This window comes from Salmo salar, chromosome 12 (genome assembly GCF_965601325.2).
Source record: "Salmo salar chromosome 12, fSalSal1, whole genome shotgun sequence".
Taxonomy (NCBI): domain Eukaryota; kingdom Metazoa; phylum Chordata; class Actinopteri; order Salmoniformes; family Salmonidae; genus Salmo; species Salmo salar.
The window spans coordinates 83,785,346-83,857,434 of NC_138302.1; the positions used below are offsets into that span (position 1 = coordinate 83,785,346).

The window sequence follows — 72,089 nt, forward strand, 5'->3', positions numbered from 1 at the left end:
ATCGGCCATTGTACATAAAGATTACACAAGTTGGAAATCGCAAAGTCTTGTATGCTACTGCATAAATTATGTAATATGCGAGGGAGAAATGTATACTGTAGCTAAAAAAGTAATGTAATACTAAGTGTATGTTGTGTAGTAAGCTGTTGGTAGCCCATGTGCCTCACCCTAATAATTTGGTCTATTTTCACCAATGCGGTATTGTAAACACATAGTAGTTGTGGTGTTTGGCTTGCATGTGCAAATTCAGCACACACAGCATTCTATAATAGATTTGTGTTATTTGACACGTCAAATTAAAAGCTTATTTAACGTGTCAAATAATGTTATATAACGTGCATCTTTTTTGACACGCAAAGATACAAATGGCGTTCAATGTGCCTCACCCTAATAATTTGGTCTATTTTCACCTCCTGTTCTAACTTGGTGGTGACTATAGCCTATAACCTGTTTCAGAAAAATGTAATCATTGAATATTGTAAGAGCTGTCATTGTCTGGTTATATGCCCCAATTATTTATCCTACGTTTCTGACTTGTACAGGGAGCACACTGTAAGAACGGCCCATGTTCATAATTCTGTCGCTGTACATTTCAAAAGTGCTGAACAAATAGTTAAATTGACTACGTCCGTCGTCGCTTGCTCATGAATGTCTTAATTGAAATTACGGATTGCCTCTTATCAGCTTGTCGTCCCCTTATGCTATAGTTTGTACTTCTCAATTGTCAGTAGAAACCACATTTGTTTAAGCAAGTCTGCCATATCAGCTATGTTTTTTAAAAGGCAGTAAATGAGGCTGAATGAACTGTTTTGCTGCCAGACAAGGCTCCGCTGATAGCCAGGTGTAGCAGTGGTAAGATGTTGGGACTGCTGTTGGAACAGCTTTATGTAGGCCCTAACAGTTTGTAGGCACAATTTGTTACTGTAAAATATGTGTTGTTTATGAATTCGAAGGACCAATAAAAAGGATAGAAAAAAACTTAGGTGCTGGATTTTAGGCTGGTAGCAACTGCCACAGGGTGTCCGTTCAGAACATGAGGAAGCAGTGGTTCCAGATCAAGGATTTAATGAAGATCCACACACACACATACAGTGGGGGAAAAAAGTATTTGATCCCCTGCTGATTTTGTACGTTTGCCACTGACAAAGAAAGGATCAGTCTATAATTTTAATGGTAGGTTTATTTGAACAGTGAGAGACAGAATAAAAACAAAAATATCCAGAAAAACGCATGTCAAAAATTTTATAAATTGATTAGCATTTTAATGAAGGAAATAAGTATTTGATCCCCTCTCAATCAGAAAGATTTCTGGCTCCCAGGTGTTTTTATACAGGTAACGAGCTGAGATTAGGAGCACACTCTTAACCGCAACTTGTTACCTGTAAAAAAGACACCTGTCCACAGAAGCAATCAATCAATCAGATTCCAAACTCTCCACCATGGCCAAGACCAAAGAGCTCTCCAAGGATGTCAGGGACAAGATTGTAGACCTACACAAGGCTGGAATGGGCTACAAGACCATCGCCAAGCAGCTTGGTGAGAAGGTGACAACATTTGGTGCGATTATTCGCAAATGGAAGAAACACAAAAGAACTGTCAATATCCCCCGGCCTGGGGCTCCATGCAAGATCTCACCTTGTGGAGTTGCAATGATCATGAGAACGGTGAGGAATCAGCCCAGAACTACACAGGAGGATCTTGCCAATGATCTCAAGGAAGCTGGGACCATAGTCACCAAGAAAACAATTGGTAACACACTACGCCGTGAAGGACTGAAATCCTGCAGCGCCCGCAATGCAGGGCGCAAACCTGGTGGCCTGCTCAAGAATACATATACATGCCCGTCTGAAGTTTGCCAATGAACATCTGAATGACTCAGAGGACAACTGGTGAAAGTGTTGTGGTCAGATGAGACCAAAATGGAGCTCTTTGACATCAACTCAACTCGCCGTGTTTGGAGGAGGAGAAATGCTGCCTATGACCCCAAGAACACCATCTCCACCGTCAAACATGGAGGTGGAAACATTATGCTTTGGGGGTGTTTTTCTGTTAAGGGGATAGGACAACTTCACCGCATCAAAGGGACGATGGACAGGGACATGTACCGTCAAATGTTGGGTGAGAACCTCCTTCCCTCAGCCAGGGCATTGGAAATGGGTCGTGGATGGGTATTCCAGTATGACAATGACCCAAAACACACGGCCAAGGCAACAAAGGAGTGGCTCAAGAAGAAGCACATTAAGGTCCTGGAGTGGCCTAGCCAGTCTCCAGACCTTAATCCCATAGAAAATCTGTGGAGGGAGCTGAAGGTTTGAGTTGCCAAACGTCAGCCTCGAAACCTTAATGACTTGGAGAAGATCTGCAAAGAGGAGTGGGACAAAATCCCTCCTGAGATGTGTGCAAACCTGGTGGCCAACTACAAGAAACGTCTGACCTCTGTGATTGCCAACAAGGGTTTTGCCACCAAGTACGAAGTCATGTTTTGCAGAGGGGTCAAATACTTATTTCCCTCATTAAAATGCAAATCATTTTATAACATTTTTGACATGTGTTTTTTTTGTTGTTATTCTGTCTCTCACTGTTCAAATAAACCTACTATTAAAATTATAGACTGATCATTTCTTTGTAAGTGGGCAAACGTACAAAATCAGCAGGGGATCAAATACTTTTTCCCCCCCACTGTACAACACCACTCTCTCTGATACTAATTGTGGTTACTTAGCTGCATGCATAATAACATTAGAAATAAAAGCCATTTCTTCTAAGGAGGTAAAATAAGCAGGTCGAGAAAAACAGCTTGATCATCAGAATGGACACTATAGACTACCTGAGGCTCTGCCTGGTCGGGTATTACCCTGTCCCGAGAAAGAAGGCTGCTTATTGGCTAATAAAATTATGATGATTGGTGTGACCTCATTCCAATAGGAAAACCAAAAGAAAGTTGGGGTCTTGGAAAGGAGATGAGCTGGCTGTTTGAACAGTTACCATTATAGTGCAATTAATGTATTGTTTAGTGTTGTGTAGTGGCTTTGCTGGGCATGCATCCCACATTTCTTTTTGCCCCACCAAAATTTACATGCTAAAATCGCCACTGATAACAACATTTTTGAATAATAATAATAGTCTTCTTTTTCGGACCTTCTGCCGAGTCTCAAATCCAAAATGCTGGAGTATAGAACCAAATTAAAAGTTGTAGCTTCACTGTCCAAATAAATATGTAGGGGAGTATCTTGTCTGTATTGGGGGAAATAAATATAGTCCCCTTATAACAGTGTTTTGCATCTCAGGTGATGAGGATGTGGGCTGGGGCTTTGTGGTCAGAGGTATGGCCCCAGTTTACGTCCAGGTAGTCGATCCTGGAAGCCCTGCTGCTGCTGCTGCAGGGGTTAAGGTAACGCAAACATAGTGCCACACACAGTAATATATTAATATGTAGGCCAATTTTTTGGTGACATTCTCCTGATTCTTATTGTATGTCTAAGTGAGTCAGGTGAATGGGCAAAGCATTCTTCACCTGGATTACTGCCAGGTCACCAGGCTGGTGATGACCGGACCTCGCACTGTTGTGTTGGAGGTCATGGAACCACCGGGGTGACCAGAAGTACCATCAAAATTCTCCAAAACCTGCCCCAGAAATCTCCTGAACTAGCTAAACTATTGTGTGCTGTGTTACAAAGGGGCACAGTGTGGTATGGATATTTGTACAAATTGATCTGTAAGCTATATATTGATCTGTAAGACACTACTTCCAATTTCTTGGAAGTCTCTTGAAAGAAAAATTATCTGAGTGCATGGCTTTGTTGTTGAGCATCCATGCTGTAGATTGTTTAGTTAAATAGTTTTAGCCTATTCATGGTGGTGGCTACAGTTGCTAACCTAGAGAAAAAAATGGCAAAACTAACTAAAACTATATCACAGGGTCAGGGTGTAGTAGCCTAGTCAAATACTTTTTATAACTAGCTCATTGTTCTGTCTGTGGCCTAGTCTTCTATGGGCCCACATGTCGTGGAATAGGTGGGTGGGTCCAGTCAAAGAAAATATATATGATGCTTTTGGACCACTTTCCTTGATTTTACACCCAAGAAACATAGGTGTGACTTTTGAAACAATTAGATACTCAGTACTAAGGGAAGCACATATCTCAGAAAAAATATTGTAAATTTAAAACTTATCTCCCCAAACATTCACTTCCGTCTTTTCCTCCTCGCCATTTTGGATTGACTTGGCTCGGGTTAGTTGGGAACGTTCAAGAGAAGTGCTGATGATTGTCGGAGTCAATTGTAACAGTCCAATTTGCCATGTATGCTGTAAAATATGCACTAGAAATCCACCCCACATATTGTGGCTATTAGCTAGCAATTAATTTAACGTATATTGCAGATGGCAGAGATTTTGCTTACTAGCTAAACAGCACCACCGGCTTGGCGAGGACGAACAACAACCGCATCATTGAGTTGGATTCATTTGTTAGCCAACGAGCTACCGTTACTTGTTAGCTAGCATTTATCTCAGCAAACCATTTGGGCAGCCAGTTTTTTGTGTGGTTGGGTTCGGAGACATACCAGGTAAGATTGGTTAGAGTTGAGGCGCAGCATTTTGTATAACTAGTTATCTAGCTAGTTATGGCGGCAAGTTAACTAGCGAACAAACATGCCTGGCTATCATCGGCTAGCTAGTTGGTCGGCTAGACATTGGCTAGCTACTGCATGCTAGCCAGTTCGCCTTCTGCTAAACTGACGCCAGCTAACAAATAAGGTATCTAACTAGCATCCATTGTGTATTTTATTTACCTCACTTCATAATGACTAACATTAAACATTATAACGTTAGCTAGATAACCAACCTTTGACAAAGGATTTGTAACTAACCATCAGAGATCTAAGTGATGTTAGCTAGCTAAATTATCTAACGCGTTAGGCCCATATTCGCTTTTTAGTCTTAATTTAAGGTTAGTAGTGTGGTTAGGTTTAAAATCACTTAAAGATAAATTGTTGAAATGGGCGGGGTTTATGTTTTTCTGGCTATGGTAAGTAGTGACGACCGCATAGCTACATGAGGACGTTTCAGCTGTACGGGAAGCTAATAGATGAGAAGAATATTGTACCAGAACTGAAGTCCCATCATGTCTGTGCCAATCAATGCTGTTTGTGATTTAGTTATGATCTTCGAATGCAAAAAATCTTAAAACGTTATTGCCAAGTACCTCAACTCCACGATGATTTCATCTACGGAGTTGAGTGTAGACTCGTTTTTTTATTAGCCTACAACACAGTCGATTCTTCAACCATTACAATGTTTGTCCTCTCTTGCGTTCATTTCTTTGTTTGCTGAAATGCATACTTTTTAATAAGACGTTAATGAGAACGTTAATAAGACGTTAATAAGACGTTAATGCTACAACCACCGACTGTTTCTAAATTGCTGTTGCTCTAAGATGCCAATTCAGCACGAATGCGCATGTGCCAATTAAATCTCAAGGTAACGGTTGTATTTGATGTTTTATTAAACGTTTCAACAAACAAACGCTAGCAACATCAGAGGATAAACTGCTACATGGTAAGGGTTTAAGAATGTACTTTTTTTTTGTATTGGCTTCATAGCAAGTCAGTGGTTCGTTAAAAAAACACTAGTCTGAGATCAACCCTGGATAAAATCATCATGGAGTTGAGGTACTTGGCTAACTTTGGGTATGAGCAGGCCATATGGGTTTGACATGAGTAGTAATAGAATTCTCCGTGATTTATTCTTGCAGTCTGGAAAGATGTATCAACTCCCTGTGAACAACCTCACTAGGATACGAAGAGCAAGGAAACAGGTGAAGGCGGCACTTTGTGACATTGGACTGGAGTACTGTAAGGAGCAAGCGGAGGTGAGATAAAAAATAAAACAAGTCATAGCTTTTACCTATCACTAAGGTTCTAGTGTTGTGTGTCTGTGCCTAACGTAAGAGTTTCACTCATATTTTTAGTCACTCGTGCTTCTGAAAAAAATATGGTGGTAGAAGTTAATAGGCATATAATCTAATTTGACAAGTTCCAGCATACAGTACTGTGATTTCTGATCAGAATAATTGTCGCTCTCACATAGGACCTCAAAGAATTTTGCCCAGATGAGAACTATGTGAAGAATACTGTCTGCCTGGAACTTTGTTCATGGGATCCGACATTCTCAAAAACACAGGTAAATCACTCACACTAGAAAAAGGACAAGATTATTAATTGAATGACCCCTTATTCTGGGGCTTGTAATGGTTATAGTGCTTCTTTGTTTGTCACAATCATAAATACAACTAGTTTTGGATAAAGGAGCAACCATTTCAATTTTGTAAATGTTGTGATTACAAAGTTTGAAAAATTAAACAACATTGTTAGGTGCAGTGTCACATTTTCAAACTCGCCTGTTTTTGTGTTTTTTTTTACAGGAGTACCGGTCAAAGCCTTTCTGCTGCACAGAGTGCAACTTCTCTTCCAAGTACTACTCGGGCTACAAAAACCACTTCCGAAATGTCCACAGGCACAACTTTGAGAACCGCATCCTGCTCAACTGCCCTTACTGCACCTTCACTGCGAGCAAGAAGACAATGGAAACGCATGTCAAGGTCTTCCACATATCTAGTGTGGCACGTCAGGGTCTAGGGGGCTACCAGGGGGCTGCTGTGGGGGCAAATAACAAGGTGGAGAAGGCAATGTACTATTGCAAGAAGTGTAACTTCCGGGACCCTCTGTACAATGTTGTGCGAAGGCACATCTACAGGGAGCACTTCCAGCATGTGGTCTCACCCTATGTTGCCATGGTCTCAGAAACATCAGTCAAAAATGGAGCCAATGCTGTCAACGGCAACAACATCCTCTGTAAGCGCTGTCAGTTCTCCACCCGTAGTTATGAGGCGCTGGTGCAGCATGTCATTGAATATCATGAGCGCATTGGCTCTCAGGTGACAACCATGATTGGACATGCTAATGTTGTGGTGTCCAGACCGCAAAGCTATGGGATTGCCCAGAAGGGTTCTGTGATGACTGGGGGTCGTACCCTGACGTCTGAACAGGTTAGCCATATGGTGGGGGTCCATCTAAAGCAGGGACCTACTGGACTAAAGAATGTGACAAGTCAGTCCTCTATTGCTGGCCAGCGTTTGACCATTCCTGGTAATGGTGGTTTGGGAGAAGGTGCCAATGCTAGTCTTACATCCCAAACACAGAAGTGGAAAATGTGCACGGTCTGCAATGAGCTCTTCCCTGAAAACCTGTACAGTGCTCATTTTGAGAAGGCACACAGGGCTAAGAAGGTATGGGCAATTGCAAAGTATATCATGAAGATCCACAACTTCACCAGTAAGTGTTTGCTTTGCAACCGATATCTGCCCAGTGACACGTTGCTAAACCACATGCTGATCCATGGGCTCACTTGCCCACAGTGTCATGCCAGCTTTAATAATGTGGAGAAAATGCTAGATCATGTGGGGCAGGCTCATCCAGATGACTTTGTTGGTCCTCCAGCCGCCTCCCCACTTACCTTTGACCTCACGATTGGGCAGGCTAAGAACAAAATCATACAGCTTATTGTTATAACCTATAACATGAAGGAACCTGTAGCTGCTCAGGAGCAGTCTATGGCTTCCCATGCCCAGAACAGCTTCCACACTCCAGTGAAGAGTCTGCCTTCAAAGATGCCAGTGAATAAGAATGACATGCTTGCCAGAAGTCAAGCCACTGCATCTGGCAGCAATGAGGTTGGCAAGACCCTATGCCCACTATGTTTTACCATCCTCAAGGGCCCTATATCTGATGCCTTGTCACAGCATCTGAGAGAACGACACCAAGTGCTTCAGACAATGCACCCTGTGGAGAAGAAGATGACGTACAAGTGCATCCACTGTTTGGGTGTCTACACCAGCAACATGGTGGCCTCCACGATCACGCTGCACCTTGTGCAGTGCCGAGCTGTGGGAAGGGCCCAGAAGGGCCTGGGACCAAAGTCTGCCTTGACACTCAACTCCTCTGGTGCAGGGTTCTTAAAGCGTCAGCTACCCTCCCAACCCATGTCTGGCTCCAAGAGGATGAAGATAAAAAATGATGTATATTCCCCCATGAATATAGACAAGCCAGGGGAGGCTGTGGATCTAGTGTTGGACCCCAGGAACTATGAGCACAAGACTTATGAAGCACGCAAAGCCTTCCTCACAACCTATTTCAATCGTTGCCCCTATTTAACTTCACAGGAAGAAGAGAAGCTGTCTGCAAGCCTGTGGCTCTGGAAGTCTGACATTGCCAGTCACTTCGCTAATCGACGGAGGTCATGTGAGGGAGACTGTGAGACCAGGAAATTGAAAGTGCTACTTGGCTTTGACATGCAGGCACTCAAGGGACTGAAGCATGACATGGACTTTGAGGAGAAAACCAAGCTCCCCATCACGTCAGTGGAGAAGGCCTTTAAGTCTAGGCCGGCACTTAACACAGACCAAAGAAAGCAATGCGAGACAATTAACTGTACCCTCAAGCTAAGTACTTACACAGAACCCATATCTATTGACTCGTCTGATAGTGAGTCGGAACCAGAGGACTGTTCCATTGAGAATGGGCAAGTTGACACACCAAAATCTGTGGATGTCACATCTTAAGGAAAATCAAACCTGCCAGAAGAGAGATCTCCAAGCATTGCGGGGCCTAAAATAGAGATGGGCCCTTATCAAGATGGGAGATCAAAAACCTGAATCACCTTCTGTTAGTCTACTACAGACTCTAGGCCTAAATAAGGTGCCATGGGTTGGTAAGATGATGCATCAAAATGAGAGCAGCCTAAAAGACCTGCGGTACAGGGGAAGCATGAGGGTTTGGTGCAGGTAATCCTTACACTCTGCAGTTCTTCGGTTATAGGAATGTCAGGGAAGGTAGGAGAGACTGACAGGACAAATTAAGACTTCATAAAGTCAGTGGGATGCTCAGTTTAAGTAAAGAACAATTACTAATTCATAGATTAGGAACTACACAAGTATAGAAACTAGCTGTTAAAACGTCTGGCTCCAGATAAAGGTATGCTGAAATGGTGCAAAAGAAAATGTATGGTGTCTGTAGCTAATATTGGTGGGAACATTGTACATATTTAGTAGGCCTACATTAGATTATGCATACATTTAGACTGTCAGTTTTAAGTGAAATTCAAAAACGTTCACTTATAGGCATATGGATTGGCCTCCCATATGATGTATTATTGTCATTTCAATTTTAGAGATAGCAGGGTAACATGTATACATACCTATGTTCACTTTTGTTTAAACAAAGAAATTGGTTTAATAAAGCTTTTTTCAAAGAACCTTCATTTGACTAACACTATATAATGTTATTGTGCCCCTCCATTATACAAATATACTCCATTGTAATAAAAAAAATATATATACACTACCTAGGGTTGCAAAGGGTCGGAAACTTTCCGGGAAGTTTTCCATGGGAAGTTAAGCCCTGGATTTGGGGAATTTTGCTTAAATTCATCAAAAAGGTTTGCTTATAACAGTGAACCTTTTTTGTGGGATACACAAGGAAATTCTAGGTCTTGTGGCATATTTTGGTTAAACTATCCTCAATTCAATGGAATTGCAACCCTCTGCATGCACAGTGCACTCTTTCATCACGTGCACTTGCACTCTTCCACATGTACAGCTGATTCTCAAGATCTTGCACGCTAATGAGATGCTATTGAGCCCACACTACTACACTGTCTGAGCAAAGGACTACTTGCTTTCTGGTAAGTTTTGATTACAATAATGGGTGGTGTGAATATATTTTGTATGACACTGTTTTTTTGTTAATAGTAAATGGTAGCTTACAGCAAAGTGTATTTTAAATCATTTTTAACTTGTTAACAATTTCTGCAAGTCAGTTTTTGCTACCCTGTGGATTTTGACCTGCTAACTGAGTGTTAATTCACCTGTTTCCATACATGTTTCATTTTAAAACATTTATCTTACAAAGGAGTTTAATCTAACTGTTAACTATTTATCTGTACATGGAATTTTATATATTTTTTTACTCATTTTTCCCCTAATCTTTACAGGAAAATGCCACGGGCACTATCTGATGTGTGGAGACATTTCACTGCAGCTAATGTAGAAGGAAAAGTTGTGTACATTTGCCAATACTATGCCAAATCATATGTGAAGAATGCAACAAAGATGCAGATCATCTGGCTAAGTGCATAAAGTTCCCTCAGTGCTCACAACAAGCAACCTCTGAATAAAAGTCCCTCTACTTCTATTCGAGGTGAAAATGATGAATCGGACAACTTATCGATAGCAACAGCTCATGGTCCTCCTGGAATCAGAAGGTTTTTTTTGACTCAATGGAGGAATGTAATCATAGAAATGCTGATGAATGTCTTGCTCGAGCTGTGTATGCAACTGGTTCACCTCTGCTCACAGGCAATGTGTACTGGAAGAGATTTCTGAATGTTCTTCGCCCAGCATACACCCCTCCAACCAGACATGCTTTATCTACTAATTTACTGGATGCAGAGTTCAAGTGAAGGTCAAGCAAATCATAGAGAAAGCAGACTATTGCAATCATCTCTGATAGTGGTCGAATGTCCGTGGGAAAGGAATAATTAACTACATCAACTCCAGCCCTCAACCAGTATTCTACAAGAGCACAGACACAAGGGACAACAGACCCACCGGTCTCTACATTGCAGGTAAGCTGAAGTCAGTCATCAATGACCGTGGACCACAGAAGGTATTTGCACTGGTGACAGACAATGCTGCGAACATGAAGGCTGCTTGGTCTAAAGTGGAGGAGTCCTACCCTCACATCACACCTATTGGCTGTGCTGCTCATGTATTGAGTCTGTACCTCAAGGGCATCATGGCACTGAAAGCAATGGATACATTCTACAAGAGAGCCAAGGAAATGGTCAAGTATGTGAAGGGTCATCAAGTTATAGCAGCAATTTACTTCACCGAGCAAAGTGAGAGGAATAAGAGCACCACATTAAAGCTGCCCAGCAACACCTGTTGGGGTGCTGTTGTCATGTTTGACAGTCCTGGAGGAGTCTCCAAGAAATGGCCATATCACAGTCTGCCGATATGGACAGCCCCATCAAGAAGATCCTCCTGGATGATGTATTTTGGGAGAGAGTGGTAAGCAGCCTGAAACTCCTGAAACCTATAGCAGTAGCCATGGCATGGATTGAGGGAGACAATGCCATCCTGTCTGATGTTCAGACTCTACTTGCAGATGTAAGAGAAGAAATGCATACTCCCCTGCCCACTTCACTGTTGCTCCAAGCAGAGGAAACTGCAGTTCTGAAATGCATCAAAAAGCATGAAGACTTCTGCATGAAGCCCATACAGAGTACATGTTGGACCCCAAGTATGCTGGCAAGAGCATCCTGTCTGGTGCAGTGATCAACAAGGCCTATGGTGTCATCACTACCGTGTCTCGCCACCATGGCCTGGATGAGGGCTATGTTCTTGGCAGTCTGGCGAAGTACACTTCCAAGCAAGGGCTTTGGGATGGATATGCAATATGGCAGTCGTGCCAACATATCTCATCAGCCACCTGGTGGAAGGGACTTTGTGGATCTGAGGCTCTTTTCCCTGTTGCCTCCACCATCCTCCAAATCCCACCATCAGCTTCCTCAGAGTGCAACTGGTCCTTGTTTTGGAGCACACACACCAAGGCACGCAACAGGCTGACCAATACAAGGGTTGAAAAATTGGTTGCCATCCAGGCAAATGTAAGGCTTTTTGAGCCTGACAATGAGCCATCCTCAAGGTTGGAAAGTGACAGTGAAGATGAGGCCTCTGATATTCAAGAGGTGGACATTGAGTAGGTCGAGGGAGAAGACATGGAAGCCTGAGAGGAAGACAATCAAAGCTTTAGTTCCTAGGCTTTCATTTTACAGATGTATGTTGAAATGTTTTTAACATTTTTTTATTCCCTTTTGTTCAGTGAAATCATCTTATGTGAAGAAAGAGTCAACTCATTTAAAGTTCAATTCGTAACTAATTATTTTATTTATTTTGGAAGGATTTAATCATTTGTAATTGTCTACTTATGATAAGATAAAAGGTTTGCTTCTGTCTCCATATGATATGGTAAATATATCCAATGCAAAAAGCATCTACATTTAAATGGTATTAATATTAATTTGCATAGATTCCTGTTAATTCCCATGGAAAGTTTCCATCTCTGAATATTCCCCAAAATGTGCAACCCTAACAGTACCAGTCTAAAGTTTCGACACACCTACTCATTCAAGGGTTTTTATTTTTACTATTTTCTACATTGTAGAATAATAGTGAATACATCAAAACTATGAAAAAACACATGATTCCATGTAGTAACCAAAAAAGTCATAAATGAAAATATATTTGAGATTCTTCAAAGTAGCCACCCGTTGCCTTGAAGACAGCTTTGCACACACTTTGCATTCTCTCAACCAGCTTCATGAGGTAGTCACCTGGAATGCATTTCAATTAACAGGTGTGCCTTGTTAAAAGGTTGTTTGTGGAATTTCTTTCCTTACTGCGTTTGAGCCAAATAGTTGTGTTATGACGAGGTAGTGGTGGTATACATAAGTTAGCCTTATTTGGTAAAAGACCAAGTCATATTATGTAAAGAACAGCTCAAATAAGCAAAGGGAAATGACAGTCCATCATTACCTTAACATGCGAAGGTCAGTCAATATGGAAAATGTCAAGAACTTTGAACGTTTCTTCAAGTGCTGTCCCAAAAACCATCAAGCGCTATGATGAAACTGCCTCTCATGAGGACCAACACAGAAAAGACCCAGAGTTACCTCTGCTGCAGAGGATGATTTTGTTAGAGTTACCAGCCTCGGAAATTACAGCCCAAATAAATACATCACAGAGTTTAAATTACAGACACATCTCAGCATCAAATGTTCAGAGGAGGCTGCATGATTCAGGCCTTCATGGTCAAATTGCTGCAAAGAAAGCACTTCTAAACGACACCAGTAAGAAGAAGAGACTTGCTTGGTTCAAGAAACACGAGCAATGGACATTGGACCGGTGGAGTCCAAATGTTAGATTTTTGGTTCCAGCTGCCGTGTCTTTGTGAGACGCAGAGTAGGCGAACGGATGATCTCTGTGAAGCACGGAGGAGGAGGTGTGCTGTGTAGGGGGTGCTTTGCAGGTGACACTGATTTATTTAGAAATCAAGGCACACTTAACTAGCTTGGCTACCAGAGCATTCTGCAGCGATATGCCATCCCATCTGGTTTGTGCTTTTTGGGACTATCATTTGTTTTTCAACAGGACAATGACCCAAAACACACCTTCAGGCTGTGTAAGGGCTATTTGACCAAGAAGGAGAGTGATGGAGTGCTGCATCAGATGACCTGGCCTCCACAATCCCCCGACCTCAACCCAATTGAGATGGTTTGGGATGAGTTGGACCGCATAGTGAAGGAAAAGCAGCCAACAAGTGCTCTGCATATTTATTGCCTTATCTCACCTCATTTGCTCACATTGTATATAGAGTTATTTTTCTACTGTATTATTAACTGTATGTTTGTTTTACTCCATGTGTAACTCTGTTGTTATGTGTGTCGAACTGCTTTGCTTTACCTTGGCCAGGTCGCAGTTGTAAATGAGAACTTGTTCTCAACTTGCCTACCTGGTTAAATAAAGGTGAAATAAAAATAAAATAAATATGTGGGAACTCCTTCAAGACTGTTGGAAAAGCATTCCAGGTGATGCTGGTTGGCAGAATGACAAGAGTGAAAACTGTCATCAAGGCAAAGGGTGGCTACTTTATATTTAGATTTGTTTAACACTTTGGTTACTACATGATTCCATATGTGTTATTTCATAGTTTTGATGTCTTCACTATTCTACAATGTAGAAAATACAGAAAAACCCTTGAATGAGTAGGTGTGTCCAAACTTTTGACTGGTACTGTATATATTTTACCTTTATTTAACTAGGCAAGTCAGTTAAGAACACACTCTTTGTTACAATGACGCCAAACCTAGGCCAATTGCGCAGCCCTATGGGACTCCCAATCACGACCTGATGTGATACAGCCTGGATTTGAACTAGGGACATCTCTTGCACTGAGATGCAGTGCATTAGACCGCTGCGCCGCTCTCTATACTAGAGACTTGATTATACTCCAAAATCTTTGGGGAACACACGGATAATCTGCCCGCGATAATTTGAACACGATCTCAACTTCCGGTGTATCTTTGATTGGTGGTTCATTTTATGAGAAGGCGGAACATCCGATCTACGTGACAAAACTGGCCAATGGCATTATTGGCCTTCTCGCTGCTCCAATTCGCTTGAAATATGTCCTTATTTTAAATGCTTTTATGCACAAAAATGGAATTTACCTTTTAAAAAAATCGATACTTATCTATTGAAAGGTACTTCAGTCTTATTTGCAATTGTAAGTATGACAGACCATGATATTTTAAAGGATTGGTTTAGAAAATATTGCTATGGAGATGGGAAGCTTGTATAGTGAGTGTAAAAGCAGCTGTCATGTGTAGCTAGGTAGCGGCGATGCTAATTTGCTAGTTACGTATACATAAATACATATATTTTACTTATTTTATGAATACCATATTAAGAAATGACTGCTTGTTTGTCAGTTGTACCCTAGGTGATATTAACTTGATCTCAATACGTTTGTTTTTGAGCTTTGAAATCAATTTATATGGCAGTAGCGCAGCATTCAAGAAAACACATTTTGACAATTTGTTATGCACTCTTGTCAAACGTGCTATAATGTAAAATAGTAGCTATATTAGCTGGTTCGTTGTATATAGCCAAAGAAGTGCATTGTTTGGTGGAAATTAATATGATGGTTATAGCTTTACATAGCCAACACTGATAGCTTGCTACCAACCATCAAAGCGGCGCCCCAATGGTATGGCGTAATAAGTTTCATACAGTATGTGTAAAAAAAGAAAAAAAGAAACATCTACCATACCCAACAGACCTGGGTTTAGCAGTGCAGTATTTCAAGGTGATTGTGATGCTGCTGGGGCAGAGTTCCATTCTTAATAACAATGCACAATAGAATCCAGTGTTTTCATGTTTTCTGCACCAGAGAATTTGTGTGCGAGTGTGTTTTTTTTCTTCCAGGGTGTGATAACTTGTTGCAGCCCAGAGGAAACTGCCAGACAGCAGGCATTTATTCCAGAACATCTCAGTTACAGTGTGAGGTATGGCAGAAGAGCCCTGGGAATCCAAATAGAGTGAAAAGTCAATGGATAAAGAGGGTTCATAGAAGGTGGAAAAGATGTCTTACAGTAACAGGGAACTGGTGGTGTTTTTTATAAGCTATAGACTGTCCCAGAGGAATTATTCATGTTGTCAATTGGGGCTGGAGGGTGCAAGTGGACGGACTGAGGGAGATGACGCCATTGCAAATGGGTCTGTGGGGAACAGCAGAAGCAATTTGGCGAAGCCCTCATCTCCACAGGGGGGCATGGAGCCAGTGAAAGCAGCACTACGGGACTCAGTGGATGAGTTTGAGCTGCGCTACACCCGCGCCTTCAGTGACCTCTCCTCCCAGCTCCACATCACCCCTGCCACAGCCTACCACAGCTTTGAGAGTGTGATGGACGAAGTGTTCAGGGACGGGGTCAACTGGGGTCGCGTGGTGGGTCTGTTTGCTTTCGGCGGGGCCTTGTGTGTTGAGTGTGTTGAGAAGGATATGAGCCCACTGGTGGCGCGCATCGCAGACTGGATGACCACCTACCTGGACAACCATATCCAGCCCTGGATCCAGAGCCAAGGAGGATGGGTAGGTTGGAGCTGATACTTTACTCTGCACCTTATACATCCTTGTTATGGGATTTAGTAATACATTCTCATTGTCAACACTATTGTGTGTGTGTGCGTGCGCATCCTTTGCTGCACCCACTCTCTCTCTTAGAAATATAGAATACCATGATAGACTACCCTAAAGGGAGAAGCTACAGAGGAGTATTGGGGCAAACAGCTGGGCTGCTAACACATAGTTCACTGTATTAATCTAGCTCTGTCTCTGTTCCTTGAAAGGACCGTTTTGCAGAGATCTTTGGCAGAGATGCTGCTGCAGACGTTCGACGGTCTCAGGAGAGCATAATTAAATGGCTGCTAGTTGGGGTGATTCTGCTTTCAGGAGTGCTGGTCGGCACTCTCATCATGAAGAAACGCCAGTGAGGTGGTGTAATACGAGCCACATCTAGTTTACCCCCAGCACATATAAACGCAAAATCAACAAAAATAGAACTTTATAGTTTATGTTTACATAAGCCCAGTTTGCTTGTGCACTGACAGAAACCTGATTAGCCCTGGCTACAACAGGTTTTGGGCAATGAATATGTAGCTTGGTGAGCTGTCTCACTACTCACCTCTCCTGTCCAGCGCTCTGTAACATTTGTTTTTACATTTGAAAAGTAATACCGTAAAATAACATTTTATGACATTATTTTCTTACTTTTATAATTATTATTGGTTTTATTTTTTTAACTTGGATAGAGGGTGTTGCATTCGAGACTGGAGGTGCTTTAAATGGACCTGAAGCTAAGCGTGAATGGGAAAACTACAGCTGGTGTGGGAGGACATAGGAGATTGTTTATGTATTTTTAGGTTTGTGTGTTACCCTTTATACCCTAGTACCAACTACATACATTCTTTCCAAATTGACATTTGACCAATTACATTGAAGATTTTAGAATATTGTTTTTTATTTTGTGTTAAAGGCCCAATGCTGCTGTTTTTATCTTCATATCAAATCATTTTGGGGTAACAATTAAGTACCTTACATATTGATGTATTCATTGCTTTCAATGAAAATGGTAATATATTTTTTTTAAACTCCCTTAGCAAGAGAATTTCAGCTTGGACTCTCTGGTTGTGGTCTTAGTAGGGAGGGGGAAACAGCTCTTGCTAAAAGGGCATTATCATAATTTTCACAGTATTCTACCAACCTGTTAGTGGAAATATAAAACACAATAATATCATGTTTTTTACTGCATTGGGCCTATAACTGAAACCACAGTTTCAATGTGACAATTTCTTTAAAATGTTACGTTCTTTCCTTGCTGTACTGGAGTTTCAGGCATGCACTAAATAATAAAACATATTTATGTTTTAAGTGGGGTTTTTTTCTCTGTGATTCACAGACAACATTTCAACACAGATAGTGGGAACATGAAGAAAGTAATGAATTCAGTTGTCCATGCTGCATTCTCATAATATGCCTTTAGGGGGTGCATGTGCTCAACAAATACAGTTTCTGGAGCGACTATTTTTCAGCCTCAACTCAGTGCAACATATCAGGAATACCTTGTCCTGTTTCCCAGAGAAAGTGTTACTCTGAAAAGTCTACCTCTAATATACTGCCAATATCACATTGTCTCTCGGAGCTCCTCGCTAGTAGAGTTTGGAAATTGTCTACAGTACTGATGGCAGTGAAACATCCAACTTGGTTTGGAATCATAGTTCTACCATTGCACAATTAAAAGACCTCACAATCCCTTTTAATTTAATATTTGAATGCATTTAATTGTAAACACCAATGAAGTGGCGTAATACGAGCCACATTTAGTTTACCTCCGCACATATAAACACCTCCGCACATAAGAACTTAAGAGTTTGTCATGTTTACATAAGCCAATCTGCTTGTGCACTGACATGATTATCCCTGGCTATAACAAACCCTTTGAATTCAATATTTGAATATGTGTATATATACATGTAGTTGTAAATCATGTATATTTATTTCTTATCCTACTTTTTTGTATTTTTCAACATAAATGTATATTCAAGAGCAGGTAAAGAACATGTACAGCACATACAAAACATAACTGCAGTCATTTCACAAGAGCAGAATTAGATTCACATAGTGGTGTTTTTTCTTACACAATGTTTATTGATGTATTACTCTGAAAAATGATCACAGGCTGATACCAAACTTTTAGGTTATTTCTGATAACATTCTATTGTATCTATTCATTGGAGCCTACGATATTCAAAACACATGAAGCAACAACTTCTCAAAGAATAATACTGAAAGTGTCAATGGAATAGACAGATGGGAACCAACGGATGGCCTGTGGTTGCTAATCTCTCCCTGTCATTTTTTGCCATTTCCCCAAACCATAGCTGGCCGCACCAGTAGATAAAGCCAATTAAGGAAAGGCTGAATAAATTATGGAAACTCATCAGCCTCTCGGAGAAAATAACTCTTACTCTCTTCATATTCTCATGTCATATTCACGAACTCAGCATCTTCTTATTTCTTTTAAGCTCACAAACAGTGAGAGGAAGAGCCGAAACCTTGAGAAAAACAAGCAGAGTTGTGTATTCAAAAAATAAATTATTATAGAGAGCATGTATTGTATATATACTATATATAATATTAGGAGGGATAGTTATGGGAAATAGAGATGGCTGAATTCTCAATGATTTATTTCACAAGGCCTCTCTCTATACATTGGCTTGACACGGTCGGACCCTGGGTCAGAGAGCCCTGGAGGTCATACTGTATGAAGTTCGTTTTTGATATGCATTCTTCAAAAGAAGGCTGAAGATGATTATGATCTGCTCTCATAATGAAAGTGGATGTAAGCTTGAGTCTAGGTGGCATGTCCCTATGTTCACTGCCTCTTCTTGCAACAGGGTGGTGTGCTCACAAGGCTGAAACAAAATGTTGCATAAATAACGGTCCTGCTTCTCCATGTGACCGTCAAGTCAGTGAAGCGTGGATTCAAGGGTTGTATAAACACAACTTTGCAAATGACTGTTTACATCTAGATCTGGTCCATTGAATCTATTTGTCTGGATTTATGTCCACAGCTTGACATGTTTATGAAGATATTATTGTGGTAGTGTTTTTGAAAATAAGTTTATGTACAGGAATGTACAGTAATACTGAAGTAAAAATGATTCTCTTTAGAGAGCTGCTCACAAATGTAGCCCTCTTTATGGTCATGCCTCATGAATAGCTTGACACCACAAATAATGTTGTTTTTTATTAAAAAGTGACTGTTGTCATACTGTCATTTATTAGTTTGATATTATCATTGGATGAATATTACTGTGATAATCATTATTGTTAGATTGATTTGTCTGTTTAGATTGAATAGTCTGTCTATTGTTAGATTAAGTCTGTTGAAGCATGTGTGGGCATTGGGCTGAGTACCTATGTGCACTGCAGAGCCTCTTAGTGAGTAACTGGAGGGGAGTGTGTATGATTGGCTTTTGGCAGCAGGTGGGTGGTTTAGAGTGTGTGGCTTCAGTGATAAGTTATCAGTAGTCTGACAGCCACTGTACTGAATAACCCCAACCCCACTCCCCACCATGAAACAGAAAAAGAGACACTTTCGAGGTCACAACTTCTATATTATATTGAGATGTACTGTGCATATATCTGTACATATAGTAGTCCGAATGTTGTCAAGTTTAGCCATGCTACATTTTACATAAAAAAAAAATCATTTAGCAGATGCTTTTATCCAGAACGACTTACAGTTATATATTAACATATGATATTGATTTGAACATATTTATTCTGCCTGTAAGCTGATTTTAATCAGAATATCAAACCGTCATATCATATTTGTTTCTGAGTTATTACAAAGCAAATTATGTTTTGTTGTCAATACATGACCTTTGCGTTCACGCACCATAGCAAACAGCAGGGAAATTGTGTAATGCATTAAACACCATGAGCATGCAGGTGTTTGTGGAACACTGTGTGTGCCCATGGGTGTGTGTGTGTGTGTGTGTGTGTGTGTGTGTGTGTGTGTGTGTGTGTGTGTGTGTGTGTGTGTGTGTGTGTGTGTGTGTGTGTGTGTGTGTGTGTGTGTGTGTGTGTGTGTGTGTGTGTGTGTGTGTGTGTGTGTGTGTGTGTGTGTGTGCGCATGTGTCATTTTTTGTTCACCTAACGGTAAGTAATGCCACATCAATCTAAATTTAGAACCTGGCACAAGTTCCTCACTTGAGTTAAATGTTTTGTCACTTTCCCGCAGCTTAATGGAAAACTGAGGATTTGCATGTCTTGTGTTTCCAATACAATTCCACTGTCAGAGTCCTTACCCCAACAGAACCTGGACAAAGACACCATTATACCTCAACAAGTGAGAGTACAATGCCACTATAGTGATACTCACTGCAGCACCTGCAACAGTGCTGATCATTTAAATACCATTTACACATTGAAAACGATCAACTTGTGCCTAAAACCCAGGTATTTGTTTAGTAATTAACCAGAAATAGTATAGAAGTTTTCTTAATATTACCATTCATGTTTTATTGTTTATGTGGAGCTTGTAAAAAATGACAAATATAGAAATGTAGCAAAAGCATAACAATGTCACATTTGAATGCCCTTTCACATTGGTCTACTAAAATCATAAATATTTGAAAAGGGATATGGCAACTGTAGTCGGTGCGTATTTACAAAATACAGCTACAAGCTCATACCAGTGTTAGCCGTATCAATGATCACAGTGGGACGTATAAACTTTACTTTTATTGTTTTACTTTTCATAAACATAGAATATGCCTTTTAACAAAATACAGTCAAATTATTCTGTAAAAGTTGTATTTTTTGATCCTGAAAATTTTTCCACCATATTATGTCCAGTGTTTAGACAAGATCAACTTCACACACAAAATTGGTAAGCAACTATAAATGCATTTATGTACAGGGCATCCATTGCTACAAAGAAGCTTTTCCTCAGTAGGCTACTTTGTGTCTGTATGCTCTGTATGTTGCTGCCTTTATGGGTCTGCATATGCCCAGGTCTGTTTCACACCAGAGTGGGCACCATGGCAGTGTTTGGGTGTTGGTTGTAGGACAGGTTGGCAGACGGGTGAAGGCCGGAAGGGGGGGGGAGGAAGTGAGGGGTGTGGCTGTAGGAGAGCAGTGACCCTGGGCCCAGGGAGTAAGGGCCCCCGTGGTAATCGAGGGTGGGACCCTGTGATAGGTCAGGGTATTGCTCCAACATGGCACTCATCTTGCCCTTCTTGTTCTTGTTGGACACTTTACGGTTTCGTGTTTGGATACCGTCTTTCTTCATAGTAAGGGGTCTGTTGACCTGTAAAAGAGAAGTGTGCCTTTACTTCATATACATAAGTTAGTACATTCTATTTCTCCGTTATTACCCTGATACTACTATACTACATGAGGTAGATCTAAAACAAACCGCTATTGCGGTTCAATGACTAGGGTTCAGTAGCTTGGAGTTGTGTGAGGTTTTGTCTTTTTCACCAGTGAAGGGGTGCTAGCTAGAAGCTGATAATAGTAGCTCTCTAGCAGTCAGTATACTGTATCAGTGTATCTTGTTCATTGACTCACGTTGTGCAGCTTGAAGTAGAGTCCACAGGCGTTACACACAGGCTCACCGCTGGCGTTCCGTCTCCACAATGTGGTGGTGCTGGTGTTACAGTTGGCACATTGTGTCCCAGCCCGCTTACTGACAATCTGAAACAGAGAGAGAGGAATGTACGTCAATTCTGTGGATGAAAGGTGAGTTCCAATGTTCATTTGGATTCTTTGAATTTTTCAATCAATAGATTGGCATGTCAACACAATAGAATTTACAACTGATTAGCTTATCCAATCCTTGTGCCATATCATACCAGTCTTTTCTTTGGCCGGATCAGGGGACGGTTTTGGCCATTCATCTTGTGATAAAGCCCACAGGCGTTACACAGGTAGTGTCCTGTCCCATCTCGACGCCATAGAGGGGTGTTAGTGGCTCCACAGTTGACGCACTCCCTGGCGTCTGCCACAAATCACAAACACACTACATAAGTCTCCTACTGGTCATTTGTTCCCAAAGAATCATCTGAAATCCCAAAGGATGTTCAGAGGAAAGCATGGGTGGATTGCCCATCTGGCAATTCTGGCAAATACCTATTGGGCTGGACCATTTTTTAGTTGGGTGGGCCGGTTGAAATTAATACACACACCAACATTTTTTTTAACGAAAAATAAAACTATGAAAAAACTTAACATCGCTGGCGGACCATGGGCATGTTGCGCAATTTCTGTTATACTAATATAAACTGGACAAAAATATAAATGCAACATGTAAAGTGTTGGTCCCATGTTTCATGAGCTGAAATATAAGATCCCAGAAATGTTCCATATGCACAAAAAGCTTATTTCTCTCAAATTTGGTGCACATATTTGTTCACATCCCTGTTAGTGAGCATTTCTACTTTGCCAAGATAATCCATCCACCTGACTGGTGTGGCATATCAAGAAGCTGATTAAACAGCATGATCATTACACAGGTGCACCTTGTGCTGGGGACAATAAAAGGCCACTCTAAAATGTGCAATTTTGTCACACAACACAATGCCACAAATGTCTCTAGGTTTGAGGGAGCATGCGATTGGCATGCTGACTGCAGGAATGTCCCCCAGAGCTGGTGCCAGATAGTTGAATGTTAATTTCTCTACCATAAACCGCCTCCAATGTCGTTTTAGAGAATTTGGCAGTACATCCAACCGGCCTCACAACCGAGACCACATGTAACCACGCCAGCCCAGGACCTCCACATCTGGCTTCTTCACCTACAGGATAGTTTAAGACCAGCCACCCGGACAGCTGTTGAAACTGCAAAGTATTTATTTTATTTATTTTTTATTTAAATTTGTAAAAATGTTAAACCCCTTTTCTCCCCAATTTCATGGTATCCAATTGGTAGTGACAGTCTTGTCTCATCGCTGCAACTCCCGTATGGAGAGGCGAAGATCGAGAGCCGTGCATCCTCCGAAACACAACCCAACCAAGCCGCACTGCTTCTTGACACAATGCCCACTTAATCCGGAAGCCAGCCGCACCAATGTGCCGGTCGCGACCAGCTGCGATAGAGCCTGGACTCAAACCAAGAATCTTCAGTGGCACAGCTAGCACTGCGATGCAGTGCCTTAGACCACTGCACCACTCAGGAGGCCTGAGGAGTATTTCTGTCTAAAATTAAGCCCTTTTGTGAGGAAAAACTCATTCTGATTGGCTGGGCCTGGCTCCCTAGTGGGTGGGCCTGGCTCGCAAGTGGATGGGCCTATGTCCTCCCATGGCCAGCCATGGCTGCGCCCCTGCCCAGTCAAGTGAAATCCATAGATCAGCGCCTATTGAATTTATATCAATTGACTGATATCCTTATATGAACTGTAACTCAGTAAAATCGTTGAAATTGTTCCATGTTGCTTTATATTTTTGTTTAGTATATAATGAGCCTTTGGCTGATTAGTGTGCAACGGACAGTTTTGTGATAGGCAGAGCTGAGGTCATGCAAACTCACATTCAAAGTCAAATGCGACATCAGCAGAGACCTGTTCTGACTCCCCGATTCTAGTGTCATCAGTTAGACAGCTAAGATCATGGATAGTAAAAAACAGAAAGAGCTCCTATAAACGTAGAAAGAGCACATGGCTACTGCTGGCTAACACCTTTGTCCCGAAGCAAGCACCAGTTAGCCTTGAGCTAGCTTCGAGCTAGGCCCATCTCCCAGCTAGTCGAAGAGGTCTACCAGCTAATTCTTGGGCTACAAAACCTCTTTTGCCAATTGGCCTGGACGCTTTATTGCCAACACGGAGCCCCGCCGATCCATCACGATCCATCAGTACGTCTGCCGACATAATCGTCCGAGGTGGTTTCAACAGGCTTTTCCGTTGCGACGTCGCCGAAGACCCATCTGCTAGCCCCAGCCCACTAGCTTTCTGAATCGCCGTGTCACCAGCTCGCCTAGCATAGTAGCGATGACCGAACGGCTCCCTGACTCACCTATTGCTGCTTATTGGACCCTATGATCACTCGGCTACACATGCCTGTCCGTAATGTCAATGTGCCTTGTCTACTGCTGTTTCGGTTAGTTATTATTGTTTTATTTCACTGTAGATCCCCCAGCCCCGCCCAACATACCTGAGATAGCTCTTTTGTCCCACCCCCACACATTCTGAGACCTCACCTGGCTTAACTTGTGCCTCCAGAGACACAACCTCTCTCATCATCACTCAATGCCTAGGTGTCCTCCACTGTATTCACATCCTACCATACCCTTGTCTGTACATTATGCACTGAATCTATTCTACCACGCCCAGCAATCTGCTCCTTTTATTCTCTGTTCCCAACGCACTAGACTACCAGTTCTTATAGCCTTTAGCTGTACCCTTATCCTACTCCTCCTCTGTTCCTCTGGTGATGTAGAGGTTAACCCAGGCCCTGCAGCCCCCAGCACCACACCTATTTCCCAGGCGTTCTCATTTGTTGACTTCTGTAACCGTAAAAGACTTGGTTTCATGCATGTTAACATCAGAACCCTCCTCCCTAAATGTGTTTTATTCACTGCTTTAGCACACTCAGCCAACCTTGATGTCCTAGTCATGTCTGAATCCTGGCTTAGGAAGGCCACCAAAAATTCTGACATTTCCATCCCCAACTACAACATTATCCGACAAGATAGAACTGCCAAAGGTGGCAGAGTTTCAATCTACTGCATAGATAGCCTGCAGAGTTCTGTCATACTATCCAGGTCTGTGCCCAAACAATTTGAGGTTCTACTTTTAAAAATCCAACTTTCCAATTTGAGGTAATCTTAGGTTTTATTACATACAGTCGGGAGGAACTATTGGATATAAGAGCAACGTCAACTCACCAACATTACTACCAGGAATACGACTTTCCCGAAGCGGATCCTCTGTTTGGCCTACCACCCAGGACAATGGATCGGATCCCAGACGGTGACCCAAAACAACGACGCCGTAGAAGAAGGGGCAGACGGAGCGGTCTTCTGGTCAGGCTCCGTAGACGGGCACATTGCGCACCGCTCCCGAGCATACTACTCGCCAATGTCCAGTCTCTTGACAACAAAGTAGACGAAATCCGAGCAAGGGTAGCATTCCAGAGAGACATCCGAGACTGTAACTTTCTTTGTTTCATGGAAACATGGCTCACTTGAGACACGCTATCTGAGTCGGTACAGCCACCTGGTTTCTTCACGCATTGCACCGACAGAAACAAGCATCTCTCTGGTAAGAAGAAGGGCGGGAGTGTATGCCTTACGATTAACGAGATGTGGTGTGATCATAACAACATACAGGAACTCAAGTCCTTTTGTTCACCTGACTTAGAATTCCTCACAATCAAATGCCGACCGCATTATCTACCAAAAGAATTCTCTTCGATCATAATCACAGTCGTGTATATTCCCCCCCAAGCAGACACATCGACAGCCCTGAAAAAACTTCATTGGACTTCAAGTAAACTGGAAACCACATATCCTGAGGCTGCATTTATTGTAGCCAGGGATTTTAACAAGGCTAATCTGAAAACAAGGCTCCCCAAATTCTATCAGCATATCAACTGTGCTACCAGGGCTGGCAAAACCCTAGACCACTGTTATTCTAACTTCCGCGATGCATATAAGGCCTTCCCCCGCCCTCCCTTCGGAAAAGCTGACCACGACTCCATTTTGTTGCTCCCAGCCTATAGACAGAAACTAAAACAGGAAGCTCCCGCCCACAGATCTGTTCAACGCTGGTCCAACCAATCGGATTCCACGCTTCAAGATTGCTTCGATCACGTGGACTGGGATATGTTCCGCATTGCGGCGAACAACAACATTGACGAATACGCTGATTCGGTGTGCGAGTTTATTAGCAAATGCATCGGTGATGCTGTACCCACAGCATCTATTAAAACATTCCCCAACCAGAAACCGTGGATATACGGCAGCATTCGCGCAAAACTGAACGCGCGAACCACTGCTTTTAATCAGGGCAATTTGACTGGAAACATGACCGAATAGAAACAGTGTAGGTATTCCCTCCGCAAGGCAATCAAACAAGCTAAGCATCAGTACAGAGACAAAGTGGAGTCGCAATTCAACGGCTCAGACACGAGAGGTATGTGGCAGGGTCTACAGTCAATCACGGACTACAAAAGTAAAACCAGCCCCGTCGCGGATCATGATGCCTTGCTCCCAGACAGACTAAACAACTTTTTTGCTCGCTTTGAGGACAATACAGTGCCACTGACACGGCCTGCTACCAAAACCTGCGGGCTCTCCTTCACTGTAGCCAACGTGAGTAAAACATTTAAACGTGTTAACCCTCGCAAGGCTGCAGGCCCAGACGCCATCACCGGCCGCGTCCTCAGAGCATGCGCAGACCAGCTGGCTGGTGTCTTTACAGACATATTCAATCAATACTTATCCCAGTCTGCTGTCCCCACATGCTTCAAGAGGGCCACCATTGTTCCTGTTCCCAAGAAAGCTAAGGTAACTGAGCTAAATGACTTCCGCCCTGTAGCACTCACTTCCGTCATCATGAAGTGCTTTAAGAGACTAGTCAAGGACCATATCACCTCCACCCTACCTGACACCCTAGACCCACTCCAATTTGCGTACCACCCCAATAGGTCCACAGACGACGCAATCGCCATCACACTGCACACTGCCCTAACCCATCTGGACAAGAGGAATACCTATGTAAGAATGCTGTTCATCGATTACAGCTCAGCATTTAACACCAAAGTACCCTCCAAACTCGTCATTAAGCCTGGGTCTTGAGACCCTGGGGCTCGACCCCGCCCTGTGCAACTGGGTCCTGGACTTCCTGACGGGCCGCCCCCAGGTGGTGAGGGTAGGTAACAACATCTCCACCCCGCTGATCCTCAACACTGGGTCCCCAGAAGGGTGCGTTCTCAGCCCTCTCCTGTACTCCCTGTTCCAAATGACTGCGTGGCCATGCACGCCTCCAACTCAATCATCAAGTTTGCAGACGACACTACAGTGGTAGTGACAGCCTACAGGGAGACGAGACAGCCTACAAGGAGGAGGTGAGGGCCCTCGGAGTGTGGTGTCAGAAAAATAACCTCACACTCAATGTCAACAAAACAAAGGAGATGATCATAGACTTCAGGAAACAGCAGAGGGAGCAGCCCCCTATCTACATTGATGGGACAGTAGTGGAGAGGGTGAGGAGTTTTAAGTTCCTCGGCGTACACATCACGGACAAACTGAAATGGTCCACCCACACAGACAGCGTGGTGAAGAAGGCACAGCAGCGCCTCTTCAACCTCAGGAGGCTGAAGAAATTTGGCTTGTCACCAAAAACACTCACAAACTTTTACAGATGCACAATCGAGAGCATCCTGTCGGGCTGTATCACTGCCTGGTACGGCAGCTGCTCCGCCCATAACCGGAAGGCTCCCCAGAGGGTAGTGAGGTCTGCACAACGCATCACCGGGTGCAAACTACCTGCCCTCCAGGACACCGACACCACCCGATGTCACAGGAAGGCCAAAAAGATCATCAAGGACAACAACCACCCGAGCCACTGCCTGTTCACCCCGCTATCATCCAGAAGGCGAGGTCAGTATAGGTGCATCAAAGCGGGGACCGAGAGACTGAAAAACAGCTTCTATCTCAAGGCCATCAGACTGTTAAACAGCCATCACTAACATTGAGTGGCTGCTGCCAACACACTGACTCAACAACAGCCACTTTAATAATGGAAAGATTTATGTAATCAATTTATCACTAACCACTTTATATATACAATGTTTACTTACCCTACATTACTCATCTCATATGTATATACTGTACACTATACCATCTACTGCATCTTGCCATCTTGATGTAATGTATCACTAGCCACTTTAAACAATGCCGCTTTATATGTTTTCATACCCTACATTACTCATCTCATATGTATATACTGTACTCTATACCATCCACTGCATCTTGCCTATGCCGTTCGGCCATCACTCATTTATATATTTGTATGTACATATTTGTATTCATTCCTTTACACTTGTGTGTATAAGGTAGTTGTGAAATTGTTTGGTTATATTAGTTGTTAGATATTACTGCATAGTCGGAACTAGAAACACAAGCATTTCACTACACTTGCATTAACACCTGCTAACCATGTGTATGTGACAACTAAATTTGATTTTATTTGATTTAAAAATCCACCTTTCCAGAAATAAATCTCTCACCGTTGCCGCTTGTTATAGACCCCCCTCAGCCCCCAGCTGTGCCTTGGACACCATATGTGAATTGATTGCCCCCCATCTATCTTCAGAGTTCGTACTGTTAGGTGACCTAAACTGGGATATGCTTAACACCCTGGCTGTCCTACAATCTAAGCTAGATGCCCTCAATCTCACACAAATTATCAAGGAACCTACCAGGTACAACCCTAAATCCGTAACCATGGGCACCCTCACAGATATCATCCTGACCAACTTGCCCTCTAAATTCACCTCTGCTGTCTTCAACCAGGATCTTAGCGATCACTGCCTCATTGCCTGCGTCCGTAATGGGTCCGTGGTCAAATGACCACCCCTCATCACTGTCAAACGCTCCCTAAAATACTTCAGCGAGCAGGACTTTCTAATCGACCTGGCCCTGGTATCCTGGAAGGATATTGACCTCATCCCGTCAGTAGAGGATGCCTGGTTGTTCTTTAAAAGTGCTTTCCTCACCATCTTAAATAAGCATGCCCCATTCAAAAAAATGTAGAACTAAGAACAGATATAGCCCTTGCATCACCCCAGACTTGACTGCCCTTGACCAGCACAAAAACATCCTGTGGCGTTCTGCATTAGTATCGAATATCCCCCACGATATGTAACTTTTCAGTGACGTCAGGAACCAATATACACAGTCAGTTAGGAAAGCTAAGGCTAGCTTTGCATCCTGTAGCACTAATTCCAAAAAGTTTTGGGACACTGTAAAGTCCATGGAGAAGAAGAGCACCTCCTCCCAGCTGCCCATTGCACTGAGGATAGGAAACACTGTCACCACTGATAAATCTCCGATAATCGATAATTTCAAACACATCACGGACCATTTCGAAACCCCCCGTACCTTCTCCACTATGCAATCTGGTTTCTGAGCTGGTCATGGGTGCACCTCAGCCGCGCTCAAGGTCCTAAACGATATCATAAACGCCATCGATAAAAGACAGTACTGTACTGTGCAGCCATCTTCATCGACCTGGCCAAGGCTTTCGACTTGGTCAATCACTGCATTCTTATCGGCAGACTCAATAGCCTTGGTTTCTCAAATGACTGCCTCACCTGGTTCACCAACTACTTCTCAAATAGAGTCCAGTATGTCAAATTGGAGGGCCTGTCGTCCGGACCTCTGGCAGTCTCTATGGGGGTGCCACAGGGTTCAATCCTCGGGCCAACTCTTTTCTCTGTATATATCAATGATGTCGCTCTTGCTGCTGGTGATTCTCTGATCCACCTCTAAGCAGACGACTCCATTCTGTATACATCTGGCCCTTCTTTGGACACTGTGTTAACAAACCTCCAAACGAGCTTCATTGCCATACAACACTCTTTCCGTGGCCTCCAACTGCTTTTAAATGCTAGTAAAACTAAATGCATGCTCTTTAACCGATTGCTGCCCGCACCCGCCCGCCCGACTAGCATCACTACTCTGGACGGTTCTGACTTAGAATATGTGGACAACTGCAAATACCTAGGTGTCTGGTTAGACTGTAAACTCTCCTTCCAGACTCTCCAATCCAAAATTAAATCTAGAATTGGCTTCCTATTTCACAACAAAGCCTCCTTCACTCATGCTGCCAAACATACCCTTGTAAAACTGACTATCCTACCGATCCTTGACTTCGGCGATCATTTGCAAAATAGCTTCCAACACTCTACTCAGCAAATTGGATATAGTCTATCACAGTGCCATCCGTTTTGTCACCAAAGCCCCATATACTACCCACCACTGTGACCTGTATACTCTCGTTTGCTGGCCCTCGCTTCATATTTGTCGCCAAACCCGCTGGCTCCAGGTCATCTATAAGTCATTGCTAGGTAAAGCCCCGCCTTATCTCAGCTCACTGGTCACCATAGCAACACCCACCCGTAGCATGTACTGCAGGTATATTTCACTGGTCATCCCCAAAGCCAACACGTTCTTTGGCCTCCTTTCCTTCCAGTTCTCTGCTGCCAATGACTGGTACGAATTGCAAAAATCACTGCAATTGCGGTTAAAACACAGCTTTGGAGGCTTCGTTCCCTTGTCACTGTCAAAGAGAGGAGGGTCTCAGCTTTCTGTAGTTATAATTGTTATTTCTCAACTCTGAATATTCAGCTCAATAGCTACTATTTGGTATGGCTTTGAGGTATAGAGTAGAACTTGAGTGAAATGCACTTGTTGTTGAGGGCATAGGCCTATAGGTCTCATTGTTAATACTGTAGGGCTGTTAAGGTGACCATATTACCACCACACAATCAAATTCACAGTAAAATTCCACATGACCATTTAGTCATGGTAACTTGGCTTCTCCGAGCTCTGATGCTGCTGATGGTCATTAGTAGCCTACCAAACTTGACAACTGTCGGGTACTCAGGACTCTATCATCCCTCTAGTCACTCTGACATCAATGCAAATGTTTTCGAAAATCAAATCAAACACTTCAAGAGAGCTCAAGTTGCGTAACATTTCTATAGGCTAATGCATTTGCTTAGAAAACAGAGTTTTGATGGCCTTTATTAAAACGAGGATCCCATCAGCTTTCTATAGGCTAGGCCTACTTTATTTATTTATTTATCAACTTTCCTAATATTAAGCACAATGCTTCACTTTACAATAGGAGTATAGCCTACCAGGCTGGCATGAAAATGAACAAAAGGAAAAGCGTCCTCCATTCTCTATTTAGGTGCATAGATGACATGTATTTTTTCCCCTCATGCTCTGTCCGAGACAGACATGTTAATGGTCCATTCTAAATCAAAGCTAATTTCACACATATTTTGCAACTTTCTCAAATCATAGTCGCACACCTCATTCAGCCTAGCCCATAGACCTATATGTTTTGATAATGTTTGTATTACAACTAAAGTGGCCAAATAACTTCTTAATAAAATTAAGCACATTAATTTGCTTTACAACGGGTGTAGAGCCTAACAGAAATACATAGGCAGCACAAGTTTCAAATTTTGGGAAAATCATTTTCACCATAAAAATGTACCTTTATAATAAAGCATTACATGCATAATCGCATGGTCATTTTTGAGACCAGTGTTTTCTGCTAATTGATTGCATTTTGGAAAAATCGCACTTCTAGCCTACTGCCGTGTGCACATTGCTACACTTATAATATGAAGAAATAGTCTAATAGTTTATCAACATTTTAAGCAAAATTTTCTGATCTCTTGCATCAGCCTCATTTCTTTTAAAACGTTTTTTGATGCGAGTGGTTGTATTAATTTGGGATCTATCGCATCCCACAACTGTCCCAGAGTATGTTTGGAATATTTATTTATTGCACAGAAGGACAACCAATAGAATAGGTCAACTTCTGTACGATGGGGCATAGTAGATTGACATAGGCTAATTCTTTTGCCTGCTCATCTTATTGGCTGACGAAAAGTAGGCTAAATTTGGACAGTTCTTCTAACATCTTCAATATGCGCCTCAGAATTTGATAAGGGACACGTGCAATTGCATCCCCGATGTGCCTGTCTTCACTTGTAGCTTACTTCTTAGCTGTGACAAGGACCTGATCACGTGACGGGCATTAGCTAATAAAAATTTAGATATCTGAGAGAGCCATGTGAGTGAGAGTGCTTTGGAGCACAGCAGCCGGGAGAAGGGAATTATAATTACACTGAACAAATATATAGACGCAACAAGCGACTTTTTAAAAGATTTTACTGAGTTACAGTTCATATAAGGAAATCAGTCAATTTAAATACATTCATTAGGCCCTACTCTATGGATTTCACATGACTGGAAATAAAGATATCCATCTGCTGGTCACAGATGCCTTAAAAAAAGGTAGGGTCGTGGATCAGAAAACCAGTCAGTATCTGGTGTGACCACCATTTGCCTCATGCAGCGCAACACATCTCATTCGAAAAAAAGTTGATCAGGCTGTTGATTGTGGCCTGTGGAATGTTGTCCCAGTTCCTCTTCAATGGCTGTGCGAAGTTGCTGGATATTGATGGGAACTGGATCACACTGTCGTACACGTTGATCCAGAGCATCCCAAACATGCTCAATGGGTGACATGTCTGGTGCGTGTGCAGGCCATGGAAGAACTGGGAAATGATCAGCTTACAGGAATTGTGTACAGATCCTTGTGACATGGGGCCGTGCATTATTATGCTAAAACATGAGGTGATGGCACCAGATGAATGGCACGACAATGGGCCTCATGATCTCGCCATGGTATCTCTGTGCATTCAAATTGCTATCGATAAAATGCGTGTTCGTTGTTCGTAGCTTACTCCGGCCCATACCATAACCCCACCGCCACCATGGGGCACTCTGTTCACAACATTGACATCAGCAAGCTGCTATTCCACACAACGTCTGCCATCTGCCATCTGTCCTAGGCTGGCGTGGTTACACGTGGCTCTGCGGTTGTGAGGCCGGTTGGACGTACTATCAAATTTTATAAAACAATGTTACGGCGGCTTATGGTAGAGAAATTAACTGGCAACTGCTCATGTGCACATTCCTGCAGTCAGCATGCCAATTTCACGCTCTCTCAAAACTTGAGACATCTGTGGCATTTTGTTGTGTGACAAAACTGCACATTTTCACATTCGCTTTTATTGTCCCCAGCACAAGGTGCACCCATGTAATGATCATACTGTTTAATGAGCTTCTTGATATGCCACAGCCGTCAAGTGAATGGATTATCTTGGTAAAGGAGAAATGCTCACTAACAGGGATGAAAACAAATTTGTGTACAAAATTTGAGAGATATAAGCTTTTTGTGCATATGGAACATTTCTGGGATGTTTTATTTCAACTCATGAAACATGGGACCAACACCTTACATGTTGCATTTATACTTTTGTTCAGTGTATTATATTCAGCCCAATGGCACAACGGCCACTTTGGCTGCAAAAGGCATGGATTGTTTAGGGGGCATTACGGCCACACAAGGGGGATACCAATGGGAAATTCGAGGCCTGGTGAGAATATTATCGAGTGCTTGTCAAATTGTAAATGAGTAACTGATGAAGTGTGTGCAGCCTGCAAAAAAACCCAAAGAAAAGCTCATGCCTTTCATGCAACTTTTTTCAAATCATCATAAGAGTCGAATCACGCAGCCTTAGAATGTATTACAAATCAAAACATATAGCCAGTGGTGGAAAAAGTACCCACTTGTCATACTTGAGTAAAAGTAAAGATACCTTAAAGGAAAATGACTCAAGTAAAAGTGAAAGCCACCCAGTAAAATACTACTTCAGTAAAAGTCTAAAAGTATTTGAATTTAAATATACTTAAGTATCAAAAGTAAAAGTATAACTCATTTCAAATTGCTTATATTAAGCAACCCAGATGGCATGATTTTCTTGTTTTTTAAACTTACCCATATCAGGGCCTAACATAAAGACAACTCAGAGAATGCTATTCTGTTTTTCTGAAATAGAGTACATTTTCTTCATATCATGTTTCTTTAAACCTGTCTAAAATAAATAATGGATTCATTGTGATGGTGTCGGCTATATTAAATGGATTTATTAGACTTTTTAAAATGTAGATGTTCCAAATGTCTGCATCAGTGAATTGTAGGCTATACATGGAAGCCAGGAGATGCTAAACGTGTTTAATTAAGTTAATTCAGTGTCAATTACCATGAGGCCGGCAGTTATTTTCTTGACAGTCACCGGCTGACAAAATGTAATGACCGTCACAGCCCTACTGTAGGTAGTAGTCTGCAAAGTTTTTTTAGGACATTACATTTACTGTTGGATGAATACATGGCTACTAGCAGTGGGTATTATATTTAGAGTTAGCGATCTAGTTAATGTGTTTTGAGTTTCCACTTCCTCAGGTATTGAACCCCAAATAATTAGCCTACGATATTAGTTAGTGCACATAAAGATGTATGTAATTAAGTAATCTCTACTGAACCCCCCAAAAATCTGGAAATTCTGGAGTCCTATTTTGCTCACCTGGTGGGGACAGCCTCATTTTATTACGTAGTTTGGGGGAGTAGGAGGAGGGGTTAATCCATGCTCCTGGAGAGTAGAGGCCTGCTGTGCTGTAGTCCTGTGGAGAGGTTATGTACGAGCTGTAGGGGCCCAGCATCTGCGAGTGGGAGTGGAGAGATGGTGTGTAAACACCCCCAGCTGCAGAAGTCAGATTCAGAAAACTGCTTCCACCACCTCCCCCTAAAGGACTCAAGCGCTCGGCCTTCAAGGCCTCCTGAAGCCTGGGACTTTCTTTGCCATCCCTGCCTGGAGAGGGGTACCCATTTCTGCAGGAAAACGAGGATGTGGCACTGGAGGCATAAAGGGAGGTTGGGGTGTGTGGGTGCAGTGAAGTCTTGGTGAAAGGGTTGCTGGTCCAAGTAGAAGTTGATGGGTTGTAAGGAGAGCTCAGGGAGTGGCTTCCAGGCCCTTCCAGCCATTGGAGGTTGCCTGGGAGAGAGGGCGAGGAGTACACTTGGCGAACTGTACGAGAGAGATACAATAGAAGGGCATAGTTGTCAGGGGAGTCCCTCATTACACATTTTTCAAATACTTTTATATTCAATGTTAATTTAAACTCTGAAAGGTCAACATAAATGTTTTAAAGTTATGTTAGGTTCCACACTGCTGACCTGAGCTGTGTCTGTAGGCTGATGGAGCTCTGCTGTGGCTGGGGTTGGAGAAGTAGGAGGGCAGACTGGAGAAATCAGTCTCATGGTTGGAGAAGAAGGGCTCTCCCTCCTCTCCTGGAGGTAGTAAGCCAGGCTCTGAGGAGAAGCTGGCCAGGGGATCAGAGCTGAGCAGAGCCGGAGACACCCAGTGAGACTGTTCAGTGGAATCCTCCATTTTTACAGAGATAACCACTGACTCTGAAACAACAGAAAGGATTTGGAGAAATCTGCCATTCTTAGGGAGTCCCAGGGAATAGATCTAGTTGGGACCTGATTTGACCTATAGCAACAACCAGACAGGACCAGCATCTCAGTAGGACGATGTGATTTACATTCAAGTGTTTACAAATAATGTTGTTTGTGTGGATGCCATTTTAAAGAAACCCATGTAACTTCAAGACATGATGGTCCCTCGACAGCAGCAGCTCTTTTCTAACTTCCCTTTCAACAATCCTCATTTGCCTGTGGCTGAAAGTAGACCCTAATAATTAATAAGCCTATCTGTAATTACAAACAGTGAACAAATGTTTGCTGACTACAACAAATGACCTTTATAGGAATTCATATTATGCGTTTTGTAAAAACAGAATATGAGAGAAACATCCCTGGGCTAAAACATTGAGTACTTCTAAGGAAAAAACAAATAAAAATGGTAATAATGAAATTGAAAACAGTTCATTCAATGGAAATAATCTGTTTATAGATGTTCAGCACTTGCATGGTGCTGGTGCTTAGATAATTTGATAAAGGCCAGTGACAATTTTGTATAATATAAAGTGAGTTTATCATATTCAATGGAATTGATGGTATAATGTAACAGAGAGTTCTTCTAGCCAAAACAAAGAATTAATCTCTGGAAACAACGGAAGTATGGTCTGCTCTGTATCACACAGTGCAGGGTGTACAGTAGTTAGTAGTAGACACAATGTTGCACCATACCTTTATTCCCTTGTGATAAGGGAAAAGAGGAGCCTAATAGAGTCTGATAGAGTCTGAGAAAATCAGATAGAGTACATTATTGTCCTACTTAATATACCTAGCACCAGTGATATGACGGAATCAACTAATCTCATCTGATTAGTTGAAATCTATTGTAACACAATTACTGCTGACTAACAGCCAGTGGACCATAGAAAACCACTGTTATGGAACTTCTCTTAATAAAAAAATGGTGCATAATAAATCAATGCTATCACTGCAATAACAACAACAAAACAATTTGCCCAAATAATCACAACAGGAAAATAGTGAAATGACACTGTAAAAATGTCCAATGGTATAGTAGTTTTACTCTCATTGTATACCAGCCGTTATGGCAAAAATAAATAGATGTCAATAATTAATATAATGAAAATGCTTTATGTTAAATTAAGATTCAACTCAAATTATTAATCCAACTAGATGAAGAGAAGTAACATTCTAGCAATAAAGACATGATGAGCAATTAAGACCCATGTTGATAAGTGTACACTTGTCTGGATATAAATAATTCAACCATGCCCTCCTTTACTGTAACTGTAGTGTTACAGTTGTAGCTAGGGTTACCAAAATGTAACTATTGAAAAAGTTTAAGAACTTTATCTAAAGAAGCCATTGCCACTTAACACTTTGATCTCCCATAGTGTTGCAGCCAATCAAACAACGAATGATCTGGAGTAATGCAGAATGCTAACTTCCACAGATTCCAGCTTCACACCATTACACTTCCACTGCCACTCACAGGCTGATAGTGTGTACAGTGGCACTGTAATGTGACAGAAATGCTGCACCTACCTGAGGTCCCTGTGAGGAGTGGATGTCAAAGGTGAGTAAAGTACGGCCACAGTAGAAGGATACCCAGCTAGGTGAGAGATTAAGAGATCATACAGCCTGAGGTTTGTATCTGTGTATGTGTGGGAAAATCTCCAGAAGACTAACTGAGTTCTAGAACCCCTCGAAAATGACTGAGATTAAGGTTAGAAAGGGAGAGATGGGAGGGGTTGGGGAGAACTTTTTTTGAAAGACACACCTCCTTGTCCTGCTATACCAAGAGATCTAATTTGTCTGTTAGGGTAGACTCACTATAGTCAGTCCCAACTAGAAATTGTCAGCAAATGTATCAATACCCAGAAACTCCTTATTATGATCATTATTTACTTCTATGTTGACAGGAATGGTTAACATGAACAATTTTTTAAATTTTCTATATGATTCCATTTATGACATGGTATTGTTGTATAAAAAGGGGAGTTGACGGGTATTAATGTGGCTTGTGTCAGTAATATCTGGACTAGCCGACTAAACTCAGCTCCACGATTTACAATAGATTTGAACTGTAACTAGTGTGGGGGGACTGGAGCTCCAACGTCACATAAAATTAAGTTTTTATCAAAAACGACATATTTCAGCACCCCAACAATAGACTGTAAATGCGTGCTATTCTTTGGATGCTGAAATCTGTCATTTTTTTTATAACATTTTCATTTCATGTTTGGTCGGAGCTCCAGTCCGCCCACACTAGTCGCCACTCAACTCTATCTCAAATCGTGGGGTTGAGTTTGGTGGCTACAGTTGAGGTCGGAAGTTTACATACACCTTAGCCAAAGACATCTAAACTCTGTTTTTCCCAATTCCTGACATTTAATCCTGGTACAAATTCCCTGTTTTAGGTCAGTTAGGATCACCACTTTATTTTAAGAATGTGAAATGTCAGAATAATAGTAGAGAGAATGATTTCTTTCTTTCATCACATTCCCAGTGGGTCAGACGTTTACATACACTCAATTAGTATTTGGTAGGATTGCCTTTAAATTGTTTAACTTGGGTCAAACGTTTCGGGTAGCCTTCCACAAGCTTCCCACAATAAGTTGGGTGAATTTTGGCCATTTCTCCTGACAGAGCTGATGTAACTGAGTCAGGTGTGTAGGCCTCCTTGCTCGCACATACTTTTTCAGTTCTGCCCACAAATTTTCTATAGGAATTGAGGTCAGGGTTTGTGATGGCCACTCCAATACCTTGACTTTGTTGTCCTTAAGCCATTTTGCCACAACTTTGGAAGTATGCTTGGGGTCATTGTGCATTTGGAAGATCCATTTTTGACCAAGCTTTAACTTCCTGACTGATGTCTTGAGATGTTGCTTCAAAATATCCACATAATTTTTCTGCCTCATGATGCCATCTATTTAGTGAAGTGCACCAGACCCTCCTGCAGCAAAGCACCCCCACAACATGATGCTGCCACCCGTGCTTCGCGGTTGGGATGGTGTTCTTCGGCTTGCAGGCCTCCCCTTTTTCCTCCAAACATAACGATGGTCATTATGGCCAAACAGTTCTATTTTTGTTTCATCAGACCAGAGGACAATTCTCCAAAAAGTACGATCTTTGTCCCCATGTGCAGTTGCAAACCGTAGTCTGGCTTTTTTATGGCGGTTTTGGAGCAGTGGCTTCTTCCTTGCTGAGTGACCTTTCAGGTTATGTCAATATAGGACTTGTTTTACTGTGGGTATGGATACTTTTGTACCTGTTTCCTCCAGCATCTTCACATTTAAATTTTAGTCATTTAGCAGACGCTTTTATCCAGAGGGACTTGCAGTAGTGAATGCATACATTTCATGAAAATTTTTCTCCGTACTGGTCCTCCGTAGGAATCGAACCCACAACCCTGGCGTTGCAAACACCATGCTCTACCAACTGAGCCACACGGGACCACATGGTCCTTTGCTGTTGTTCTGGGATTGATTTGCACTTTTCGCACCAAAGTACGTTCATCTCTAGGAGACAGAATGCGTCTCCTTCCTGAGCAGTATGACGGCTGCGTGGTCCCATGGTGTTTATACTTGCGTACTATTGTTTGTACAGATGAACGTGGTACCTTCAGGTGTTTGGAAATTGCTCCCAAGGATGAACCAGACTTGTGGAGGTCTACAATTTTATTTTGAGGTCTTTCCTGATTTCTTTTGATTTTCCCATGATGTCAAGCAAAGTTTGAAGGTAGGCCTTGAAATACATCCACAGGTACACCTCCAATTGACTCAAATAATGTCAATTAGCCTATCAGAAGCTTCTAAAGCCATGACATCATTTTCTGGAATTTTCCTAGCTGTTTAAAGGCACAGTCAACTTAGTGTATGTACACTTCTGACCCACTAAAATTGTGATACAGTGAATTATAAGTGAAATAATCTGTCTGTAAACAATTGTTGGAAAAATTACTTGTGTCATACACAAAGTAGATGTCCTAACCGACTTGCCAAAACTATAGTTTGTTAACAAGAAATTTGTGGAGTGGTTGAAAAACGAGTTTTAATGACTCCAACCGAAGTGTATGTAAACTTCCGACTTCAACTATATGTCTCGACCAATGTCTTGGACTAATACAATTTGTACGTCAGAATTTCACTGTCTCTGAATTTCACTGAATTTTGCACACTGGAATTCTTCTCAGTATCTGCTCCTGAATTACAATCTTCATTGAGTTATGCAGCCAGCTTGCAGCAGGGACTATTTTTGTCTGTTAATGGATATGCATACAACGCTGATAAGACCCACATCGTAAAAAGGAGAGATGGGCATTTTAACAAAACAAATAAAAAATGCAAAGAATACATTTCTCTGTGGTTCTGCACAGCTTAGAGTGGAGGACAGTAATGCAAATTGGGAGAGGTGCTGCAATCATGGAGAGAGATATGGTCTGGACACAGGCAGGCTTCAGACAGGCCTCACTTTGTCACAATCATTTGCTAGTCAAAGCATCCTCGACTTTCCTCCTCCTTTGTTCATTTACAGTTTTCATGGAAATTAGGAGAGAGTTAGAGAGAAGTGAAACCTTTCATTGCACAAGAAACACGTCCTACTGTAGCTCACTGCCTGTAACTGTCTTTTTGAAGTGGAAATGTAAGAGAATTTACATGAACAACTGCTGTATAGTCCCTGTTCCTATCATGGTGATAGAGAGTATTCAAATACACAATATTCAAATTAGAACAATTCAGAGGAACTATATCTGTTGATGAATTAAGCATTAAATCTTAAGTCAGAGAGATAATTTTGAGCCTTATGGCTCACTCAAAGAAAGAGAAAACAATGAAGAAGAGAGAAAGAGGATGAGGTCCTGACTGTGTACAGCTGGGTTTGTGTGAGGAGAGGAGAGTGGTGGAGAGCGGTGGCGAGGGATGTGGCTGGTGGCACTCACTGAGCTGCTTGTCTCTGATAAGAGGTTATCAAGATGAAAGGGGGAGGCCGGGAATTACGGGCCTAACACTGTCACCCAGCAGACACAGAGGAACACTGTCACCCAGCAGACACAGAGGAATATACAGTAGGTATTATACTAATCATAAAATGTTTATTTTATTCTACTGAGCCATTTACTTTACATTCGTATTCTTTTATTTTATTATTTCTTACCGTTGTTGAATTGTTGAGAAGGAACCTGCAAATAAGCATTTTGTTGGACGGAGTATACCATGTGTTTCCTGTACATACAACCAATAAAACCTGAAACCCTGCAAAGCCATGCCACTCTTAATACACAAATGTACATAAGCTAAAAAACACATTTATACACACACATATACATCTCTGTCTATGCACTGGCACACACACACACACACACACACACACACACACACACACACACACACACACACACACACACACAGACACACACACACACACACACACACACACACACACACACACACACACACACACACACACACACACACACACAGAGAGAGAGAGAGAGAAAGATATCTGAAACTGACCAAGTGGAACCTATAATATACAGTTGAGCAGTTCTATGATATGGTAATAAGATGATGATGGGGGAGGGGGGACAGCGGTGGCAGTCCAGTGCCCATTGGGGTCAGACCTCCAATTCCGAAGAAACAGTCTTCTATGTATGCAGTAGTGTTATCTCTACCACACAGAGGCTGCTGAGCCATTCTCAGATACCAGTATACCCCCCCCCCTCTTTCTCTCTCTTTCTCTAGCTCTCTGTGCCAGAAAGAAATCTCCTGGGGAATCTTCACAGTTATAACGGTAAAAAGACAGATTATAACACAAATAATTTAGATTTTTACAAATTAACTCAATAATGATCCATAACTTTTTTTAATGTTTGTTGTAAGTAACAAATTATAGGCTGGTACCACACCCCAACTGTCATAAAACACTGACACACCACAACATATGTGTGCAAAGAACTCTAAGCAAGGCTAATGTCAGCACTTGCTTCATCTGATATACGAGAGACAGATATGCATGTCTTACAGAGGTCCTGGAAGAGAAGAGCACAGCTTAGCAACAGATCATATTCATAGAGCTTTGATTTTTATATATTTTATTCAGTAATAGGAAAATACAAAAAATATGTCATTAACATTTTTCACTGCCATCTATGGCCCTTTCTTTGTAGTTCTCCCACTAGTAAATGTAATTCTAAATATACAAATCAGAATGACAAAGATTTCTTCTACTGTTGCAAGTACTTGAAATACAATAAAATACCTTTACTGTCTAAATCTATCTTTCCTATTGGAAAATATAGGATATTTCCTATTTGATACTCTGACTGCCAATTCTTTTGCATTATGATAATGAAATCAAATGTTGAAGATATTTATCAAAAGTAAGATCAACTCTTGAGTGTATTAATATATGATATAAGATCTTGACCATGGCATGGTAGTGGTGGTTATGGTGACTATCATCACACCTTGGAACAGTGAGAGCTGATAGAACCCTAGCAAGATTCCTGAAATCCTTGAGTAGGCCCATATCAACTCAGCAAAAAAAGAAACATCCTCTCACTGTCAACTGCATTTATTTTCAGCAAACTTAACATGTGTAAATATTTGTATGAACATAACAAGATTCAACAACTGAGACATAAACTGAACAAGTTCCACAGACAAGGGACTAACAGAAATGGAATAATGTGTCCCTGAACAAAGGGGTGGGGGGTCAAAATCACAAGTAACAGTCAGTATCTGGTGTGGCCACCAGCTGCATTAAGTACTGCAGTGCATCTCCTCCTCATGGACTGCACTAGATTTGCCAGTTCTTTTTGTGAGATGTTACCTCACTCTTCCACCAAGGCACCTGCAAGTTCCCGGACATTTCTGGGGGGAATGGCCCAGGCCCTCACCCTCCGATCCAACAGGTCCCTGACGTGCTCAATGGGATTGAGATCCGGGCTCTTCGCTGGCCATGGCAGAACACTGACATTCCTGTCTTGCAGGTAATCACGCACAGAACGAGCAGTATGGCTGGTGGCATTGTCATGCTGGAGGGTCATGTCAGGATGAGCCTGCAGGAAGGGTACCACGTGAGGGAGGAGGATATCTTCCCTGTAACGCACAGAGTTGAGATTGACTGCAATGACAACAAGCTCAGTCCGATGATGCTGTGACACACCGCCCCAGACCACGACGGACCCTCCACCTCCAAATCGATCCCGCTCCAGAGTACAGGCCTCGGTGTAACGCTCATTCCTTTGACGATAAACGTGAATCCGACCTTTCATTCCAGTAAAGTGGTTGTTCCACTTACAAATTGGTGAATGCACCAATTTGTAAGTCGCTCTGGATAAGAGCATCTGCTAAATGAGTTATTTGGATTTTATGAATTGTCTTTGAAAGACAGGGTCTTGAAAAAGGGACGTTTCTTTTTTTGCTGAGTTTATAACATCATATGACCACCCTCTGGTGGTGGAAATGTTTCAGTAGCTGAGGTTCATTAATTTCAAATGTGTATCTTCATTCAATGGGAATAATAAGATCACTTTCAAATAATTGGCTCAGTTGTTGAGGGACTTTCCAAGATGCCAGGCTTCTTGCTTTTTGCGCTGGGAGGGGATTGCGTGCACTGCAGTGAATGGAATATTGAAATCTCAGGAATGTACTAAACATGTTTTATAGCTTATTTTTCAAGAAACTTGGCACAAATTGTTCAAATCAATAACCAGCTGAATAAATTAAGAACATTTTGGTGGACAAAAAAAGGAGGATTGTGTTTCGAACATGGAAAAAGAATATGTTGGAATATATTTCAATAAAATATAAATATATTTAAATATATTTGGAAAATGTATTTATCAAATATATAAATAAATAAAATGTATGTACATATATTTGTAAAATACACACTCACTGACTCAATCCCATAGAAAATTTGTGGGCAGAACTGAAAAAACATGTGCGAGCAAGGAGGCCTACACACCTGACTCAGTTACACCAGCTCTGTCAGGAGGAATGGCCAAAATTCACCCAACTTATTGTGGGAAGCTTGTGGAAGGCTACCCGAAACGTTTGACCCATGTTAAACAATGTAAAGGCAATGCTACCAAATACTAATTGAGTGTATGTAAACTTCTGACCGACTGGGAATGTGATGAAAGAAATAAAAGCTGAAATAAATCATTCTCTCTACTATTACTCTGACATTTCACCTTCTTAAAATAAAGTGGTGATCCTACCTGACCTAAGACAGGGAATTTGTACTAGGATTAAATGTCAGGAATTGTGAAAAACTGAATTTAGATGTCTTTGGCTAAGATGTATGTAAACTTCCGACTTCAACTGTACATAAATACACGTACATCCATGCTGTTAAAATACACTGAGTGTACAAAACATTAAGAACACCTTCCTAATGTTGAGTTGCACCCCTTTTTGCCCTCAGAACAGCCTCAATTCATCCGGGCATGGACTCTACAAAGCGTAGAAAGCATTCCACAGGGATCCTGGCCCATGGTGACTCCAATGCTTCCCACAGTTGTGTCAAGTTGACTGGATGTCCTTTGGGTGCTGGACCATTCTTGATACACACGTCGAAACTGTTGAGCTTGAAAAACCCAGCAGCATTGCAGTTCTTGACACACTCAAACCAGTGCACCTACTAACGTACCCCGTTCAAAGGCACTTAAATCTTTTGTCTTGCCCATTCACCCTCTGAATGGCACACATACACAATCCATATACGAATTGTCTCAAGGCTTAAAAATCCTTCTTTATCCTGTCTCCTCCCCTTCATCTACACTAATTGAAATGGTGACATCAATAAGGGATAATAGCGTTCACCTAGATTCACCTGGTCAGTCTATGTCATGGAAAGAGCAGATGTTTCTAACTCATGACGTAATTGGACAAACCTAAGCCTCATTTGAAAATAATACTCATCGGCAATTCTGGGTAAGCCCGAAAAATGATATTAGACAATACTGGCCAATGTTATTACTTTTCATTATTTATAGGGATTTCCAAGATGGCGTAGCAGTCGGGCGTTTGTTTTGTTTGTCTTGTCTCGTCCCGTGTATATATCGTTTTCTTTGTATATATTTCACACATATTTTTTTTATTTTTAATCTCAATTTCCATCAACGGACTGAACATACTCTTCTGCAGCCCGCCTCACCCAATGTGGTATGGATCTGCTATTTTTTTTATACTTTAGAGCCAGAACCCCCATCAGAAGCTAGCCAGCTAACTAGCTACTAGCCAGTTAGCCACTGCTAGCGGTCATCACTGTTAACGCTGACATCAGGCAGCCTCTGCCCGGTCAATTCCTGCCAGTCTGCACAACGCAATATCAACCCAGAGCATATCGGACTACTTTTTCACCACCACATCTCCGGATTCCTACTGCAAGCTTTGAACCTTTACTCCGGATCATCGCAGCTAGCTTGCTGCTATCCGAGTGGCTACTCCTGGCTAACGTCTCTGTCCCAAAGAAAGCACCAGTTAGCCTGGAGCTAGCCTCGAGCTAGACCCATCTCCTGGCTAGCCGAAGAGATCCATCAGACAATTCCTGGGTTTCAATACCTCTTTTGCCAATTGGCCTGGACCCTTAGCTGCCAACACGGAGCCCCGCAGATCCATCACGATTGGTCGTCCAACGTAATCCATCCAAGGGGGTTTCAACAGGCTCTTCCGTTGCGACGTCCTCCTGAGGCCCATCTGCTAGCCTGCTATCCCAGCCTGATAGCTGTCTGAATCGCCGTGTCTCCAGCTCGCCTAGCTACTCACTGGACCCAATGATCACTCGGCTACAAATGCCTCTCCCTAATGTCAATATGCCTTGTCTGTTGCTGTTTTGGTTAGTGATTTTTGTCTTATTTCACTGTAGAGCCTCCAGCCCTATTCAATATGTCTTAGCTAGCCCTTTTGTTCCACCCCCCACACATGCGGTGACCTCACCTGGCTTAAATGGTGCCTCTAGAGACACAACCTCTCTCATCATCACTCAATGCCTAGGTTTACCTCCACTGTACTCACATCCTACCATACCCTTGTCTGTACATTATGCCTTGAATCTATTCTTCTGCACCCAGAAATCTGCTCCTTTAACTCTCTGTTCCTAATGCACTAGATGACCAGTTCTTATAGCCTTTAGCCGTACTCTTATCCTACTCCTCCTCTGTTCCACTGGTGATGTAGAGGTTAACCCAGGCCCTGCTGCCCCCAGCATCACTCCCATTCCTCAGACGCTCTCATTTGTTGACTTCTGTAACCGTAAAAGCCTTGGTTTCATGCATGTTAACATTAGAAGCCTCCACCCTGAGTTTGTTTTACTCACTGCTTAAGCACACTCCGCCAACCTTGATGTCCTAGCAGGACTGAATCCTGGCTCAGGAAGGCCACCAAAAATCCTGAAATTTCCATCCCTAACTATAACAATTTCCGACAAGATAGAACTCCAAAAGGGGGCGGAGTTGCAATCCACTGCAGAGATAGCCTGCAGAGTTCTGTCATACTATCCAGGTCTGTGCCCAAACAATTCGAGCTTCTACTTTTAAAAATCCACCTTTCCAGAAACACGTCTCTCACCACTGCCGCTTGATATAGACCCCTTCAGCCCCCAGCTGTGCCCTGGACATCATATGTGAATTGATCGCGACCCATCTATCGTCAGAGCTCATACTGCTTGGTGACCTAAACTGGGACATGCTTAACACCCCGGCCATCCTACAATCTAAGCTAGATGCCCTCAATCTCAAACAAATTATCAAGGAACCTACCAGGTACAACCCTAAATCCGTAACCATGCCCTCCAAATACACCTCTGCTGTCTTCAACCAGGATCTCAGCGATCACTGCCTCATTGCCTGCGTGCATAATGGGTCCACAGTCAAACGACCACTCCTCATCACTGTCAAACGCTGCCTAAAACACTTCAGCGAGCAGGCCTTTCTAATCGACCTGGCCCGGGTATCCTGGAAGGATATTGACCTCATCCCATCAGTAAAGGATGCCTGGTTGCTCTTTAAAAGTGCTTTCCTCACCATCTTAAATAAGCATGCCCCGTTCAAAAAATGTAGAACTAAGAACAGATATAGCCCTTGGTTCACCCCAGACTTGACTGCCCTTGACCAGGCAAAAAAACATCCTGTGGCGTTCTGCATTAGCATCAAATACCCCTGCGATATGCAACTTTTCAGGGAAGTCAGGAACAAATATACTCAGTCAGTTAGGAAAGCTAAGGCTAGCTTTTTCAAACAGAAATGTGCTTCCTGCAGCACTAATTCCAAAAAGTTTTGGGACACTGTAAAGTCTATGGAGAATAAGAGCACCTCATCCCAGCTGCCCACTGCACTGAGGATAGGAAACACTATCACCACCGATAAATCTACGATAATTGATAATTTCAATAAGCATTTTTCTACGGCTGACCATGGCTACCCCTACCCTGGCCAACATCTCAACACACCCTGCAGAAACTTGCCCAACCCCCCCCCCCCTTCTCCTTCACCCAAATCCAGACAGCTGATGTTCTGAAAGAGCTGCAAAATCTGGACCCCTACAAATCAGCCGGGCTAGACAATCTGGACCCTCCCTTTCTAAAATTATCCACCAAAATTGTTGCAACCCCTATTACTAGCCTGTTCAACCTCTCTTTCGTATCGTCTGTGATCCCCAAAGATTGGAAAGCTGCCGCGGTCATCCCCCTCTTCAAAGGGGGTGACACTCTAGACCCAAACTGTTATAGACCTATATTCATCCTGCCCTGCCTTTGTAAAATATAAGAAAGCCAAGTTAACAAACAGATCACTGACCATTTCGAATCCCACGTACCTTCTCCACTATGCACTGGTTTCCGAGCTGGTCATGGGTGCACCTCAGACACACTCAAGGTCCTAAACGACATCATAACCGCCATCGATAAAAGACAGTACCGTGCAGCCATCTTCATTTACCTGGCCAAGACTTTCGACTCTGTCAATCACCGTATTCTTATCGGCGGACTCTATAGCCTTGGCTTCTCAAATGACTGCCTTGCCTGGTGCCCCAACTAATTCTCAGATAGAGTTCAGTGTGTCAAATCGGAGGGCCTGTTGTCTGGACCTCTGGCAGTCTCTATGGGGATGCCACACGGTTCAATTCTCGGGCTGACTCTTTTCTCTGTATATATCAATGATGTCGCTCTTGCTGCTGGTGATTCTCTGATCCACCTCTACGCATACGATACCATTCTCTATACATCTGGCCCTTCTTTGGACACTGTGTTAACAAACCTCCAAACGAGCTTCAATGCCATACAACACTCCTTCCGTGGCCTCCAACTGCTTTTAAATGCTAGTAAAACTAAATGCATGCTCTTCAACCGATTGCTTTCAGCACTCTCCCACCCGACTAGCATCACTACTTTGGACGGTTCTGACCTAGAATATGTGGACAACTACAAATACCTAGGTGTCTGGTTAGACTGTAAACTCTCCTTCCAGACTCACATTTTAAGCATCTCCAATCCAAAATGAAATCTAGAATCGGCTTCCTACTTCGCAACAAAGTGTCCTTCACTCATGCTGCGAACTGTATGCTCTCGTTGGCTGGCCCTCACTACATTTTTGTCGCCAAACCCACTGGCTCCAGGTCATGTATAAGTGTTTGTTTGGTAAAGCCCCATCTCACCTCAGCTCACTGGTCACCATAGCAACACCCACCCGTAGCACGCGCTCCAGTAGGTATATTTCACTGGTCATCCCCAAAGCCAACACTTCCTTTGGCGGCCTTTCCTTCCAGTTCTCTGCTGCCAATTTCTGGAAGGAATTGCAAAAATCACTGAAGCTGGAGTCTTATATCTCCCTCTAACTTTAAGCATCAGCTGTCAGAGCAGCTTACCGATCACTGTACCTGTACACACCCTATCTGTAAATAGCACACCCAACTACTTCATCTCCATATTATTACTTACCCTCTTGCGCTTTTGCACCCCAGTATCTCTACTTGCACATCATCATCTGCACATCTATCACTCCATTGTTAATGCTAAATTGTAATTATTTCACCTCTATGGCCTATTTATTTCCTACCGCCCTAACCTTCTACATTTGCACACATTGTACATAGATTTTTCTATTTTTTTATTTTGTGTTATTGACTGTACGTTTGTTTATGTGTAACTCTGTGTTGTTGTTTTTGTCACACTGCTTTGCATTATCTTGGCCAGGTCGCAGTTGTAAATGAGAACTTGTTCTCAACTGCCCTACCTTGTTAAATAAAGGTGAAATAAAAAATATAAAAAATACCGTAATTTCCGGACTATAAGCCGCAACTTTTTTCCCATGCTTTGAACGTCGCGGCTTAACTTCTTACATCTAGACGTTCCGCTAGCGGAACACCGCTCCAATATCCAATGATAGGGCGTGGCGCGAAATACAAACTCCTCGAAAATCCGAAAACTTCCATTTTTCAAACATATGACTATTTTACACCGTTTTAAAGACAAGACTCTCCTTTAACTAACCACACTGTCCGATTTCAAAAAGGCTTTACAACGAAAGCAAAACATTAGATTATGTCAGGAGAGTACCCAGCCAGAAATAATCAGACACCCATTTTTCAAGCTAGCATATAATGTCACAAAAACCAAAACCACAGCTAAATGCAGCACTAACCTTTGATGATCTTCATCAGATGACACTCCTAGGACATTATGTTATACAATACATGCATGTTTTGTTCAATCAAGTTCATATTTATATCAAAAACCAGCTTTTTACATTAGCATGTGACGTTCAGAACTAGCATTCCCACCGAACACTTCCGGTGAATTTACTAAATTACTCATGATAAACGTTCACAAAAAACATTACAATTATTTTAAGAATTATAGATACAGAACTCCTTTATGCAATCGCGGTGTCCGATTTTAAAATAGCTTTTCGGTGAAAGCACATTTTGCAATATTCTGAGTAGATAGCCCGGCCATCACAGGCTAGCTATTTTGACACTCACCAAACTCAAATTTACTATAAGAAAAATTGGATTACCTTTGCTGTTCTTCGTCAGAATGCACTCCCAGGACTTCTACTTCAACAACAAATGTTTGTTTGGTTCCAAATAATCCATAGTTATATCCAAATAGCGGCATTTTGTTCGTGCATTCAAGACACTATCCAAAGGGTGACGCGCCGACACATATCGTGACAAAAAATTTAAAAATATTCCATTACTGTACTTCGAAGCATGTCAAACGCTGTTTAAAATCAATTTTTATGCGATTTTTCTCGTAAAATAGCGATAATATTCCGACCGGGAGTCGTTGTTTTCGTTCAAAGACTGAAAATGTAAAATGGACTCTTCACGTGCACGCGCGCACCCGTCTCATTGTTCTCAGATCGACCACTATCCAAATGCGCTACTGTTTTTCAGCCATGGACTGCAGAGTCATCATTCAACATTCTGGCGCCTTCTGAGAGCCTATGGGAGCCTTAGAAAGTGTCACGTTACAGCAGAGATCCTCTGTTTTCAATAAAGAGGCTAAAGAAGGCCAAGAAAGGGTCAGAGAGGGCACTTCCTGTTTGGAATCTTCTCAGGTTTTGGCCTGCCATATGAGTTCTGTTATACTCACAGAGAACCATTCAAACAATTATATGCATATTCTAGTTTCTGGGCAGGAGTAATAAACAGATTAAATCGAAGAGGGCTCAGCGGGGGATTTGCCTCCGGATGAAAGTGACGAGAGCGACAATGAAAACGATCCAATATCGGATGAAGCAATTCTGAGGCTATTTAACTCCGACACCGAAGGAGAGGACTTCAGTGGTTTCAGTGCACAGGAGAAGGAAGATGGTGACCAATTACTTTCTTGGTAGGCTACTGTTTACTGCTAATTTTATTTTTTTTGTTACAAGCCGTGTTTCATTAAAGCCTATTTATTTTTGTTACAAGCCGTATTTCGTTAAAGCCTATTTATTTTTGTTACAAGCCGTGTTTCGTTAAAGCCTGTGTAAAGTTCATTTGTTTCAATGTACCGGTAGGCACCTGCGGCTTATAGACATGTGCGGCTTATTTATGTTCAAAATTTAAAAAAAAGTTAATTCAGTGGGTGCGGCTTATATTCAGGTGCGCTTAATAGTCCGGAAATTACGGTAGTTGGCTTGTGGGTACCCCTGAATGCGACTTTTCTCTGGAAAGGAGCTTGGAAAGGGCAAATCATTTTCTTTTTGAGAATCCCCTCCCTTTTTCTGAGACACAACGTAGGGTCAAATTACTACTCTGAACAGAAATTTAAACGCATGTGTCCTCCTGGCTCTGATGACTGGCGTATCTGCTGCTTTCCTGATTCATTGTACAACTTGTAGAACTGTCATAATGCATGTAGATGTATATGCCATTAAACAATCATATAGGATTATATTAGATCCTAATAATTCTTCACAATGTCTTCATAAAGCACAGACCACACATTGGAAAATGAAGAGGATTTATTATATGGACATAAGTGGGTGGGGGGGTGGAGGTGAGAGAGCGAGAGATCTCCTTCACAGGTGTAGGGAGAGGAGTGGGTTTTAGGTGATGGTGGGTAGGTGGACCCAGGTGCTCTGCCATTTTCTGCCACTGCAATGAAACCAACAACAAAATGAACAAACGACACCAAGACAGGTCAAATGGACGAATTCAAGAAGTAACTTTTATGTTTAAATTTTTTCCTAACTTACACAACGTACATAGTTCTGTTTTGGGACACTTGTGTATATGACAGAGGCGCGTGTGAATGCACAAATTAAGGGGTGAGGGAAGAGACTAACTTGGTATTTGTATTTATTTCAGTCATCATTCTTTTTATTCTTACACCTGATAGAATGATTATGTATTTTGGTCATTGCCTCAGACATAGCAATCATTGCTGTACACTAACAAATAACTAAGATAATGTGCTGTACTATAGAGATGACAGCCCACACTCACATTGTGGACAGTGGAGACAAAGAAAATAGGTTCATGTACCATTGCACTTCTTCGGTTCTGTCTTTTCTGGCACTCTGCAGTGCCTGTGTCCTCGGCCATGGTCACAATGGACCCCTGCATCTCTTCAACTGTGAATTTCAACCTGAATGAACACACAGACATGATTTGTATTGAAACTCTTAGGTGGCACATACACATTTTCTGGTCCAAATGCACTCCCTACCCCTCCTCCTTGGCCCTGACCTAACCCATAGATTTTTCTGAAGGGTCTGGATAGGCATAATTAGGAAAGTGGTGGAGCTTACACCATATTGCTTGCACATATACAAATATCGAAAGGGTTAGGGCCAAGGGAAAAGGTTAGGGATTGAACTGGGACGGCTGATTCAATATGGGTAAAGCCCAAAGCACACGGGAGCCTTTTTTTACATGTGTGAACGAGCATGCTTACGCTGGACATAGAATGCATGAGAGTCAATGAGAGGAAACATACAGGCTTTGAGCGTCAACGATATCACAATTATATAGAACACCAAATTAGAATGATATTTTTCTCGTGGCGCAATGCTGATCAAATTAACTGATTAAGGGCACGTTCCTAAATTCACTCTGGATATCTACTCAGATTTCAGATGCAGTCTCGCCTGAGTGTGCCAGAGTAAGGAATAACTGATGAATTTACGAACGCTAAACACCAGTTGAATATGGGCGGTGCCAGTAAACGTCAGCAAAAAAAGCGTAATTAAATTGTTCCTAGCAACACAGTTAGTCATCAATGCTCTGGATAACATAAAAACAGCCCACCCAACTACCTCTGCCAGGGCGAGTGAGGTGTTCTCTCATTTTTGTCTGGAAGTAGCTAGCAAGCTAGCCAACCTTAGCCTGTTAGCTTGGGTGCCGTTGTGAGGTCAGAACGCTCGGATCAACCCTACTCGTCGGCCAGAGCGTCCAGTGTGCGCTCTAAATCAGTGTTGCCAACTAATTTCCAGGTTAAGTTGCTTGAAGCAGGTTGATTTGTTGCTAAAAATGACTTAAATGAGGTTGTGATGTCATTGCGTGATAACGTACAAATGCGTCATTACGTAGAATACACAATTACGTTGCTCAAATTGACTGGACATCTCGGCAAAAAATATGATTTGACATTTGTACAGGTACAGACTCCCACTCTTTTCTGTACAATTTTGATTGAGGCATGTTGATTGATGTTGTAAGTTCTGTTCAAGATCAAACATTCGTGACCAACTATATTCATTGGGTTTGGCTTGTCGAACCGGTACTACTGCTGCTGCAGTCAGACAACAATGATTTGCAATTTGCTGGAATTGCTGCTGGCCTGCTGCTGCCTGTGCACGACCTGAGCGCCTGCTGCTGACGTCACTCACAATGCACTTTTGCAGCCAGGCACGTGTGTTGTGACTGGGTGTGCGACAGAGAATCTTTTTTGTGTGTAATTTAGAGGGGAAATGCATGCATTTTAGCGTTTGAGTCACTTTTCAAAAGTTGCTAATAGTTCCAAATAAATGTTAAAAGTAGCTACATTTGTTGCTAGGTGCTATTTGAAAAAAAAGTTGCCAGGGTAGTCTGAAAAGTTGCTAAATCTAGCAACAACATTGCTAAATTGGCTTCACTGCTCTGAATGCTCCGAGGGCGAAACGCACTGAATTGGCGCACTTTGAGTACCTTCTTGCGCTCCGAAGTGAATTTACGACTCTTTGTGCATTGTTACCAAGTCTAGAATTGTGAAACGCAGGTTAGCGTTTTTCGTCATGCATCTTGTTCTGGAGGTGACTCTGTAGAGTGGTTACGAGCTGGCAAAGCCACAAAGTCATAACATCAGATTTTAAACCTAACCTTAAATTAAGGTCAATTAATTTGGCCTATCTAAGGGGAAATCGCCCAGTTCTGCCTCCAGGACAAGACCGGTGACAATAAATGTCAACATGCCTGTGAAGTTCAGTTAGTGTCTATTAGTATAAATAAGTTTAACGGCAAGCCAATATTATGTATAAAATAGCGTTTATGAAAAACAATGTAGCAATGTATGAATGCAACGTTATTTTACATTTATAAACTGGATTGTGTTTCAGAAGTATATATCACATTGTCAATGTCATTTTCTTGACCTTATCACTGTTGTTGCTTACAGCCGATTTGTTTGTACAGTTCAAACAAAGTGGTTCAAATAAATAAAATCTGGTTTAGATATTGAGTGGGTTGTTTGTAGAAAGAGAATTCAAGGAATTGTTATGATTTTCCCTACTTTGCTAAATTAAGTTGTGTGGTTAAAAATATACTGCTCAAAAAAATAAAGGGAACACTTAAACAACACAATGTAACTCCAAGTCAATCACACTTCTGTGAAATCAAACTGTCCACTTAGGAAGCAACACTGATTGACAATAAATGTCACATGCTGTTGTGCAAATGGAATAGACAACAGGTGGAAATTATAGGCAACAAGCAAGACACCCCCAATAAAGGACTGGTTCTGCAGGTAGTAACCACAGACCACTTCTCAGTTCCTATGCTTCCTGGCTGATGTTTTGGTCACTTTTGAATGCTGGCGGTGCTTTCACTCTAGTGGTAGCATGAGACGGAGTCTACAACCCACACAAGTGGCTCAGGTAGTGCAGCTCATCCAGGATGGCACATCAATGCGAGCTGTGGCAAGAAGGTTTGCTGTGTCTGTCAGCGTAGTGTCCAGAGCATGGAGGCGCTACCAGGAGACAGGCCAGTACATCAGGAGACGTGGAGGAGGCCGTAGGAGGGCAACAACCCAGTAGCAGGACCGCTACCTCCACCTTTGTGCAAGGAGGAGCAGGAGGAGCACTACCAGAGCCCTGCCAAATGACCTCCAGCAGGCCACAAATGTGCATGTGTCTGCTCAAACGGTCAGAAACAGACTCCATGAGGGTGGTATGAGGGCCCGACGTCCACAGGTGGGGGTTGTGCTTACAGCCCAACACCGTGCAGGACGTTTGGCATTTGCCAGAGAACACCAAGATTGGCAAATTCGCCACTGGCGCCCTGTGCTCTTCACAGATGAAAGCAGGTTCACACTGAGCACATGTGACAGACGTGACAGTCTGGAGACGCCGTGGAGAACGTTCTGCTGCCTGCAACATCCTCCAGCATGACCGGTTTGGCGGTGGGTCAGTCATGGTGTAGGGTGGCATTTCTTTGGGAGGCCGCACAGCCCTCCATGTGCTCGCCAGAGGTAGCCTGACTGCCATTAGGTACCGAGAGGAGATCCTCAGACCCCTTGTGAGACCATATGCTGGTGCGGTTGGCCCTGGGTTCCTCCTAATGCAAGACAATGCTAGACCTCATGTGGCTGGAGTGTGTCAGCAGTTCCTGCAAGAGGAAGGCATTGATGCTATGGACTGGCCCGCCCGTTCCCCAGACCTGAATCCAATTGAGCACATCTGGGTCATCATGTCTCGCTCCATCCACCAACGCCACGTTTCACCACAGACTGTCCAGGAGTTGGCGGATGCTTTAGTCCAGGTCTGGGAGGAGATCCCTCAGGAGACCATCCGCCACCTCATCAGGAGCATGCCCAGGCGTTGTAGGGAGGTCATACAGGCACGTGGAGGCCACACACACTACTGAGCCTCATTTTGACTTGTTTTAAGGACATTACATCAAAGTTGGATCAGCCTGTAGTGTGGTTTTCCAATTTAATTTTGAGTGTGACTCCAAATCCAGACCTCCATGGGTTGATAAATTGGATTTCCATTGATTATTTTTGTGTGATTTTGTTGTCAGCACATTCAACTATGTAAAGAAAAAAGTATTTAATAAGATTATTTCTTTCATTCAGATCTAGGATGTGTTGTTTAAGTGTTCCCTTTATTTTTTTGAGCAGTGTATATATTTTAAGATGTAGGCTATGGTTTATCTGAAAAATAGGCTACCTATTTGGGGGAAAAATGCACCAGCTTCTCCTGTTTATTTAGATCATCGACATGTAGCCTGGGCTATGGCTGGAAAATGTGAGGAATGAGGTAACTCTTTATAATGGCTTTTCCTGACAATGACGCTGGCATATGCTAGCTGTCACATGTGGTTGACGGAGTACACCTTGTTATTTCTTCTTTAAGATTCAGATTTCTGGCTTACATACTGACCACACCGCCTGCGTTGCGTGCGCAAGCGTTGTAAAATAAATGTACACATACATGTTATTCAATCATTTCCTCCAAACTGCTTGTGCGCATCAACAAGAGTGTCAACGAGCTCATAGCCATGAGCTAAAATAGAACTTGGTTCTATTTTTGACCGCTTCACATGCTGCAAGTCCCCCCTCTCCCATCTCCTCGGTTTTTAGGAGCATACTTGAGTGATTGGCCCACACTCCAGTCCAGTTGGTGGTGGTAATGCACCTTAAAGTTGGTTGCCAACCGCCATATAAAGTCCACAGAAGAAGAAGACGAAGAAGAAGAAGAAGCCTGAAGGAGGGGAGATTACTAGAAACTAACTAGGTTTCCCATTTTATCTGTGGATTAATTGTCGAGGTAGAGAACATAAAAAATTTTATGAGTCAAAATTGGTCCAAATTCTACAAAGAACCAGAAAAAAGGACCTTGTGCCTTTCAGGTAAAAAAAAAAAAACAACATAATGTTTATATCCCAGGACAAATTAGCTAGCAACAGTAATCTAGCTAAATGTCCATGAATGTTTTATGTGTTTCAACCTGTCCCCAAATTAATATAGTCAGTTCCCTCCTCCATCACCACGGCCCCTCCTCAACTGCCTCCTCGATGGTAACCACGTTCACCTGGTTGGTTGGCCTACAAGCCAATACTGAAAACCATGCATACTATTAAGTAATACACTTTTGTGTCATATTTCATTTACAAAAAAAATACTAAATTACAAATTACATTTACAACAGTATTTGCAATGTTCAAATAATTTGGTTGCAAATGTGACTGTTGAGACTTGTTAGGCTACTCATTTTCAATAACCACATATGACCACAAAAGTCTGTGTACGACCTGTTTCAGTAAAATAATGTGGTTGCAAATGTGACTGGCTTATATGCCTACATCATAGACAATTTACATAAATCATAGGAATTAGAATTACTAGTGATGCCACTGGGATTATGGGAAAAATAAAAAGCCTAAAATGACAAACACAGGTCCATAACTGCATTGTTGGTTAAGGGCTTGTAAGTAAGAATTTCACTTTAAGGTTAAGTAAAGCTGTTGTATTCGGCGCATGTGACAAATCAAATTGTATTTTATTTTTGAATTGTAGATGGAGATACCAGCACTCTGCTGGTGCTTAAGGTATTAAAACAAAGATATCATTTGAGAATCAACTGTTCATTCATTTGAATGGCAATTGAACACATTTAAGGGTGGTTCACACTAAAAACTACAACTTCAGTCAATATTTTCTCATTATAGATTTGATATATACTGCTCCAAAAAATAAAGGGAACACTTAAACAACACATCCTAGATCTGAATGAAAGAAATAATCTTATTAAATAGTTTTTTCTTTACATAGTTGAATGTGCTGACAACAAAATCACACAAAAATAATCAATGGAAATCCAATTTATCAACCCATGGAGGTCTGGATTTGGAGTCACACTCAAAATTAAAGTGGAAAACCACACTACAGGCTGATCCAACTTTGATGTAATGTCCTTAAAACAAGTCAAAATGAGGCTCAGTAGTGTGTGTGGCCTCCACGTGCCTGTATGACCTCCCTACAACGTCTAGGCATGCTCCTGATGAGGTGGCGAATGGTCTCCTGAGGGATCTCCTCCCAGACCTGGACTAAAGCATCCGCCAACTCCTGGACAGTCTGTGGTGCAACGTGGCGTTGGTGGATGGAGCGAGACATGATGTCCCAGATGTGCTCAATTGGATTCAGGTCTGGGGAACGGGCGGGCCAGTCCATAGCATCAAGGCCTTCCTCTTGCAGGAACTGCTGACACACTCCAGCCACATGAGGTCTAGCATTGTCTTGCATTAGGAGGAACCCAGGGCCAACCGCACCAGCATATGGTCTCACAAGGGGTCTGAGGATCTCATCTCGGTACCTAATGGCAGTCAGGCTACCTCTGGCGAGCACATGGAGGGCTGTGCGGCCCCCCAAAGAAATGCCACCCCACACCATGACTGACCCACCGCCAAACCGGTCATGCTGGAGGATGTTGCAGGCAGCAGAACGTTCTCCACGGCGTCTCCAGACTCTGTCACATCTGTCACGTGCTCAGTGTGAATCTGCTTTCATCTGTGAAGAGCACAGGGCGCCAGTGGTGAATTTGCCAATCTTGGTGTTCTCTGGCAAATGCCAAACGTCCTGCACGGTGTTGGGCTGTAAGCACAACCCCCACCTGTGGACGTCGGGCCCTCATACCACCCTCATGGAGTCTGTTTCTTACCATTTGAGCAGACACATGCACATTTGTGGCCTGCTGGAGGTTATTTTGCAGGGCTCTGGCAGTGCTTCTCCTGCTCCTCCTTGCACAAAGGCGGAGGTAGCGGTCCTGCTGCTGGGTTGTTGCCCTCCTACGGCCTCCTCCACATCTCCTGATGTACTGGCCTGTCACCTGGTAGCGCCTCCATGCTCTGGACACTACGCTGACAGACACAGCAAACCTTCTTGCCACAGCTCGCATTGATGTGCCATCCTGGATGAGCTGCACTACCTGAGCCACTTGTGTGGGTTGTAGACTCCGTCTCATGCTACCACTAGAGTGAAAGCACCACCAGCATTCAAAAGTGACCAAAACATCAGCCGGGAAGCATAGGAACTGAGAAGTGGTCTGTGGTCCCCACCTGCAAAACCAGTCCTTTATTGGGGGTGTCTTGCTAATTGCCTATAATTTCCACCTGTTGTCTATTCCATTTGCACAACAGCATGTGAAATTTATTGTCAATCAGTGTTGCTTCCTAAGTGGACAGTTTGATTTCACAGAAGTGTGATTGACTTGGAGTTACATTGTGTTGTTTGTGTTCCCTTTATTTTTTTGAGCAGTGTATTTTAAATGTCTTTGTTATAGGTGAGTGCATGATGCACTCCAAAAACGTGAGAATGCCAATCAACTGTTAATCAACTTTTGCTTACTATCATTCAAACCAGAAACAGAAACTAATTTTCAGTTTTAAAATACCCAATTATTTTTCAAGTGTTCCACTCCGCTAGCCAGCACCTCGCCTAAACAGGTGTGCAAACGTTTCTTCTGCCTCCAGAAATACCCAATTCTAACATTTAATCCAATCTGATTGCCGAAATCTGATTAGAAAAGTTTAGAAAAACTCGGTCCGGTTGATTACTATCATTCACGCCTGTGTCTCACTCTACATAAATGATGCCTGAAACCAGAGAAACAGACATACACTGATGAAGGTGGACCCCGAAATGTTTGTGTTAGCTTTCCACCCCTGCCTGCTGAAAAGCAAAAAAACAAAAGAGGAAGTTTGAAAGTTTTATATATTTTTGTGTGCAAACCACCTTTCATTTTTTGGACTTTGTTGTATATTGGTTTAACACACCAACATTTTTAGTTTTTTTCATGCTTTTTTGCATAAAAAGACTTCACTCGTGCGCTGCTTATTCGGCTAGTGTAACATCATTGGTTATAAATTAAGTAAAGCATATTTGTGTTAATCTTCATCCATCCCTTATGGTACTTTATTTGCGTATTCCCTTTTAGAGAGTCATATGAAGTTGTTTGTTAAATGGAAAGATCCAACTACCTCACAAAATAACTTTAATTAATCCGACAAAAAAAAGAACAACAGATTAATCTACAGACACGGATGATTTACCTACCGTTGAAGTAGAGGCTAGTGCTCTGGCTGGAATCCATGCACCACTGGAAAAGTTGTGTGAAGAGGTAGCAGGGCTGAGGGGGAGTTTGGAGTTTAGCCAGAGTGAAATTCTCACGCTCCAAGGAGAGAACAAGGCATTCACAGCCAAGGTAAAAATCCACAATTCCAACATGGATTGTCTACTCAGGGAAAACAGGGTGATGAAGGAGTCGCTACTAGACATACCAAGTCGTAGCATGCATGAAAATGTTTTTTTTTCTGTGATTCCTGAGGACGCTTCCAATAATCCAGAAGGCGCGATCAGAGAATTCATGCAATCCGCCTTGAAACTTCTTATAGAGACTGTAGACAATGTGCCTTTCCACCGTGTACACATACTTGGAGCTCGGAGCAACAAGACCAAGGGTCCCTGGCCGATCATCGCAAAATTTGAACACTACCAACAAAAGGAGCTGATCAAAAGCAGGGGAAGGGAGCTTAAAGAGATTTTATTTTATTTAACCGTTATTTTACCAAGTAAGTTAACTGAGAACACATTCTCATTTACAGCAACAACCTGGGTAATAGTTACAGGGGAGAGGAGGGGGGTGAATGAGCCAATTGTAAGCTGGGGATGATTAGGTGGCCGTGATGATATGAGGGCCAGATTGGGAATTTAGCCAGGACACCATGGTTAACACCCCTACTCTTACAATAAGGGCCATGGCATCTTTTAATGACCTCAGAGAGTCAGGACACCCCGTTTAACGTCCCATCCAAAAGACAGCACACTACACAGGGCAGTGTCCCAAATCACTGCCCTGGGGCATTGGGATATTTTTAGACCAGAGGAAAGAGTGCCTCCTACTGGCCCTCCAACACCACTTCCAGCAGCATCTGGTTTCCCATCCAGGGACTGACCAGGACCAACCCTGCTTAGCTTCAGAAGCAAGCCAGCAGTGGGATGCAGGGTGGTATGCTATAAAGGAACGTTGTAAGAGACTGTATCCGGTACAGAGGCAACAGAGGGAGAAGGGTAAGTGTGCCTTTCTCATTGTGGACAAACTCTTTATAGATGGACAGCTATTCCGAGATAGCTCCATAACACCATGGCTGTACTAAATTCTACAGGGACTTCAGGTTACGAAAAAAAGAAAGTATGGGAACTGTAAAAATATATGAACACTATGAAGTGGATATGAACTCACACGTACTCAATTACATGCTCGCTTACACATACGGACTTATACATACACATACACACCTGATCTCGCTCTCTTCTCTCACTTTCTCTTTTCTCTTCTCTTATTGTCAAGAACTGTTTTATAATTTAATATGTTTCTTGTTTGTCTATCTTTTTTATGTATTTGTCTACATGTTAATATATGTTTACAACAAGCAAGGGGAATAATAACATATTTTGTATGGAATATATTTGTACTGTAGTGAAGCTGTCTCTAGAGTAATGTAAGGTCTCTTTCATGATCATGTGAAACGTCAAATGCTGGGATGTGTTTTTCAATGATGTTAAAGGTAATTATGATGCAACTATGACGGCGATACGATATGGATTATAATTATCATGATGAATATTAATTAAGGCTATACGCACTACATGTTACACACATAGACACTCAACCATGCAAATTGGCGGAGTTGTTATTTATTTGGACAGCACACATTATAGTCTTACTCTTATACAGACATCGTACACACTCACTAAATCACATCCAATATCATACACATCAACCTACTCAGATTTACTACACACAAAATATCTTGTCTCAATTTTCTAACATCTGTGGCATTGGCTCACAGGCAAACAGGCAAGGGAATAAAACAAATATTGCTAGAACCTATTTCTTGAATTCTAAATATCAGACATTTGAAAGCTCCAATTTTGACTGTCATAATACCTCTGATGGCAGTAACTTTACAAGCACTAATTATGGTCAATTTAGACGAGAATAGTATCTAGTTATGGTAAGGGGTGAAATAAGTATAGCCATTTATAATTTTAACGGTTTAGCAGATTGTAAATAAAGAAGATCAGTCTACGTGGCTAAAAGAAAAGGAATATAACATATAATGTTCACAGGAAACTCACTCTACATCCTCAGATGAAGTTGCGTGGAAAAAGGAATGGGGTGGTGTCATGACGTTGCCCTCTCTTTGGGTACAGCGAGCACAGTTAAACCCCCCTCCCTCTGCACCAGGCCTTTTCTATGCACCATCCCCCGACCTCTATACTTCTGACACAAGGCAGTGTGAAGGCAGCCGTAAATTCCAAAGGGAATGTCCTGCCTCACAGGCCACAGTTTTGAGACAGAATGGTTTCATAGAGAGACAAAGGAATTTTTCCACCTCACCGGACGGGGGTACCGAACAACATTTATGTTCTGGAGAAGGTATAAAGATCGGTGAAGAATCCAGCTACGAACTGGTCCGCTTGGTACAATTTTGTGAAACTTATTAGAGACAATATGGCCATATTACCATACTAAGGTTTATATACTAGCCTCAGCGATGAGACTTACATCTATCTAATGGTTGTATAAAATGTATGAATAAGGATAAAGCTATTTGGAATATGTTGAGATGCTATGTACTTATGTTAATGTGAGAGAATTGTATGTCTGTTCAAAGCTTAACTAAGTCATCGGCACTCCCCCAGGGACACAGACAGGACAAGGCGTCATGTGACAGCCTTTTCTACGTTCAGTATATAAGCCCCACCCAGAATGTCTTTCTTCAGACCAGCTTACCTCGACAAGAGAGAGCCAAGGTTTGACCATGCATTCCTCTACTGAACTTTAACCATACCACGTGGTTCAACTTTTAGACTATCGATACTGACAGAATAATAACAAGTCTTTGATATTAATTACTAGTCTGCAGCTAGAAATTCGGTATCATTGAACGTGAAGACCGACGAAACATCCATTCTATAAGGACATTAATGAATGTCGCTTTGAAAGACCCATTCTAACCAAGAGAGATAGAGAGAAGACGATACTCTCAACAAAGATCACAACGACACACTGAGTGTAAATATATATATTGATTGCAATTGTTTCCGAATGAGTGAGCGTTCATGTGCAAAGGATTAGCATATCAATTGTTAATATTTATCAGCTCTGTTGTGCCGTCTCAGCTGACCCTTATCACCCTTTGTTTAACAAGCCGCCATGCCGGTTTAGCCCACTAGGGCACATTTCTCCACCATTGCTTTGTAACGATACCTACTGTTTTGTATGCTTTCTGTGAATTACTTAGTTTAGTAAATAAATTATTTTAAGACAATTGATGTATGGATGACTTAGTGAAGACTGGGTTCGTGCAGATAACAACAATTTACGACGTTTGGAATGAGACTGGAGGCGAGGTAATAACACATCATTAAAACAAGAAGATAATAGATCAGATCAGATCTTATAATATAATATATAATATTATAATATCTGACAGTTATATTAGGAAAATTATAACTGTGTAATCTGAATATTTTCCTTGTTGCCCCGACCTCCTAGTTAATTACAGTTACACGAAGGAAAAAAAATGCATGAAATGTATGTATTCACTACTGTAAGTCGCTCTGGATAAGAGCGTCTGCTAAAAATGACAAAACAAAACAAAACATAATCAGTTAATCGCGTAATAATAATTACAGAGAGTAATTTGATAAACATGTCTTCAAGTTAATGATGCCCAAAGACACGACAGTGGTGAAATCATTTTCTGTCATGGACAAAGGAACTCAAAAGGTGTGATGATATTAATTAACAAAAATGTCGATCTGAATGTGCAAATAGTCAGGAATGATTCGCAAGGAAGGTGGAGCTTTTTTAATATGAAAGTGGACGAAAAAGAGATTTGGCTCATTAATCTATATGGTCCAAATCAGGATGATCCATACTTGTTTGAAAACATTTATACCAATTTATTAAACTTACCGGCAACAAATGATCAAATCATTATGGTAGGAAACTATAACACAGTGTTAAGTACCTCAATGGACCGTAAAGGTAATCACTCTACAAACTATCATCACCGTGACCTTAAGGAAATCACAAATATTATGGACACATTAGAAATAGTGGATATTTGGAGGCTAAAAAACCCCGACCTATTGAGATATATTGGATCATCATCTAATTGGCATGCACCTAACCCTTATAGATTTTCCACATGGACGGGGATATTGGAAATTTAATCAAAGTTTACTGGAGGACAATTTATTTTTAACTAAGACAAAATAATTTATAACAGAATTTTTCCACTATCATATAGGTTCAGCAAATCCTCTTATTGTTTGGGATACCTTTAAATGTACCTTCAGATGTCATTCAATTCAATATTCATGAATAATAAAAAAGCAGTTTCTGGCTAAAGAGACAAGACTAACAAGGGAAATCCATGAACTAATAGTAAAGGTAGATAGCAACAAAAACGATACTACAGTGATGCAAAATAAGTTAGAGGAAAAGCAAAAACAACTTTAGGAACTTATTCAAGAACGATCTAATGTAATCTATTTAAAAAATAAAGCAAACTGGATGGAATATGGAGAAAAATGCACAAAATTCTTCCTGAATCTCCAATACAGGAATGCTAACAAAAATAATTTGCAGAAACTCATTACTGAAGACGGAGTCATCTATGATTCTCCAAATTATATTTTAAAAGAGGAAGCTAAATATTTTAGGCAGATGTTCTCTTTTCCATCTCATCCTCTCCAACTGAATGAAGATTACGGTAAGGAATTCTTTCCAAATAATATAAAAATGGAAAATTAACAAATGTACAGAAAGATCAGTGCAAAGGCCAAATTACAGAGGGATAACTTTTTGAGGCTATTAAATCCTTTCAGTCTGGAAAAACCCCATGGCATACCGGTAGAGGTATATCAAGCCTTTTTTTATATACTAAAAGCTCCATTGTTAGATTGTTTTAACTACTCCTATAGAAATGGTAGTCTGTCAGGTACTCAGCAGGAAGGTCTGATTTCTCTATTATTAAAACAAGACCCAGATGGCAAATATAAAGACCCAGTTTATCTAAAAAACTGGAGGCCCCTTACACTTCAATGTTGTGATGCAAAAATACTAGCGAAATGCATAGGACTCGGAATTAAAAGGGTTTTACCAGGTATTGTTCATCCTGATCAGACAGGTTTCTTTACATGGACGATACATTGGAGATAATATACGACAACTACTAAAAATATTAGAACATCATGAAACATCTAAGAAGCCAGGCCTGGTATTTACAGTGGATTTTTAAAAAGCATGTTAAAAAGTAAGACTGGATTTTATTTATAAATGCCTGGATTTTTTTCAATTTTGGTGATTCTCTTATAAAATGGGTAAAAAATAATGTATAGCAACCCCAGGTGTAAAATACTAAATAACGGCTACTTCTCAGAGAGTTTTGAATTGTCAACAGGAGTTAAACAAGGGTGTCTGCTGTCACCATATCTATTCGTTATGGCCATCGAAATGCTAGCTATTAAAATCAGATCCAATAACAACATTACAGAATTAGAAATCCAAGGCTTAAAAACAAAGGTGTCCATGTATGCTGATGACTCAAGATTTATATTAAGTCTGCAAGGTAGATCCCTGCAATGTCTCATTGAAGATCAAGATAACTTTTCTGTACTCTCTGGACTAAAACCAAATTATGACAAGTGTACAATATTACTTATTGGATCTTTAAAAAAAATACAACTTTTACATTACCCTGCAGTTTACCTATAAAATGGGCTGATGGTGAAGTAGACATACTTGGTATTCATATCACAAAATATATAAATAAGCTCTCCACAATGAATTTCAATAGAAAACTTGTAACAATAGACTTGATCCTGCAACCATGGAGAGGTAAATACCTGTCTATTTATGGAAAAATTGCCCTGATTAACTCCTTGGTCATATCTCAGTTTACTCACTTACTTATGGTGCTGCCTACTCCTTATGATTCATTTTTCAAATCATATGAGCAAAACATATGTCGCTTTATCTGGGACACTAAACCAGACAAAATAAAGCATGCCTATCTATATAATGAATATGAATTGGGTGGGTTGAGATTATTAAATATAAAAGCAATAAACCTCTCTCTAAAAGCTTCACTTATTCAAAAGTTTTACTTGAACCCTAAATGGTTCTCAAGTAGATTACTTAGAAAAGCTCATCGATTGTTTAAAAATTGCCTTTTTGCCTTTGTGCAGATTGTCATGTCTCATTAATTGAAATTATATTTTTGTCAAAGTATCTCTCTTTTTCAAACAAGCATTGCAGAGCTGGCTACAATTTCAATTTCATCCCCCTGAAAAGATAGAACATATATTACAACAAATATTATGGCTGAACTCAAATGTGCTTGTTGATAAAATACCTGTATTTATGGGAAAGATGTTTGAAAAGGGTATTTTGTCCTTAAATTATATTGTAAATTGGAATGGGAGAGTTATATCCTTCATGGAGTTATCAGAATTGTACGAGAAGGTCTGCTCAATCCAAGAGTACAACCAATTGATTACAGTATTACCCCAAAAATGGAGGAGGCAGGTGGCAGCGGGAGGAGGTAGGGAACTGGTCTATCTGCCCAATATAAAGGATACTTTTTTTGAGGACCAGGACGTTGACAACTGTGCCATACAGATTGCAAAATAGTTGGGAAGAGATTTTTGATGTACTGATTCCATGGTACAGGGTGTATGAGTTGATATATAAAACAACGCAAGATTCAAGACTTTGTGCTTTTCAGCTAAAATGATTATGTAGAATTCTTGCCACCAACAAAATGTTGAATATTTGGGGCATAAAATCATCGAAGCTCTGCAGATTCTGTTGTGAGGATACAGAATCAATAGACCATTTATTTTGGTATTGCCCTCAGGTAGCCTGTTTCTGGTCTCAGGTTCAGGAATGGCTGAAAATGCATAGCATTGATCTAAAATTGACCCTAGAAATAGTACTGTTAGGAGATCTGGAGAGACTGGGTCAGTCAATTACTAATATACTAATACTCTTTGTAAAAGTATTTATCTTCAACTCGCAATCTGTGGATTCTATTCGATTAGATATATTGAAATTGTACGTTAAACATTACATCACATCATTGAAAGATATATGTTGCGTAGAAATCTGAAGAGGGTGGCCAGCAGAGATAGGTGGGATGGGCTGAGAGAAGCTGAGGGTTGGGATGTGGAATTGGAGACAAGTGAGAGTGGAGTTGCTTTGCGGGAGATAGAATGATGGTCAAAGATAAAAGTAAAAAATAAAGTCAAAATAAAACATAATAAAAAAGAATGTTTGAATGACACTGAGGGCCAGTGTTTTTACAGCTAATACCAGTTTGCCTGAGGCTGATGCCGTACAGGTGTTTGTACACATGCATATACACACACTCTCATTCAAATAAACACATACAAGAACACACACACACACACACATGTAATAGTGCCAGACATGCACACAAACATATACAGTTGGCATTGCTGTTATGATTTTAGTTGTCCTTGATGTCCTTGATGTCCTTTGTTTTGTTTTACATTGATGTTTGCTGTTTTCTTCTGTCTTTTCTTTTTTTCTCTTTAGTTCATTCTCTTGGATGTTGGTGCATTGGGGTGTTGTTGTGGGTGGGGAATGGAATTAATTGTATTTTTGATTTAGATTTTTCTTCTTGGGGGGGGACTGTGGGAGGGGTCTTGAATGGTTGAGGGACAGCTATTGGGGAACTGTGGGGGGGATCTTGGAGGGTTCTGGTTCACATTTTTTGGCCTGGTGGGAGATCTGTCAACGTGCCCTTGAGCAGGGCATTGACCCTGGATGCTTCTGTGTGTCGCTCTGAATGGGAGTCTGTTGGATGACTGGTATGGTGTAGTTGTTGAGCGGCTTCACTGCAAGTATATTGTATGTTTCGGATATTCAATAAAACATTTTTTTTAAAGTTGTTTGTAAAATGCTATGTTGTCATTGCAATATGACATTATCTTGCATGTACACTGAGTGTACAAAACATCAAGAACACATTCCTACTATTGAGTTGCACTTATATTTAAATTGTACATTTTTTTAAATTATAATTGATATTATATTACTGCTTTCATTTTAGCTGTTGCCTTGGCAAGAACTAATGGGGATCCATAATGAATACAAATACATCAATAAGGGATCGTAGCGTTCACCTGGATTCACCTGGTCAGTATATGTCATGGAAAGAGCAGGTGTTCATAAGGTTTTTTACACTCAGTGTATATCAATGAAGTATACTTACAGTAGAGTAACTTCTCAAACACAAACACTGGCAGGTCCCTAAAGGTATGTTATGGTCTTATACTAAGACACAGAAACCGCAAAGTATGTTATGGTCATTATTTCTGTACAATTTCAAAGGGAAGTCACAGAAGTGTCCATGCTTGTGGATGTGAAACATTTTTCCAGTCTGCCTCAACAAAGAAAATATCAACAGACATGCTTGTGACGACAATATTTTCACTCACATGGAGGTATGCATTATACACAGACTGACGAATTCAGCCCCAAGGGTTTGGGCACAGCTTGGGCATGTTTTTTTGTTGTTGATCCCAGCATTTATGAAATTGAGGACAATGTGCATGTTTATAATCTGTCAATATGAATACAAAAGGCTAATTGTTTAGTATCATGCTCATACCATCATGTCATATTATGTGAATTATAATTCCAGAATGAGGTAGTAAGTAGAGGGTCATTTTGGACATTAAATTGTCCACATCAGGAACAAGATCAATAAACTGATTAAGAAGGCTGATTCAGTTATTGGAGTTAGTTATTGGCCAGACTCTCTGGAGGTCATGACAGAGCATAAAACCAGACAGAAACAGGATATCTGTAAAGTACTTACAATGACCATAGGAGTATTTTTAGCAACTGGATTGTAATGCCAAAGTGCTCAACATAAAGATTTAGGAGGTCAGTTTTACCTAATGCAATAGTTTATTTTATATCTATGACCGTACTTGAGGGGTAGTCTACTTAGAATGGGTTCCTCCATGATTGTAAAATGTTGTTGGCCTATATTTTATTGTATAGTTGATATTGATAGTAAGATATTATTATTAGGCTCCCACTTCTGCCCTTACAAAGGCAAAATGCAGGAATTATTTCATTTTTTTCCCCCAAAAATCTGCCTTCAAGTTATTTTTCTGTGAAGATAGACAGCAATTTCTGATGATCCAAACTGTCTTGTTCTTGTGTCAGGAAACCATTACAACAGATCAAAGATGTTTTACCAAATTCGTAGTTTCTGCATTTTGCCTTTGTAGGGCAGTCTTGCGAAAGTCATATACAGTGCCTTCGGAAAGTATTCAGACCCCTTGACTTTTCCCACATTTTGTTAGGTTACAGCCTTATTCTAAAATGTATTAAATTGTCCCCTCATCAATCTACACACAATACCCTGGTAAAGAAAAAAAAGAAAAAATGTTTTTTTGAAAATGTTTGCTAATTTATCAAATTAAATATAACATTAACATAAGTATTCAGACCCTTCACTCAGTACTTTGTTGAAGCACCTTTGGCAGCGATTACAGCATCAAGTTTTCTTGGGTTTGACGCTACAAGCTTGGAACACCTGTATTTGGGGAGTTTCTCCCATTAATCTCTGCAGATCCTCTCAAACTCTGTCAGGTTGGATGGGGAGCGCCGCTGCACAGTTATTTTCAGGTCTCTCCAGAGATGTTAGATCGGGTTCAAGTCTGGGCTCTGGCTGGGTCACTCAAGGGCATTCAGAGACTTTTCCGAAGCCACTCCTGCGTTGTCTTGGCTGTGTGCTTAGGGTCGTTGTCCTGTTAGAAGGTGAACCTTCGCCCCTGTCTGAGGTCCTGAGCGCCTGGAGCAGGTTTTCATTAAGGATCTCTCTGTACTTTGCTCCGTTCATCTTTCCGTCCATCCTAGTCTCCCAGTCCCTGCCGCTGAAAAACATCCCCACAGCATGATGCTGCCACCACCATGCTTCACTGTAGGGATGGTACCAGGTTTCCTCCAGACGTGACGCTTGGCATTCAGGCCAAATAGTTCAATCTTGGTTTCATCAGAGCAAAGAATCTTGATTCTCATGGTATGAGAGCCTTTAGGTGCCTCCAAGCGGGCTGTCATGTGCTTTTTACTGAGGAGTGGCTTTTGTCTGGCCACTCTACCATAAAGGCCTGATTGTTGGAGTTCTGTAGAGATGGTTGTCCTTCTGGAAGGTTCTCCCATCTCCTCAGGGGAATTTTAGAGCTCTGTCAGAGTGGCCATTGGGTTCTTGGTCACCTCTCTGACTAAGGCCTTTCTGTCCCGATTGCTTAGTTTGGCCAGGCAGCCAGCTCTAGGAAGAGTCTTAGTGGTTCCAAACTTCTTCCATTTAATAATGATGGAGGCAACTGTGTTCTTGGGGACCTTCAATGCTGCAGACATTTTTTGGTACCCTTCCCCAGATCTGTGTCTTGACACAATCCTGTCTCGAAGCTCTACGGACAATTCCTTTGACCTCATGGCTTGTTTTTTTGTGTGGGACCTTAGGAAACAGGATGCACTTGACTTCCATTTTGAGCCTCATGGCAAAGGGTCTGAATACTTATGTAAATAAGGTATTTCTGTTTTTTTTTTTTTAATGAATGTGCAAAAATGTCTAAAAACCTGTTTCCGCTTCGTCATTGTGGGGTACTGTGTGTAGTTTGATGAGGATTTTTTTTTATTTAATCGATTTTAGAATAAGGCTGTAACGTAGCAAAATGTAGAAAAGGGGAAGGGGTCTGAATACTTAACGAATACACTGTACACTTAGCATTACTTTCTTAGCTACGGTATACATATCTCCCTGGCATATTACATCATTTATACAGCAGCATACTATACATGTTTGGACTCATGTTGTTGTGCTGTGCTCACTTGAACAGGAAGGAGGAGCGGCTGTCCTTCTTGGCCAAATTTTGTCATCAAAGTCTGGCATTCTCTGGATTTATGGTGCTTTCAAGACAAATGGGAACTCTGGAAAAAAAACAGGTTTGAATCACCTTCAGGTCGGAGCTGTAGAAAGAGGCGCGAATTCCCAACTTGGAAATCCAAGTTGGATGACCGTTCAAAACATATTTTCCTAGTCAGAGCTAATTTTTTTCTGAGTTCCCAGTTGTCTTGAACTCACTGAAGTCTGAGATTTCCGAGTTCCGAGTTTCCAGTTGTTTTGAATGCGGCAGACATCTTGCTGAATTGACAGCATGGCCAATATTGAATATTTATCCCTTTAAGCATGGAAAAGAGAACCTTAAACCCAGACTTAGTCCACACATCCACTCCACTGAATAGCAGGCGGGTGATTGCTTTGCAATGCTTGCAGGTAGCCACTGATTCCTTGCAAACCCCTCATTTTTGAATTTGCGATTTCCATCTCGTTGTTAATGTTTATGTCCAATGGCCGATGATCACCAATACGTTTTTATCTATAATTTCTCTTCATATGACAAGGGTTGAAAAGAATTTGCCACTAGATTGTCGACTTGATTCATGATGATGACTGCTAGCTTGCTAGCTAAGATTTTGAAAGTATGATCAAAATCAAATCAAATTTTATTGGCCACATACACATGGTTAGCAGATGTTAATGCGAGTGTAGCGAAATGCTTGTGCTTCTAGTTCCAACAGTGCAGTAATATCTAACAAATAATCTAACAATTCCCAACAACTACTTAACAAATACAAATCTAACAAGTAATCTAACAGTTCCCCCACAACTACCTAATACAAATCTAAAGGAGTGATTGAGAGTATGAACATATAAATATATGGATGAGTGATGGCCGAGCGGCATAGGCAAGATGCAGTAGATGGCATAAAATACAGTATATACATGTGATATGAGTAATGTAAGATATGTAAACATTATTACATTTACATTTTACATTTATGTCATTTAGCAGACGCTCTTATCCAGAGCGACTTACAAATTGCTGCATTCACCTTATGATATCCAGTGGAACAACCACTTTACAATAGTACATCTATATCTTTTTTGGGGGGGAGGGTAGGGGGGGTTAGAAGGATTACTTTATCCTATCCCAGGTATTCCTTAAAGAGGTGGGGTTTCAGGTGTCTCCGGAAGGTGGTGATTGACTCCGCTGTCCTGGCATTGTGAGGGAGCTTGTTCCACCATTGGGGTGCCAGAGCAGCGAACAGTTTTGACTGGGCTGAGCGGGAACTGTGCTTCCGCAGAGGTAGGGAGGCGAGCAGACCAGAGGTGGATGAATGCATTACCCTTCTTTGGGTGTAGGGACTGATCAGAGCCTGAAGGTATGGAGGTGCCGTTCCCCTCACAGCTCCGTAGGCAAGCACCATGGTCTTGTAGCAGATGCGAGCTTCAACTGGAAGCCAGTGGAGTGTGCTGAGGAGCGGGGTGATGTGAGAGAACTTGGGAAGGTTGAACACCAGACGGGCTGCAGCGTTCTGGATGAGTTGTAGGGGTTTAATGGCACAGGCAGGGAACCCCACCAACAGCGAGTTGCAGTAATCCAGACGGGAGATGACAAGTGCCTGGATTAGGACCTGCGCCACTTCCTGTGTAAGGCAGGGTCGTACTCTGCGAATGTTGTAGAGCATGAACCTACAGGATCGGGTCACCGCCTTGATGTTAGCGGAGAACGACAGGGTGTTGTCCAGGGTCACGCCAAGGCTCTTAGCACTCTGGGAGGAGGACACAATGGAGTTGTCAACCGTGATGGCGAGATCATGGAACGGGCAGTCCTTCCCCGGGAGGAAGAGCAGCTCCGTCTTGCCGAGGTTCAGCTTGAGGTGGTGACCTGTCAAGATTTATTAAAGTGGCATTATTTAAAGTGGCATTGTTCAAAGTGACTAGTGATCCATTTATTAAAGTGTCCAGTGATTGGGTCTCAATGTGGGCAGCAGCCTCTCTGAGTTAGTGATTGCTGTTTAGCAGTCTGATGGCCTTGAGATAGAAGCTGTTTCTCAATCTCTCGGTCCCAGCTTTGATGCACCTGTACTGACCTCGCCTTCTGGATGGTAGCGGTGTGAACAGGCAGTGGCTCGGGTGGTTGTTGTCCTTGATTATCTTTTTGGCCTTCCTGTGACATTGGGTGCTGTAGGTGTCATGGAGGGCAGGTAGTTTGCCCCCGGTGATGCGTTGTGCAGACCGCACCACCCTCTGGAGAGCCTTGCGGTTGAGGGCGTTGCAGTTTCCGTACCAGGCTGTGATACAGCCCGACAGGATGCTCTCGATTGTGCATCTGTTAAAGTTTTGGGTGACAAGCCAAATTTCTTCAGCCTCCTGAGGATGAAGAGGCGCTGTTGCACCTTCTTCACCACACTGTCTGTGTGGGTGGACCATTTCAGTTTGTCTGTGATGTGTATGCCCAGGAACTTAAAACTTTCCACCTTCTCCACTGCTGACCATTCAATGTGGATAGGGGGGTGCTCCTCTGCTGTTTCCTGGAGTCCACGATCATCTTCTTTGTTTTGTTGACGGTGAGTGAGAGGTTGTTTTCCTGACAC

General features: G+C 41.9%; 3 protein-coding genes and 2 long non-coding RNA genes across 10 annotated transcripts; 3 read left to right on the forward strand and 2 right to left on the reverse strand.

The window, feature by feature from the left end:
• Positions 1–4,187: 4,187 nt before the first annotated feature.
• Positions 4,188–9,315, forward strand: LOC106565775 (activity-dependent neuroprotective protein a). 3 transcript variants are annotated; one of them, XM_014133280.3, is made up of 4 exons: positions 4,188–4,565; positions 5,753–5,869; positions 6,088–6,180; positions 6,422–9,315. In XM_014133280.3, exons 2-4 carry the CDS (start codon positions 5,762–5,764, stop codon positions 8,615–8,617), a joined length of 2,397 nt encoding a protein of 798 aa, XP_013988755.1. In that variant the 5' UTR covers positions 4,188–4,565; positions 5,753–5,761; the 3' UTR covers positions 8,618–9,315. The 3 variants fall into 3 exon arrangements, with proteins under 3 accessions (XP_013988755.1, XP_082815486.1, XP_013988756.1); XM_082959360.1 differs by having other exon boundaries at positions 4,210–4,231; XM_014133281.3 differs by lacking the exon at positions 4,188–4,565 and adding an exon at positions 4,573–4,755.
• A 4,930-nt stretch (positions 9,316–14,245) lies between these two features.
• On the forward strand, positions 14,246–17,105 carry LOC106565774 (bcl-2-like protein 1). Its single transcript, XM_014133279.3, has 3 exons — positions 14,246–14,402; positions 15,104–15,767; positions 16,025–17,105. Exons 2-3 carry the CDS (start codon positions 15,261–15,263, stop codon positions 16,166–16,168), a joined length of 651 nt encoding a protein of 216 aa, XP_013988754.1. The 5' UTR covers positions 14,246–14,402; positions 15,104–15,260; the 3' UTR covers positions 16,169–17,105.
• Positions 17,106–20,243: 3,138 nt separating this feature from the next.
• gata1a (GATA binding protein 1a) lies at positions 20,244–40,225 on the reverse strand. Of its 4 annotated transcripts, XM_045690416.2 has the most exons (7): positions 39,992–40,223; positions 36,380–36,446; positions 34,568–34,804; positions 33,918–34,418; positions 21,599–21,744; positions 21,315–21,440; positions 20,472–21,054 (listed from the first exon to the last, which is right to left on the reverse strand). In XM_045690416.2, exons 3-7 carry the CDS (start codon positions 34,779–34,781, stop codon positions 20,767–20,769), a joined length of 1,275 nt encoding a protein of 424 aa, XP_045546372.1. In that variant the 5' UTR covers positions 34,782–34,804; positions 36,380–36,446; positions 39,992–40,223; the 3' UTR covers positions 20,472–20,766. The 4 variants fall into 4 exon arrangements, with proteins under 4 accessions (NP_001133239.1, XP_045546372.1, XP_013988559.1 ...); NM_001139767.2 differs by lacking the exon at positions 39,992–40,223 and having other exon boundaries at positions 20,244–21,054; positions 36,380–36,503; XM_014133084.3 differs by lacking the exon at positions 36,380–36,446 and having other exon boundaries at positions 39,992–40,225.
• On the forward strand, positions 39,788–42,991 carry LOC106565773 (uncharacterized). The gene is made up of 3 exons (XR_001319731.3): positions 39,788–39,902; positions 40,579–40,627; positions 41,829–42,991. It is a non-coding gene; the product is annotated as an uncharacterized LOC106565773 (long non-coding RNA).
• A 7,285-nt stretch (positions 42,992–50,276) lies between these two features.
• On the reverse strand, positions 50,277–51,854 carry LOC106565943 (uncharacterized). Its single transcript, XR_001319762.3, has 3 exons — positions 51,591–51,854; positions 50,818–50,920; positions 50,277–50,427 (listed from the first exon to the last, which is right to left on the reverse strand). It is a non-coding gene; the product is annotated as an uncharacterized LOC106565943 (long non-coding RNA).
• Positions 51,855–72,089: the final 20,235 nt, after the last annotated feature.

Excerpts from the sequence above, each read along its gene's own strand:
- gata1a (XM_014133084.3), bottom strand. The coding sequence starts at position 40,127 with ATGTACATTTGTGTATTAAGAGTGGCATGGCTTTGCAGGGTTTCAGGT. Across the intron at positions 34,805-39,991 it reads TTCTCAACAATTCAACAACG|AGTCAGTGGTTATCTCTGTA; the intron begins GTAAGAAATAAT and ends CTGTTGTTTCAG. Across the intron at positions 21,441-21,598 it reads TCCGGCCAAAGAAAAGACTG|ATTGTCAGTAAGCGGGCTGG; the intron begins GTATGATATGGC and ends TCTCTGTTTCAG.
- LOC106565774 (XM_014133279.3), top strand. The coding sequence starts at position 15,261 with ATGTCTTACAGTAACAGGGAACTGGTGGTGTTTTTTATAAGCTATAGA. Across the intron at positions 15,768-16,024 it reads TCCAGAGCCAAGGAGGATGG|GACCGTTTTGCAGAGATCTT; the intron begins GTAGGTTGGAGC and ends GTTCCTTGAAAG.
- LOC106565775 (XM_014133280.3), top strand. The coding sequence starts at position 5,762 with ATGTATCAACTCCCTGTGAACAACCTCACTAGGATACGAAGAGCAAGG. Across the intron at positions 5,870-6,087 it reads ACTGTAAGGAGCAAGCGGAG|GACCTCAAAGAATTTTGCCC; the intron begins GTGAGATAAAAA and ends GCTCTCACATAG. Across the intron at positions 6,181-6,421 it reads CGACATTCTCAAAAACACAG|GAGTACCGGTCAAAGCCTTT; the intron begins GTAAATCACTCA and ends TTTTTTTTACAG.